At 33.3% G+C, this 72,089-nt stretch overlaps 1 protein-coding gene across 2 annotated transcripts; it reads right to left on the bottom strand.

The window, feature by feature from the left end:
• Positions 1-28,172: 28,172 nt before the first annotated feature.
• On the bottom strand, positions 28,173-58,963 carry LOC118182789 (heterogeneous nuclear ribonucleoprotein D0-like). 2 transcript variants are annotated; one of them, XM_035352184.2, is made up of 7 exons: positions 58,692-58,963; positions 52,619-52,659; positions 51,094-51,221; positions 47,111-47,263; positions 31,906-32,119; positions 31,584-31,790; positions 28,173-28,381 (listed from the first exon to the last, which is right to left on the bottom strand). In XM_035352184.2, exons 1-7 carry the CDS (start codon positions 58,868-58,870, stop codon positions 28,347-28,349), a joined length of 957 nt encoding a protein of 318 aa, XP_035208075.1. In that variant the 5' UTR covers positions 58,871-58,963; the 3' UTR covers positions 28,173-28,346. The 2 variants fall into 2 exon arrangements, with proteins under 2 accessions (XP_035208075.1, XP_035208068.1); XM_035352177.2 differs by lacking the exon at positions 28,173-28,381 and adding an exon at positions 30,734-31,075 and having other exon boundaries at positions 58,692-58,959.
• Between the last annotated feature and the right edge of the window lie 13,126 nt (positions 58,964-72,089).

The raw sequence follows: 72,089 nt of genomic DNA, 5'->3' as shown, positions 1-72,089 counted from the left end.
AACGCGATATGGAGTTAGCTTTGATTCGAAATTCATTAAAAATAATTTCCCCTGAAAAGCCATGAGATTCGAATTAAGCTAATCTACCATTTACCGCTTCTTAGTTTTTATATTTTTGTTTAATCATTTGTTCGGACTTTATTCTAATGTTTTAAATATGCCTTACTTTGATTAGCATATTGCTTACTATTAGTATTGATTCTTATTTGTAAATATTCAAATGTTTGGATTGTTTATTTTATCTTTGTAACACATTTCATTGCACCTTATTTTGCTTATGTTAATAAAAGTGTTGCATAAGACTTAAGCAAAAATACAAAAACAAAAAAGCGGTAAATTAGCCCAATTCGAATCTCATTACTCACTCTTCAGGGGAAATTTATAATGATTTTCGAATCCAGCTAATTCCATATCGCATTTCGTCGAAACAGACAATTGAAACTAGTCAAAAACAATAGTCTCAATTCTCCGTTTCATTTCCGGACGCGTCCGCTTGAAAATGCGAATGAAAAAACACATTAATGGTGTAAGAAAAAACTATACATATTGGTCTGGTTAAGCAAATGTATAAAATAAAATAAGTAGCGATTTGCTATTAGTCAAAAATACAAGATTTTTAGGGAGGACCTACTCGCTTTTGGAATTTAAACTTTGTGAACGAAGTTGAAAAACAAAAAAATTAAAATAAAAATAAAAAGCGAAGAAAATTAAAAGAATTTCGTGAGTCTTGCTATGACCAAAAATTAATACAAGGGAAGAAATATTTTTTTTTTTTTTTTTCAAAAAAACAGACCTGGACCGGTGACATCTTGTACGAGCCGTGTTTATATATTACGAAACCATAAGCTGATAGACAGAGGGCGCTGACTAACAGCACTTGAGCAATGTAGATGTTTTTGAAATAAAAATAAACAGTTGAGAACTGAGTAATGGAAAAAATGGTCCTATGCAAAACCAGATGAAGAACTGTAACAAATTTTTGGTGATCTATATGCTTTGTAAATAGACTGTAATAAAGTTTGTTCTAATAGCTTCACATTATTGAATTCACATCATCGGCAGTCAGACTGAACTAAGTACAAAGTAAATTAAAATTATTAATTTGATATTTTGTATTTTTACGTAAGGTAACAAAATGGCGTCCGCGACAGGATGCCGGGTAGCGCCAGAGTGTCGCTAAGGTAAACAAATATAATGAATCTTAAAGAATGCATTTTTTCTATTGTGGTTTATGCGCTATTGACGAAGTAGATTTACTTCAATTCAATAATTTAAAATGCAAGGGAAAATGCATATACAGTCAAAAGTCTTTAATCCGGAGGTCCATAATCCGGAATGATCTATAATCCGGACCTCAAAGCTAAAACCTTTCTGCGTATAATACGTTTACGCATGCGCGTTTAATGTATAACGCACGGTATAAGCTAAGCTAAAATTATCTATTTCAGTTAATGTTGCAGATTGCGCTGTTCCTTAATCTTCTAATTGGATCCGGCTTATTATTTTTTGCAGACTGTTAGAGCAATTTTATAAAAGTAAGCTTGAACTTTCGATTATGCCAAAAAGAACTTCCGATTCTGGAGCTGCCAAAGGATCTACAAAGCGAAAGCATGTTTCGATGTCCATCAAACAAAAAGGGGAATTGCTGCAAAAAAAATGGATAAATGCATATCCTTTGTTTCTCTAATCATTCCGAAATCTGTTTATGAATTTCACGCTGCTCTGCCTTGTGTGTGGGGGGTGGGGGGAAACATCGCGGCGCACAATGAACTCACTATCCTTATCTTCAGGGCAGATTTTTTATTTTATTCTTATAATTCCTTAAAATTTTGATACCCTTTAGATCATAATTGCTCTTTATTTCATAAATTACGGTTTCATATTTTAAATTTTATAATTTCTGCATGCCATCTTACCAGATTTAAACTGATAATCTATAATCCGGAATCGCCGAAGTCCCGACGAGTCCGGATTAAAGACTTTTGACTGTAATTTAATATTCTGTACATGGAAGTTATGTGGCGTACACATTAGATTTTTTATTAGGTGCTACTATAGCATATCACTTGGATAATGTGGAGGAGGAAACTAAAGAAATAGCCAGGCAATTGAAAGAATAATTTTTCGTCGATAATTGCGCGACCAGTTTCAACAGTTTATGAATTTGGCAAAACGGATAATGTCAGATGCTAAGTATGCGCTTCGGGACTGGCAGTACAATACACCTGAAAAAAAAATGATGATCCTGGATTATTCTCGGAAACTGCACCTTCTTTAAAGGCAAGCGAAAATACAATAAATTGTATTTCTGTATTGGGCCTTGTATGGGATGTAAAGGAAGATACTTTCAGCTGTGACACAAAAATATTTTCTGCTCAAGAAGTACCATTAGTAACGAAAAGGAAAATTTTATCTTTAGTAGTAGCGATTTTCAACCCGATTGGATTCTCTTGTCCTTTGACACTACTTCCAGAATTATTATTACAAGAATGTTGCTCTCGTAAAACTCTCGTGGGATCAAGAAAGGCCAGAGAATATTTCGAAGAAGTTTAATTTATGGCGTAGTCAAATTCTTGAATTGAAAGATTTTAAAATTCCTCGTTGGACTGCGAAACGCTCTCAAATTTATGAGCCTGATAAATGGAGTCTGCACGTATTCTGTGATGCCAGCAATATGGCCTATGCAACATGCATATTTATTAGAATATAAAATAATGAAGGCGTACAGTCAGTTAGTGCAAGCTAAGTCCAGAAAAGCTCCGAGTGACAACAATACCTCACTTAAAATTATTAGCTTGCTTAGCTGGTGCTGACTATCTGCAGTGGTACGGAGAGACTTACATCTAACGATATTAAGGTAACCAATTTTAACGTAAACCCCATACCATTACCAGAGGAGAGAGTAGCAGACTCTGCAGTTTTCCAGATTACGGGTGTCGATTTGGCTGGACTTTTTGAGCCCAGAAAAAGGCATGGATAGTGATATTTACATGCGCAGTTTATCGAGCAATACACATTAAAATTGTTACTATACACACAAAAGCATTTATGCAACACCTGAGAAAATTCATAGCTCGAAGAGGAAGACCAAGTATTATACGAGGCACGTCTAGAAAGTAAGTTCCGTTTCAATTTATCTTCGCTGCAGCTCTGCGATCGCAGTTCCGCACATACGCAGTAGACGCTCTGTATCAAGGAGAAGAAACGCGCGTCATTTGGAGATCGCTGTCAGTCACGTACGCTTTGTTGTGCTTGTTTACAATGTCGGTGTTGATTGAAAATCCCGCCGCTTGTGAAATCAGATCTGTGATTCGTTTTCTGAATGCGAGGAAAATGAAACCTAGTGAAATTTATCGGCAAATTTGCGATGTTTGTGGACCAAAAGAGGTGAGTGATTCAATGGTGAGAAGATGGGTTCGAAAGTTCAATGACGGACGTGGTGATGTGCAGGATGAAGAACGAAGTGGGCGTCCATCTTTGGTTACAGAAGAACTGGTTCATGCGATTGATGACAAGATCCATGAAAACCGAAGGTTTACAATTAGTGCTCTCGCTATGGAATTTCCCCAAATTTCACGATCACTGATGCATGAAATTGTTACAGAAAAATTGAAATTTTGTAAACTTTGCTCACGTTGGGTACCAAAGATTCTTACTGAGCAACACAAAACAAAACGGATGGGTAAGTGCACTTAAGTTTTTGACCCGTTATGCTGAAAGCGGCGAAGAATTTCTGACACAGATAAGTCACAGGAGATGAAACTTGGGTTTCTTACGACACCCCTGAAAGTAAGCGGCAATCAATGGAATGGAGGCACACTTCATCCCCAGCAAAGGTTAAGCCGAAGCAAATCTTGACACCTCGAAAAATGATGTGCACAGTGTTCTGGGACTGGAAAGGCATCTTACTCATTGATTTCTTACCGCGTGGTCAAACCATCAGAGCAGATGCTTATTGCGAGACACTTGAGAAATTGCGCCGCGCAATACAGAATAAGCGCCGAGGATTGCTGTCAAAAGGTGTTGTTTTTCTTCACGACAACGCACGACCACACACTGCAAATGTGACGAAAAACCTCCTACAGGGATTTGGCTGGGACGTGTTTGACCATCCTCCGTACAGTTCTGACCTCGCTCCTAGCGACTTTCATCTGTTCTTACATCTTAAGTCTTTCCTTGGCGGTCAACACTTCAACAATGACGACGAGCTGAAAGAAACTGTTTCCAACTGGTTGAAGACACAGGCGGCAAATTTCTATGAAGGTATACAAAAACTTGTGCCACGCTATGACAAATGCCTGCAATATTTCGGCAGTTATGTGGAAAAGTAATTTAAGAGTTGTTGAATTTTGCGCAATAAATAACTTTTCTGTAGCTGTACACAATTTACTTTTATTACCAAACGAAACTTACTTTCTGGACGTACATTGTATATTCAGGCAATTGTACTAACTTTATGGGAACTAATAACCTTTTTTTAGAAAATTAATTGTAAGGAAGTGGAGGGAAAAGCCACGATTATGATAATTAAATGGAAATTTAATTCTCCTATATCGGCATAGTGGGGAGGATGGTGGGAAAGACTGGTTAGAATTATAAGGACATGTTGAAGAGTATTTTAGGCAGGACAAGCCTAGATTACGAAGAATTATTCACTGCATTATATGAAGTTGAAAATGCCGTCAATTCCCATCCTTCGACATACATATCAGAAGACATTCAACATTTAATGCCCTTAAATCCAAATACGTTTAACGGACAATGTAGAAGCTCGAGGTTTTTCATTTCTGCCGCAATAATATTTCCAATTGCTGTGGCAGTTTCAGTTGCTTCGTGATAAATGGGTTGACAAAAAAGCTCACTGCTGGCTCTAGTCAACTGAAGTCTTGAAATCGCTTTTCAAATTGGTCCAGAAGCGTATCAATGGCAGGAAAATCGCAAGGACCGAAATTGTCGTCAATCGCCATTTTTGTCATGTTTGGAAAATGAACCAGGGACTTTGATCTCATTTCAGACATCCATTATGTCAATTTGGCTTTGAAAGTTTTTACAGATCCCATCATTTGTGCCAGCTCCTTATCTTTACCCTGAAGATCCAGACTTAAAATGTTGAGTTTCTCAGTGATATGTGCGAGGAAAGGCAGAACAAGTAGCCACAAAGAATCACTTAGTTTTTCAATGTGTTTACTAAATTTGTCAGGGTTAGATTGCATGAACTCTTTTATCAGCTCGATTAGAGATAAAAACCTTGATAGAACTTTACCTCTGCTGAGCCATCGGACTTCTGCATGCAAGATGAGGTCAACTGTTTTCTCTTCAGTCTTCCAGCAGTGCTTTAAAAAGCCGGTGTTGAAAAGAAGCCGCACGAATAGAATTGATAATCGACGTGATAAAATTCATGATGCGTTCAAATGGAAGTATCTTTGCGCACAACGCTTCTTGATGAATGATTCAGTGATAAGACATGACGTTTGGCAAACAACTCGCCTTTCTTGAACAAAGCAACAAAGTCGTTGGTTCTTCCGGTCATGGCGGCAGGTGCTCCGTCTGTGGTAACTGTAATAGCTTTTTAACCGGAAATCCAATTTCTGCCGCAAACCTCTTAAAAATGTTGTAAATATCCATTCCTCGCATTATCTTCAAAGACAGACTATTTAATAATAGTTCTTTAACAGAAAAGTCGTTAAATACCATTCTTATCATAACAGCTAACTGCGACGTGTCGGAAATATCCGTGGACTCATCAAATCAAGAGAAAAACCATTCACATGTTTCCAAGTCTCTCTTTAGCTGACTGCATGTCATCAGCAATTGCTTCTATTCTGCTTAAAACAGTGCTGCCTGATAAATAAAGGTCCTGAATCGCATTGATGATTTCACGCTTGTAAGAGAATCTATCAAAGAGGCTTTTGGCATCTGCAAGAAATGCTTTTTTCAGCAACCCACTGTCTTGAAATAGTTTTTTCTTCTTTGCCAGCAAATGAGCAATTTTAAACGAAGCCAAGCCGTTGTTGCATTTTTTTACTTTGAAACTGGCCTAACAAAGTGATTTCTGCGCTGAAAGCTTCAATTTCAGCTCATATACTTTCTTCTTCCTAATTTCCGAACCCTCTGGGCAGTTCGTTGCAAATGTTCCTTGATTCGTCTGAAAGTGGCATTCCACATTATGTTTCTTGGCCAATGCTACAGAAGCCCCACACAGCAAACACATGCACTTCCCATTCACATAAACAAATCAATAAGTTTCTTCCCAACTGGAATTGTAATTTTATATATTCTGCCTTTTACTGGGCCCATTCATAGTGCTTCAGGGGTAAAAAAAAATCAAATCGCTAAGCTCCGACGCAGAATGAGGATGCCGAACAAGACCGAGTGCACCACTAACACTATCATTGCCAAAAGCTTTCAAAGAAGACTGGTGAAGAACGTGGGTCAAAAGTTTGCCTTTGCACTTTGTTAAATACTTAATATAATTGTGTCATACAGTCAAGGGTTGACTCTGACCTGCAGTTCCCTAAACTTTTGTCAGCCCTTTTTGATGTGGTGAGCCTTGTAATACCGTGCCCCGAATCTTAAAACTTTATCGTCCTAATAACCAACGAGGATGCCGGGTCATTACAAAAACATAATACAGAAATTACTCCTTTCGGTGAAATTTTCGACCTTCTCAGTAGCTTCGTTCAAGGTCATGTACAGGCATTTCTCTCTCTTTTCTAAGATTGGCCAGGCCCAAGATTGGCGCACGTTCGTATTGTCATTTTAAACTGGACAGAGGCGACAAGAAGGATTCAAGTTAAGACTTGCCATCACCCTCGATGTTTCCGAAATCCAAGACAAAGCCAATCAAGTTTTTAACCCCTTCCCTGCCAAACCCCTCTACGTGCAATCCCAAGAAGGACTGCTGCAGCAAAAAAACGTTTTTTTACCGAAGCTTGGCGGGCGCTATGCCATTCCTCCAGACAAGTCGCGGTAGATTAAAAAAATTGGTGTATTCGTACCATCATCAAAGGTGGGGGAAAAGCAAGGCCGAAACCTCAGTACAAGCTGAATTTTCTAACGCGTGTGTTACCTCCACCTAAGGTGCCTTAGGGACTTCATTCATATGCTGCTGCGTTCACACTTCACCTTCAGGAAGCTGAAGAAGCATCTGGGCTAATCCGAAAGTAGTTATAAATTTTTCTGTAAATATTGTATTAAAAATACCAACTCTATTACAACACCCCCCTTGGTGACATTTGAATCCAAAATCTTTTAACTCCAGAAGCCAACGCCATTAGGCAACAAGAGCAATCTTAAATTGATCTATATAGATTTTTAAAAGAATTCAAAATCTGGGATTTCGAAATCCATCACTATTGTCTCACAACTATTGTTTTAGATTATTCTGAAAAAATTATCAACCATATTTCATTTATGGTTGATTATTAGGGTTTATTACTGCTAATAAACTTGAGTATTTTCCTTTAAATAATTTATAAAGCTATTTTATTAGCATATTTATTAGCTATTTATGTATACAGGCATATTATATGTGATTTTAAATGTGTATATGCATATTTTATGCGAAATTTTTATTACGATTAGCCCACGACTTTTTTCTCCCTCAAGCGGAAATCCTTTCAATTAACATTTGTTTTATGAATTACAATCATATTGAATTAAAAATTTAACATTTTTCTTTTATCTTCATTTCTTTTTAACTATAGACCTAACCCATTTTTTCAATAGGAAGTTAACTTCGCAGAATGTAATACTGCATACGCGCCAACTATTAATGACATAACCCTCATGCTTGACAAGGGTTTATTGAGGTGCATGCTAGTTTGGCTATGACGACACATGATGCACTTTTTTCTCAAAGCTTTACAAATAATTATGTCATTATATAACAGACACAATAATTCATTCTGCTTTCAATGCACAATTTTTGAGGTTCACACTTGAAAATGACATTGCATTGATGAGAAATAAATAAGAAAACTAAATATTGCACAGCTCCACTAAAGCAAAACTACTGCCACCACTTAATCTATGGTAAAGGCCAGTAAAACAAGAATACGTGAAGCATGTAGCACTTGTATAGTCATTATCCACAAGTTTCAAACTCGACAATTAGCTGCTGCGTTACAAACTGTAATTTGATTCATTTGAATGTTTTTCCTAAAAAAAAAATACTGAGCAGCTACAATTTTTTTTTAAAAAAATATTTCAATGTTAAAAAAGAAAAAAAAAAAAAAAAAAAAGAAAAAAAAAGAAAAAAGAAAAGAAAACTTTTATTCATCACATTTTTCTTTCATATCACAATCCTTACAGTTGTGATAGCTCCCTAGATTAGAAATAAAAAAAAATTTTTTTAAATTACATAAACTGTCTACACCAGTGGTGCCCAACTTTTGGCTTATCGCGAGCACATTTCCAAAACATCAACATTTTTGTTAAACATATTTCCAATCTTATGCGACATATCTGAAATATTAATTTCAGCAAATGGTTCGAGATTAATAATATTGGTTGAACTTTATAGAAATCAGAGAAGCGGAGTTCAAAATTATTTTTCAGTAACAGTTAATTATTTAGGTTTCCCAAATATTTTTCTCTTTCAATTGCCTTGTGGTTGGTTATTAATGTGGTTTGATAAATTCTGAATATGGGTGAAATTTTTTTCATTCATCTGATTTATCCACAAATTTAACTTTATCTGAAAAGCAGTTGCAGTCCCAGTGAATTGAAAAAGGGTTTTTTTTCCTTTTCCCTCAAGATCTTTGTTCAGTTTAGCTGTTATATCCTTCAGAAAATACAGATCGGATAACACATTATTATTGTCCAATTCTTTACAACTTTCGTTTCCGGATTCCAAAAACTGCTTTATTGGCAAAAGAAGTTCTACAAATCGTTAAATTACTTTTTCCCTGCTGAGCCATCTAACATTGGAATGAAGCAGTAAGATTCTATATTCACTACCAAGTTCACAAGTCAGCAATCAATTATTTTACATCTTGAAAGATACCTCTTATGACTATAAATGCTTACCATATTTTAACAATTAAGAAATATAAATGAATGGTTATTTTTATTTATTTATTTTTGTTCTTGTTCATAGTACCTGATCAGGCTGGTGAGCACATACAAAACAATCGGCGAGCACAAGGTTGGGCACCGCTGCTCTACACTGTCAGCACATATTTCCAGCATAAGGTAGGTTCAAAAAACAAATAACACTCTAATTATGAATTCTGTCGTGACTAGTTCCTACGCTTGGTTTGCTGAATACACTTAGGTTTTTAACTTGCAGAAGTTCCGTCATGAAAATTGCAGTACATTCAAAAGTCGTTAATCCGGACTCGTCGGGACTTCGGCGATTCCGGATTATCGATTTTTCCGGATTACAGATCATCAGTTTAAATCTCGTAAGATGGCATGCAGAAATTCTAAAATTAAAAATATGAAACCGTAATTTATGAAATAAAGAACAATTATGATCTAAAGGGTATCAAAATTTACAAAATAAAAAAAAACTTAATATTTATTTGTTTACTTTATTAAACATTTCTTTCAATGTAAGTTGTTTAAGTTGCTTCATTTTATGTGATAATACTTTCTCTTTAATTCTATAAACAGACATAATTTCTTGTTCAGTTACAAAGTTCCGCTGTTCAAGTCCCGTTAATTGCTGTGCCGAGAATACCGACTAACTTGTCAATCGAAATTTTTTCGTTTTCACTAACCTCTCTGTCACATTCTTCATGTCTTTATCCATTTTTTGCAGCAATTCCACTTTTTGTTTGTTGGACATCGAAACATACTTTCGTTTTGTAGATCCTTTGGAAGTTCCAGCATCGGAAATTCTATTTGACATAATCGAAAGTTCAAGTTTACTTTTATAAAATTGCTCTTACAGTCTGCAAAAAATAATAAGCGGGATCCAATTCGAAGATTAAGGAACAACGCAATCATTAACATTAACTGAAATAGTTAATTAGAGCTTACACCGTCCGTTATACATTAAACGCGCAGGCGAAAACGTATTCTGAACTTGCGCACACGCATATGCGCAGTAGTCAAGGTCTTACGCGCACGCGTAAAACGCCTGCGCGCATGTGCCAACGCGGCGCATGCGCAGAAAGTTTTTAGCTTTGAGGTCCGGATTATGGGTGTCCGAATTAACGACTTTTGACTGTATTAAGCCAATTATATTATTACTGCATAGAGTTTTGGTAAGATTTACTGTCTTCTGCTATAAAAACAAAAGTACTTGTTGATCACAACAAAATTATGACAAATATTAACTGCTTAGCAGCTTTGCCTATAGATCATACGGGCAAACCCCCCTTTTTTTTTCCCACAGCCTAATTTGCTTATATATGGTATTTTGGACTATCCCATATTATTTATTTCAGTTTACTTCTGTTTCTAGCTTTTGTTATTCAGTGAATTTAAGGATACTGTTTCAAAAGCATTTGCCACAATAAATTCAAAATTTCAGTCTATAATATAAACAATCTTATTATCGCTTCGCTAGAAACACATGCCAAAGTCAATACTGGATAATAGCACTTCTAAAGAATTACTAATGCCAACCAGCGAAAACAACTTTGAAGAAATAAAGAGATAGCTGGCAAAGCATAAACAGGGTTCGCACACTTTTCTGCATACAGAAATTAAGTACTTTTAAGGACCATTAATGGAAAAAATTAAGGACCTATGAGCAAATGGGAACTGAATAAATTCAATTAAAAATATTATCTATGCCTGAACTTCACTTTTTAATACCATCCTAAAAATAAGATAGATCCGTAAGTAGGATGCATTATTATTATTAAACATAACGTAATTAACATAATTATTGCTAAGTTTGAGAATTAAAGAAACTTTATGAAATTTATCAAGTAGCATTAAATATTTCACATTTGTAATAATTGGACATATTTGAAAGAATATATATGACATTTTATTTAGGTTTTACCAATAGTTAGCTTTATGTCACATACTTGATCAATCTGAAGGTTTGGTAAAAAGTAAGTAGATTTTTATGTCAGGTGTGATAGGTTAAAATGAGAAGTAAAATCATAATCAGAATGATTCAAAACAAAAGACTGGCTGTTGTCACCGCTCCTGCTTGCCTAGAGAGAGACCTGCTGATCAGAGCAAACCTGAAAAGCCTGATGTAAGCAGGGTTCACAAGTTTTGAAAGTCAGCTGGGCTCTGTTTGATCCAGTTAGCATCGTAGCTTTGTGTAGAGTTCCAGGGTTGCAACTCAGTTAACGCTTTGATGCACGGTGGTCGCGCCCTGAAACCACCAATTTTCAAATTTTTTTCTCCTCTTCTTTAAAAAATTTTTAAGTGAAAATCAATTGATTACTGATCTTTTACCTCTAAAAAAAAAAAAAAAAAAAAAAAAAAGACTGCAGAATTATACGGTTTAGGTCTTAGTAATTCAAATCGGATGCCTTTTAAAATTCGTTTTCAATGAGACAAAATAACTTCCTTTGATTAATATAAACAACTTTAAATTTCAAAACTTATTCATCGCACATCATGATTTCTATCATAAACAATAAAAAATAGCAATGATTAAACTGCATTTATAAAAAAACACCCTCTATATTTATGGCATTTGCTTTGTGGTTTCAGGGTGCGACTTCTGCGCCACTAGAGCATTAGTGGCGCATTCTAAGTTTCATTTAAATTAAAAAAATATTTTGGGACGAAATGCGAACAAAGTATGAACGGGAAACGAATGATCCGTACCAAAGCCAAAAAGGAACCCCCATTAGCATAAAATAATACAAATTTCATGTTCCAGATGAAAAGAAACTAAATAACATTGGACATACACCAGTGAAATTTAGATCCAGGCAGTGTACATTTTGTAGCACAAGGAAGAAAACTCATAGAAGATGCATGTGCCAAACGTGCAATGTGGGTCTATGCATGTACTAAAAAGACAAAACATGCTTTGAATAGTGTCACAAAAATATTTTTGAAATAAAAAAAAAACAGTCATTTTTTTTTATCTTTATTTTATTGAGTTTTATCCATTTAGCCAAACGTCCTTATTATGTAGGTACTTATATTTTCACAGCTATAGAAAAATTACGTAAATGTTTATTAATTTTTTCTGACAATTTACTTTGTAAATTAATGTAAAAAATTACATACAATGCAATTCTTATACATTTTTTTTTTTTTTTAAATTCGTAAATTTCGTCATTTATTGGAAACGAACATGAAGAAAGGTAATTCCCCTCCCCTACTACCTCAGTGAATTTAACATTTTGACTGCAAATCACGCGCCAGCGCGTGACGTTTTGTTATCAGCAAGGAGCCAATCACGCGCTAGCGCGTGATGTGATGTCTCAGCAGCCAGTCACGTGCTGGCGTGGGAAAATCCTATACTTGTTATTAATTTTCCAGTTAGTTCATTTGGCATCGCATGCAGGACATTTCTTCTGGTATTAGCATGGATTGAAAATTAGAAACTACGTATAAATAATCGCGATTTCGAAATTTTTTTATTTTTTATTGAAAGTATAATCTTTTAGCATGAGTTATAGACATGATCGCCTTCGCGCCCCCAAAAAAGAAAAGTTCAATATAAAAAGGCTCTTTCGGATGATGAAATAGCAGATTTGTTGGCCGAGTATCGGATGAGTACCCGAGCGATTTTAATTATGACAATGACGAAGAATTCATTCCTCCGACTGGTACCCACGATATTTCGGATTCTGATGATGATGAAGAACGAATCGTACAAGAGGCTGCATATCAGCAGGATGATTCAACTATGGCGGAAAACGATTCAACGTCAATGAAAAAATTTCCTTTCAAAAAATCAGTGTTTGCTCCAACCTGTTTCAGGTAACAATCCTATAGATTTTTTTCATCATTTTTTCACTGATGATATCTTGGAAGAAATAGTTGCTGAAACTAATGATTATACTCATAAAGTACTTTTTCGCAAGGAAAAAAAGAAACATTCTCACATCTATGCTTGGAAGAGCACCACAAAAGAGGAACTCTTGGTATTTGTGGGATTGATCATACATATGGGAACAATCCGAATCAACCGTATACAAGACTACTGGAAAACAGATTTACTGTTTGGTTTACGTGTATTTTCAGAAAATATGAGCAGATTTTTGTTGTTACTGAGGGCATTGCACTTCGCAAGTCCCAGATCAGAATACAGAGCTTTCAGAGGATCGACTGTATAAAGTAAGAGATATGGTGAATTTGTTCAATGCGCGAGTATCTGAAATATATTACCCAGGGTGTGAGATTAGTTTAGATGAATCGATGGTATCGTGGCGTGAACGGCTTATATTCATACAGTATATACCATCACAAATATGGTATCAAGTTGTACATGATCACAACCTCTGATGGTATATGGTTCCGAAATTCATGATATATACAGGCATGTTGGATGATTCTGGTGGAAAAGAATATGCAAAATAAGTCGTTATGAATTTACTCGAGGGAATGCTGGATGTAGGACATAGCATATTTATGGACAATTATTATAACAGCTATGAACTGTCAAAATGTCTTGCTGATAGGAAAACTCATTGCACTGGGACAATCAGAAAGAACAGAAAAACATTTCCGAAAGAGGTAAACGAAAAAAAAAACTGAAGAAAGGGCAAAATGTAGCGAAGTATGCTAATGGTGTGATGATTGCAAAGTGGCAGGATAAGATAGACGTCACATTTCCAATGAATATAAAAATGATATGGCGGAAATAATAAACAAAAGAGGTGAAATTAAATTGAAACCTCTACCTGTAATTCAATATAACAAATTTATGGCCGGTATTGATAAGCAAGATCAGATACTTGCTTATTATCCTTGTGAGAGAGAAACAATTAGGTGGCCCACGAAAATATTTGTGCATATTTTGCAAATAATGATGAACAATTCCCACTTTATCTATAATAAGTATTCCAATGAAAATACATCACTGTATGATTACCGTTTATCCACGATACGAAGTTTACTGAACCAGCCATCTGATCTTCGTGCTCCTGTGTGTGATAAGTCTGAATCTGAACATGCGTTGAGTACACGGGAAGAAAAAAAAAGGAAGGAAAATTTCTAAGAAAGCAATGCAAAAGTTGCTATTCCCAAGGGAAACGTAAAGATACAACATATGTTAGATTGTTCAAAGATAATACACAAATAACATTCTAGATGTATCTGTATAATGTCTTTGTAATTTTCTTGTTATAAATTCCTTTGTAATATGTTTGTCTGTAATACATATTGATATAAAAATAATGCACACTGTCACTTATTTTTCTTATTTAAATTTATTTTTTACATTCCACGCGTCAGGGCGTAATGTGGCATTTGGGGAAAATTTTGACATGTAGTGCCAATTACGCACTGGAGCGTAATTAAAGAATTCTTTAATAAAACTTAAGTATCGCATAATTATCTTTTATTAATATTTTTAAATCATATTTCTTATAATAAGTATGTTGGCATCTGGATACAATTTACTTCCATATGGGTGGCAATAACTATAAATCTAACTCTAGTGACCGGCAGTCAATGTGTTAAAAATCCTAGACGTGCGGTGGTTTCACAATGTGACCACTACCCACAGAACAGTAATAAGTAATTAAATTAGGTACAAGTAATAAAATTGGGTAATTCTTAATCATGGATTTACATAGGCACTAATATATTTTATTTATTTTTTAATGATATTTGTTAAAAAAAGCCTCATTAAAATCACAAACTACTAAAATTTCACAGTTTATAAACGATATTAGGATAATTACACATTAAAAGCTACATATGTTTTGTAGCAACAACACTCAACAAAATATTCATGTGCTTTTTTAATTTGAAGCCTTCCCAGACATTTTGGCTAATTTATATCCATTTCCCTCTCTTTAAGCATCTTTTCTAACAGTTTAAAATTTGACTCAATATGCAAGAAAATGTTCTCGTTAATTTCTGCGTGTCTTATCTCCTATCAACCTCTCCAAAATGTACCTCTGAGGGTTTACTTGATCTAGTAAAAGTTAACAGTCCCCCTCCCAGACAGATGTAAAGCAAATGTCTGAAAGTAACTACGAAGTCAGACAAAAATTTAAATAAGCTTCTTATTTAAAAAGAACTTAGAACATATAGGTATGTTCTTATGCTAACAAAATCAATTACAGCTTGTAGTGATGTAATTAAGCAAGAAGAATCAAATTCAAATTAAAAATATGGACTAGTGATCAAAGACTATATAATTTAATTTCATTTTAAGCTGGCTCAGTAACTCTAATAACAAATTCAAATGTCGGCAGGGGTAACGTAAAGACGAATAATTACAACTTATCAGAGCTGGCAGGAAATAATGCAAGGAGCAAGTGGAGGTCAGAAATACACTCTTGTCATGTACTCCAAAAAAACCTCCGTTTACAAACTAAGTGATTTGCATTCTGGTGAGAAAATATAAATGGAAAATTATAGTAAAAGCTGAAAGTGTAAATAACTAAATAATTCACGTAATATCCGAACACAATTTTGAAGAATAAGTTTCTTTCTTCCACATTTCCTTTTTATTTTAGAATTTTTGGATTTAATTAAAGATTTCTGTTATTCTAAAATCACTAAATGCATTTAGAATGTATAGAGAAAGCTAATTTTATTTCTTTAGGCATACGAGTACAATCGTACTTCTCCTCGCCTCATAAACTACTTATCTCTGACAGTCAGAATTATGAAATATATATGGTAAGGTCTGTTTACAGAGCTGGTGTGGCAAAATTTTTAGAATTTAGCCAGAAATATTTTGGGAAAAAAAAAAAAAATTCAGAGGGGGGGGGAAGTGTAAAATTAATTTTATAGAGAAAAGTGACACATATTTTGAGAATTCTGAATGTTCTGAGACAGTTACATGGGAAAACTCTTACCGTGAAAAAACTAAAAAGACATTTTTAATTAATTACACTGGTTATCATAAATTAAGGAAAAACCACAAAAATAGCGATAACTCCCTCAAAAATAAGCCAAACCGTGTAAAATTTGAATATGTTGCCAAGTAAGAGTAGCTGAGTAAAACTGCGATATACAAATTAGTGGCGCTGCTTTCGGAATACGTGATCTGCGAGAAGCATAAAAGCAAGCCCACATATTTCACTGTGACAGTGACATCAGAAATCTGAGATAGCCAATTCGTAACAATGACCTGCAAGCATCATTTGCCTGCAGAACTGCAATGGAGAGTTATTGAGAGAATAGAGGCAGGACAAAGTCAAACAGAAGTGACCAGATGGCTAAATGTGAGTCCTTCTGTGGTTCATAGACTTTAGAGGCAATTTCAAACCACAGATTCGGCATCTAGGAGGTTCAGACAAGGACGGCCAACTTCTACGACGAGCGCCAATGACCGATATTTGACATTATGTGCACGCAGGAATAGAACCGCTACTCCTACTTTTCTTAGATCCTCCATTACTGCAGCCATCGGAATGTTCGTGTCAACGTCAACTGTGCGTAGGCTTCACGAAGGTGGTCTGTATGCGAGGCGACCAGCCATTTCTGTGCCGCTCACGTCACGCCATAGGAGGGACCGTTTTCAGTGGGCATAACAAAATGTCCACTGGACGCCTGATCAATGGAGGGCAGTTCTCTTAATGGACGAGTCCAGGTTTAGTCTAGAAAGCGACACTAGGCGTTATTTGACATGGAGAGAACCTAGAACCCGTTATCATCCGTGAAAGAGATGCACACGGAAGAGGCAGTGTCTGTGTTTGGGGTGGCATCTCTTTGGGCGGACGCACAGACCTCTATGTCTTTCCAAAGGGAACCGTGAATGCTCACATCTATGGAGATGACATCCTTGATGTTTATGTGCGCCCATATGCCGGGGCAATAGGTGATGCTTTCCTGTTACAGGACGACAACGCAAGACCACACAGGGCTCGCATCGTAGATGATTATCTTCAACAGGAAACAATTATGCGCATGGAGTGGCCAGCTCGATCCCCGGACTTGAATCCTATCGAGCGCGTTTGGGATGCTATAGCCCCTTCGCGACGGGTAGCGCAAACGCGCGCTTATCGCGGAGGTCGGCAGTGTCTTCCGCGAGCGTCTCTCCAGGGCCGGGGGCTTTTTTGCTACTAAGCCTAAATCCATGAAATTTCCGAAGTATCAACGCGTTGTTTAATAATGCTCTATAGAGTATTTAAACGGCTTATGCTTTATAGATATTTTTATATATACTTTAACTACCTTATTTCTTGTTTAAATGCATATTTTACACATTTTATTTTCATTACTCACTATTTTGTGATTTTTAACATTATACATCTGAAAATTAAATATATTACTTAAAATTCTCTTTTCGTATGAAAAATTTGAAAACATGGATCTACACACAGTCCTACGTTACATTCCTTGCACTCTTAATAACTCATTTGCCGTTTTGGAGGATTTTTCCGGGAATGTGAACAAACGAAGCATTGTCGTCTTATTTTCTTATCAGTCTCTTCTAAACAAAGTTTTGGAAAATGTCTTTCAGAATCAATATCTGAAATATTTTGCATCATTTCTGCTATTTCATGCTCTGTGAAACATTTTCGACACTTCGACATTGCAACGGTAAAAACAGAAAGAATTCACGTCTAACAAGATCTAATTATTTTCTAAAAACTGAACTGCAAACCGTTAAATACCCAACGCTTTAGCAAAAATAAAACTTCTCTACTTACAATAAACAACTACCACGTGCGAATTTAAAGAGACGTCATAAATCACGCCATTCCGAAGCATTTATTTCCCATTTTGTTTATATAATCAAAAACACGTGTATGTGAGTCCTGCTTCTCTCATTTCGAGGTCTAATGTACATGTATGTGAAACCATATGGACATACAGTGCCATCTTGTGGCAGAAATTAGTTTTTAAAACGTTCCAGGACACTGGCACAAATACGTGACAGTCGGGGCTGAATGGGAAAATGCTCTGGCACGCCTGCGTGTCGGCCGGGAAGTGAGTGTGTTCGTTGCTGGCACGCAGACGTGACGGTCGGCGCGAAGGGGTTAGGGAAATGTCTAGCTACTTTCAATCCCATCCCCTCAAACCCTTGTCGCACTTGCAACTGCTTTGCAAGAGCAATGGCTCTCGCTCCCTATGGAACTGATAGACCGCATAATTGAAAGCATCACACATCACTGTATTGCTTTCTAGAGGCGATCATATTCCATATAGAAGGTACTTTTCCTATAGCAAACTGACACCTTCGATTTGTTCATTTTATACATGTGCTAATTTCTATACTACCATATTTGTCTGGTAATCTCCTTTTATGTTATTTGATACCTTACTATGTGTTGCATGCTGTGTGTAAGTTTTATTAAATTCTACACATAACTTTTTCAGTAATCGTGATTTTCGCGATCTTTCCTTAATTTATGATAACCAGTGTACATTTTGCATTCGCTAAAAACTGTTTCGTAAATTATGCTTTATAGCATTATACCTTCCTTATCTTTCAGAAACAAAATATTGTATAGTAAGTGGCCAAAATGGAACTTATTAATATGACACCGATAAATAAAAATGCTTTATTTTAATGTTATTTCTTAAATATAATAACAATATATTACCATTACTTTAACGAAATTTATCAATGTTCTAAAAAAATCGTCGAAAAATTCTCAGATCTCTGAATAAAAAAATTCTCTATAGAAACTGATCTTGTCCAATTTAGTTGATTGACTGACAGATATGCCATTTTTGTAGCAGTTTCTGTAACCCTGAAGATGAGAAGAGCAATCTCTTCTTTTTGTGGAAAGTTGTGAGAACTTCAGAATGTCTGCAAGGAGTATTCTGCTCCTTTTATGGGGTCTTCAGTTTAAGAGTTTAACTATGCCATAAACTAGTGGATAAAGTGTACTTAACCCTCTGAGCAGCACAGGATTTTAGATCCATCATGAAAACCGGTATTTAAAGAGCATTTATTAATTGAGTTTGTATAATTACTTAATTTAGTTGGTATTATCATAAACTTACATTCATTAAGACGATATTTACATTATTAAAGAACGTAAGAAAACAAAAACAAACCATCTTGAATTATAAGCTAATATATGCCAGGTAGCAAAACTTCTGATGACCTGATAAAGCCAGTCATAATATACCTTATAAGAAACTTATTACTAATAGCTGTTAATCCCCTTGTCTTTATATACAACACTGCGTATATATGTTTTCCACCGTTCAAAGCAATGCTGCTTGTCTTCATATGTCAGCCCGTTCAGCAAGTCATCGATTTTGTCTCGACTGGAAAAGTGTTTGGTTTGACCGTTTGAGTCCCAAGCAGCTTGATCTCGCAGTTGAGATTTTATGTCGAGAAAACACAGTACTTTAGAACATGGTGGGCAACTGATGGTGCACCTGATGTTGATAATGTGGGCGCTTGATTTATCAATGTAAAATAAATAAAGCGCTGTCGTGCTGCTTGGTATTTTTAAACATAAAATAAAACAAGCGCTGTTGTGTTCAGGGTCCATAGCCAAGTTTCGTTTCTCAAATAGAGGCATGCCTTTAAAATTTCTAAGACCAAAGGGTGGCTGATATTAGTCAGGGTTTGTAGCCACATTTTAGTTGTAAAAATAAGCACCTATATAAGCACTTTTCAAGCACCAGTGGCGGCTCGTAATTAGCACTGTGGAACTAGAGCACCCCCATTTCTACTTATTATTATTTTTAATATTTAATATAGTCTTTAATTCTATCTTTATACTTTTACAATACATATTCCTTAAGCTTAGTGTCGGTAGCCATCCCCCCATTGGTGAAAGTCTTTGTTCGGAACTACGCGTTTCACAGTTCCAGTGACGTGATGTTTAGCTGTTCTGCGCATGCACACACAGAAAGCAGCAAGCGAGCCAGGGGGAGAGAACAGCATTGTCGCTCTTGCAGTGCCGAAATTCTGGCGTGTTGTTGGAAACGTGATTTCTTTTTACTCCGCGCATGTTGTATTCCTCCACGGACCATAAACAAAGCTCATGAAAATTTGACACCTTTTAAAAAATTGCCTTACTGAAATTCAATCAACATCAAATGCAGATCAAACTATTGCAAAAGCAACAGGAATTTTAAAATACCTAAATGATGATAATTTCAAGTTTTGGTTAGAGCTTTTTTATCAGATTATGCCTCATGTACAAATAATATATCACTAAATGCAATCCAGAGAAATTAGTATGTTTAAAGTTAATGAACATATAATAAATTACAAAACAGCTATTTCACAATTAAGAAGCTCAAAGTACTGTGAGAATTTTTCAAGACACTGATGGCAGAAGCTAAGGAAATATGCAACGTTATACTATGTATTGATATAAAGCACAGATATTCTTCCACTAAACACTTAGCAGCTGCTAAATTGTTTAACAAGAAATGCTTCGCTAGTTTTAGGAATGAACATCCAATAGAAGAAATACTAGTACTGATCACTGAAACATATCCAATGATTGATCTATGAATATCCCTGATATCTATGAATACTGCAAATTAATTGAGCTACCGAAATTTATCTTCGAAAATAATCTAGATGTTCTTAGTGAAATTACGAAACTAATAAAAATTCTCTTGAGAGTTCCCATGACTACATCAGAGGCAGAACTCTGCTTTTCAACATTGAAAAGAATGAAAACTTTTCTAAGAAGCACTAGAAATTCTGAAACACTAAATGTGCTTGCATTACTTTCAATAAAGAAAAATTTCCTCAGTTGTCCTCCAGAAATCAAGGAAAAAATTATTGATCTTTTCGCATAAATTAAAACAAGAAGAATGGATTTCATTTTTAAATGAATGAACAACATTGAGCTGTAACAATTTTGGTTAAAGTAATTAAGAAATGTTTAATTTTTTTTCTTGTAAGATTTCATGAAGTTTCAAAATAAATTTTCTTTTTATACATGTTTGTTTCCTTTTACACAATTTTAAAACAAAGGTTAAATTTTTTTGGAACAGCACCCCCAGCTATGAGCCGCCACTGTCAAGCACATTTAAGAAGAAAAAAAAAAAAAATAAGCAACTGTCTAATTACATCATACACAACTGCATAACCTTAAAAATTAAGACTTGTAATTTAAAATATGAGAAATGCAGTACTTATTAAGAGAGAATAAGCATTACCTCAACCATGGAAAATAATTACTTTTTTTTTTAAATTTAAAATAATAGTTCAATTTACAGAACTAGTTTACAATGAGACGAAAAAAAAAAAACTATGAAGGACTAAACTATTATAAGATTTAATGATGAAATTTTAGTTCAAAATAAAGAAAATAAATAATAAGGCATATTTATTGTATTCGCTTGGAATCTAATAATAAATACAATTTATTTTTCCACTTATATTGATATTTAAATAATTTAAATCTAAATTCTGAACATTTTCTAAATGTTCATTGTATATCAGTTTTCCCTTAACAGATATTGACAGCAAAGTAATTTAAGTAAAAATGAGGAACATTTCCAGGGTTCATACACATTTCTGCACACGGAAATTAAGGACCATTAATGAAAAAAATTAAGGACCTATGAGCACATGGGAACTGATTAAATTCAATTAAAAATATTATTCTATGCCTGAATTTCACTTTTCTAATACCATCCTAAAAATAAAATAGATCCATAAGTAGTATGCATTATTACCAAACGTAAATTAATTAACATAATTATTAATAAGTTTGAGAATAAAATAAACTTCATGCAGTTTATCAAGTAGCATTTAAAATAGGTTGGACACATTTGAAAGAAAATAAGTGATGTTTACGTTTTACTCATAGTTAGCTTTATGTTGATTTTTTTTGTCTTATTTTGTCATACTTGGTCAGTCTAAAGCAGAGGTTCTCAACCGGTGGTACACAAAGAAGCAAAGTATTTTTAACTATTTATTTCAAAAATTAAAACCTCAACATCCTGATTGAGTTTTTTCTCCAACACTCGTAAATTGATGCGATCTGAGCTTTGTTCATGAGTGGTGGTGGTAGTAGTACTTTGGTGGTACTAAAGGTTTTCAATTTTTATTCAGATGGTACACATTAGTCAAAAGGTTGAGAACTTCTTATCTAGAAGGTTTAGTAAATAGCAGGTAGATTTTATGTCACACGGCATAGGTTAAAATGAGAAGCATCATAATCAGCAATATTCATAATAAAAGACTGAATGTTATCATCACTGCTGCTTGTCTAGAGAGAGACCTGCTCATTAGAACAAACCTGAAAGGCATGATGTAGGCACGGTTGGCAAGTGTTAAAAGTCAGTCAGACTCTGATGCAGTTAGTGTCATAGCTTCGTGTAGAGTTCCAGGGGTTGTAACCCAGTTAATATACTTTCAGGTTCCAATAAGCCTCTAAAGCACTAGAGGTGATAAGCTGTTTTGTATTAAGTCTCTCTAGATGCAAAGAATAAGCTTTACTTGAATTTCTACACTTTTGTGTTTTATCTCGTGACCACAGTATTAATGATAGGCAATAACTCGCTTTAATATGTAGAGATAATTTTTAAGGGTAAGCACTTAGTTATAAATAATTAAATTAGGTAAATAGGTAACCTTAGTCATGGATTTACATGGCCACTATTAAATTTTAATTTTTAACAATATTTGTTAAAAAAGCCCTATTAAAATAAAAATCTAATAAAATTTCACGTTTGAAAATACATGTTATTTATGACACTGATTCTTAAACGATATTAGAATAATTACACATTAAAAGCTGCAAATTGTAGCAAATTTGTAGCTTTACATTTACAAAGCTACAAAACATTACTCAACAAAATATTTATCAGTCATTTTCTTTAGCTTATCATTCTATCAGCCTTCTCAAACATTTTGGCTAGTTTATAGATTTCCTTCTCTTTAAGCATATTTTCTAACAATAATTAGAGATTTGTCTCAATATGCAAACCAATGCTCTCACTAGTTTCTGTGTGCTTTATCTCCTAATTTGTCAACTTCTCCACAATGTACCTATGAGGGTTTACTTGATCTGGTAAAAGTTAAATAGTCCAAACCCCCCCAACAGACGTGAAAACTACAATATTGGACAAAGGTTTAAATAAGCCTGTAAGGATTATGTTAATTCAGGGTTCATAGCCACATTTTAGTTAAAAAAATAAGCACCTATAAGCACTTTTCAAGCACATTTTAAGAAAAAAATAAGCACCTGTCTAATTACATCATACACAACTGCATAACCTTAAAAATTAGACTTGTAATTTAAAATATGAGAAATGAAGTACTTATTAAGAGAGAATAAGCATTACCTCAACCATGGAAAGAAATTCTTTTTTTGTTTTGTTTTTAATTTTAAATAATAGTTTAATTTACAGAACTAGTTTACAATGAGAGGGGGAAAAAAACTATGAAGAACTAAACTATATTACAAGATTTAATGATGAAATTTCAATTCAAAATAGAAAAAATAAATAATAAGGCATATTTATTGTATTCACTTGGAACCTAATAATAAATACAATTTATTTTTCCACTCATATTGATATTTAAATAATTTAAATCTAAATTCTAAGCATTTTCTAAATTTTCATTGTATATCAGTTTTCTCTTAACAGATATTGCAAGCAAAATAATTTAAGTAAAAAAAGAGGAACATTTCTGAAATCAGATGACAGAAAATTTGCTTCATGCAGTCATCTTTAAGCTTAACTAACCCGCATACTTGGAAATTACTGAACATTCGGACAGTCGAGCCTAACTTGAAAGAGCGGATGTGGGAGGGGGGGGATAGACTATGTAGCCGCTCTTTAGATTTTTCCGCTAAATAAATGCTTTTGACATTTCAATATGTGCATCATATAAAATAAACCAACGGAACTAAAAAATATTCTGCTTAGCAAGCACAGTAAAACTCTTAAGTGTTCATAAACAAATCTCGGACTGAACATCAAAATTAATTATCTCTGCAAAATATCACAAACGTTATTGCGCAATACGTGCGCCGTAATTCTTCCCTACGTGATATTACGCAATCGGAATTAACAACTACCGATATTAGGAGAAAAGAACTAAATAACTGGGGTGTTTTTTATTCTAATTTTCAACAGACTGCGTTAAATTTCCAGAATAGAATCATTATTCGCTTGAGTTGGTAGACCGCAGAACTTTTAGTCCTACTCAATCCAGATTGGAAAGTGACCAAAAAAATAATAAATAAATAAAATAAAAAAGGTCCGTTGCTTGTTTTGCAGTGAACTGTAACAGTTTCAATATTCAAGATTTTGCGGAAAAAGGGGAGACCTCCCAACCTTCGTACTGTATAATGTATTGGCCAAAAAAATTAAATTATTTTGACTATTCGATTACTTTAAGACATTCCGAATATTATTCCTTAGAAAGCTAATCTGTGTTAAAACACAACCATTTTTAGAAGTTTACTATACTTCAGTTACTGCAACTACGTTATTATAAACATTCATACATATGCTCATAATATAAGCATAAAGATCATAATAAATCCGAATATGAACTGACCAAGCAGAACGAGAATGCAAATTTTTAAGATCTTGATAGAAATTCAAGCATGTGTAGTATTTGGGTGGGAGGAAAAGAATGACGAAAGCAGCGGAATTTTGTAGTGCAATTCTTTGACCAATAGAACGACGGGCACCTGTCTGTACTCTTCATGCACACCAAAGGTCATGTTAATGCAGAGAAAGGGGAAAAAGCTATTTCCGGGAGTATCATTTAACTTTAACAAATCACATTGGACTATCAGGCAAAGAAGGTATATCTTTAATGAGAATTTTTCTTTGTAAAATTGGCTTTTGTTTATGTTAGCAGAGAAAAAAATCCATGACTTATACATGCAATCCTCAAAAGAATTTTGAGAACAGTTTTAAATGTTCATGAAGAATTAATTATACGTCAATTTCTTTTCATAGGTAGAAATTTCGTCTTAAACCATCGTTATATCCAAAAGTTGAAGTCTATTTCATTTTCCACAATATTTTATTTGCACATAATATATTTTCTAATTTTTTTTAGAAAGAGTAATCTTTCACGTTTTCTAAAGAATAAGGAAATATTGGGTGTTGACACAATGTAGTAAATCTGTTTTTCATATTTCTTCCAGTAATGAAAACGATTACCCTGCAATATTTTCAAAGCAAAATTAAGAAAACCGTTTACGCCAAATTTTGCATAAAGTATCTTCTCGTGTATTTTTTTTATTTAAAGTGTGGAATTTTCTCTTTGAAAATATCAAAAATCATGAAGAGCAAAATTAATTCATGAGAAATAACTTTGAAATGCAATAATTCCATCGCAATATGAAATAGTGGAGAAAAGTGCAATACAGTTTATTCACAAATAATCCCCCTCATATGCATAATTTATGTACTGTAAATTGAGAAATATAGGTTAGTAAATTAAACCGGTTATTTCAATACTTTTCCTTTATCAATATTTTTATGGGCTCTTCAGTAGAGCGGTAAAGGTGGCTGAACACTTGTAGCTCGCTTGGGTTTGAATCCGGGATAAATAGTTGGATTCACAGTTTCTGTGCAACGTAAATGCAAGCCAGCTTCTCTTAGACAGTCCTCCGCGAAGGCATAACTCCCCTTATACAGGTAATTGTTGTATGCTTTGATGTAATTCAGTAAGCAAACAAAATTAATCCAATCAATACCGAAGAACGGATTCATTACATGTGGTTTCCCACCAGGAACGTAAATGTGAGCAATTTTCTCTTAAAAAGGTTTACACGAAAGCATCCATTCCCTTAAGCAGATAGCGTTCACGTGCTTTTCCGTAATCCAATCCTAATTTTCATACATTTAATAGTAAGTTGACATACACCTTATTACAGACAAAATAACAACCTTTTTTAAAGATATTTTTTATCAACTTGTCTGAATTCCCTCTATCTCTTGAAGAGTATAAGAATTTCAGCAAATAAAACTGGCCGAAATTTTATAAAATCTAACTGATGTTTTGATTCAATTTAGAAGTAACGTGAGCTTAACTGATATTTAAATACTTTTTGGCAGATCTCATCCTAAAAGAGGGTCTAAAGATAAATTGATTTTTTTAAAATTTACAATCAATGAAAATCATTGAAAGCAATCACTGAATGAATGAAAATCACAAAAACTATTATGCATACAATTGTCTCTTATTTATCTCCTGATAAATCAGACAAAATTGCCTGCATAATAGCACTTTGAAAGAGTTAACAGTTCTTAAGGGTTTTATGCACTCCACAAAAAAATGTCAAAATAAAATCTTATTATTCATAAGTATGAAAAGGAAGAAACGATAAAAGCTGTTTTACCTATTTTCTAGAAGGGCATTAAATCTAAAATATTAATCTATTCTTATTTGTTATGATTAAAAAACATTAAATATGGTAAGCTTAAAGAGCGTGCAAAATCGCTGACATTTTAATCATAGCAAAAGTCAGTACTAAAAAATTAGCATTAAAATTATTAGACAGATTGAGAAATAGGTGGCCTCTATTTAATTTTCAAGTATATTGGCACGAGACGAAACCTGCGGTTTTTGCCAAAATGTAGCCAAACTGATAAGAAGAGGGAAATAATGCGTAGCCAGCAGCCACTCTGAGCAGCGACAATGGACCACCCAAAGATCTACAGATAGGCGATTCTCTAAAATGGGGAGGGCTTGGATGGTACGACAGTTGTACCAGTGCCGGCGTCTGAGAAAGTCATTCTCCTGGTACAACTGCTGTACCAGCCGGCTTCGAGAGGTTAATACGGCAGATCTTTGAGCACCATAATCTCTCGTCTGCTTAGTAGTATTTCACAGAGTCTGCTGTGCACAACACACTGTCCTGATGCACCATCCATGAGTAATTCCATAGATTGTCTTTTCTTCCTCATTCTTTCTCTCAGCTTGATCAGGACATCAATACAGCAATTCTGGTTTCCCATTTGGCCCTGAAGTACCTACTGAGTCATGATGACACCTTCAGCAGCAGGTGGGGGAAGAAAGGTTCAGAATCTTTCACTTTTGACTTGCTTATTCAAGCTTTTTGCTCTTAGAAGGCTGTGTGCATTGATGCTTCTGTGATTTTGAAATTATAACAAAAAAAAATGACATTTTAGGAAACTTATATGACCAAACCATTAAAATAAGAGGTTCAAAAGAAACGTTGAACTAACATATAAACATTATAATAACATTATTGATTACAGGAAAACTTATTCAATATGACTACAATTTAACATAAAAAACATGCATGGCAAATGTAGCATAACACTGGACATTGCAGCTGCCAAATGTGTTCAAAATCTTGCCAAAACTATTAAACTTTTATATTTATTAATTTTTTTTTCCAATTACTAACAAGAATTCAACAGCTAATGGCATTGCCTTTCCTGAATGCATGAAACCAACTTTTTTCCCAAATCAATTTAATATTACTTTCTTCATTCATATTCTAACTTGAATAAAATTTCAAATGATTTTCTATTATGCTTGTTAATTAATGATAAAAGCACACACTTCATGAAAGATTTACTATAAGAAACTGTTCCTTCTAGTTAAAAATCCAATTCTACCTTTCACTACTCAAACCAGCATTCTGATACTTCTTCCAAAGAAATCTCGCATATAGTCTTAAAATTGTTACCAAAATGGCATAACGTCCCTTTAACAAGATGTCAAATTGTAAAAATATATATAAAATTCCCAAATATATAAAATTAACACAACTGTGAAGAAGGAAAAAATAATCCTCAAGCTTCTTTTAAATTAAATATTTCACAACACTTTGGTTTCCAAATACACTAGATACTTTTTTTATAATACCCAAAATTTTTTATCATATGTCATGCATATTTTTATTTGGAATAAAGAGAAACAGCTGTTTCACATTTTGACATATCATACATTTATGAAATTCAAGATCATTTCTTTAAGAAATCAAAAAGTAAAATGTTTGATTGCACTCTTAATGCTTTCATGCAATATTTGTTTTTGAAAGAAAACATGCCAATCATATTTCATATAAGTATCAGTTAATATTGGCTTTTTTGAAAATATGTCAATCATATTTCATGTATCACTTAATACTGGCCTTTTTCTAAGTAAAAATATATGATTAAAAATGAATTTATTGATTTTAATTGTGCTTCAAAATTTATGTATCTAATAATTCAGGATTCAGGTATACAATAATTTCTGTTTTGCTTTATATATATGTACACATGCATATTGCTATACAGAATTATATTTTAGGGCTTCAGTTGTTCAAAATCTTAGCTCAAATATTACTCGATTTTTTTTTTTTTTTGCTCCCTTCAGTTTCAGTTTGTTGAAGTCAACTATGTCTTGCCACCACAGGTCAGACCTTCCAGTAATTAGTAAGTCCTTTCCTGTCTGAAAAGCATTTGAAATAAAAATACTTAGAAACTGATTTTAAAAAAAATTCTTACAACTTCATTATAAACAGTAAAACTACCAAATTTCTGCCAGCACTCAGTAATATTTTGGTTTACATTTTCCCTAAACAGTTTTGAGTAATACATCAAATCATTTAGAACTGCAAATACAGATGATACCCTTTCAAAAAAATTAGAAAAATTAACATGCTACAAGATCATTTTACAAAACAAACACTGATATCGCATTTCTTAAAAAAAATTAGATGTTAAGACAATAAAGAAAATAATAAAATTTACATCGCCTTGAGGCCAATTAATGTCTTCTCTCCATAAGTGTAAAAAATACATAAAAATTATCCGAGCACTTACAAAATTGTATTTACTTAAAAAAATACCTCTTGTTAGTCTGTAGAAAAACTTCCATTTATATTAGGAGCAAATTTAAATAGAACATTCATTGAACATGTTTACATTTTCATAATGGAAATCTATATTCATGTCATAGCTATCAACCTTGAAAAAAAAAGTTATCAAGCAAAACTAGAAGCTTCAGGTACATTTTTGCACTGTACCAACTCAAATTCATTTTATAATGCATTGCTTAGGTTACTGAACTATTTTATACTGATGTAAAAATGTATTTAATTAGATATCTGAAGTTTTTATGTTCTTTGTCTAATATGTTGTAATTTTCTTGCATTTTGATACTGAGAAAATACTAATTACAGAAGAAATGCTTTTAAATCCCTTCAAAATAAGAGGAAAATAAAAATGTACGTACAATTGCATAGGGTGTACCAATTATTGATATAAAACACAAATTTTTTAGCTATTAAACACTGCTTGTGTTCTCATTAAATGCTTTAGGAAAATTCTAATCAATATGTAAATGAAAAATTATGCTGAAAACAGCTAGGGATGACAGAAAGAAGTTTCATTAGCGCAATAAATTAACTATTTCCCCCATTGATAAAGGCTAAAAATTAAGAGATTGGGAAATGTGAGTAAAATCCTTGGCAGCTGTCATATCACAATGCAGCTTAAAACTACAGAATATATTAATTCATACAAATGGGCTTCATATTTTTTTGTGATGCTTCTTTGTTATATGCTTTAATCAGACGGCGAGAAATAATTTTTAAATAATTCCAAGAAAATTTATATTTTTCATGCTAAGGTATCACCCACACCAGAAATTACTGAACTTTCCTACCATTTTAAGCTACATAAAATAACATCCAATTTAGATTTGGTGACAAATCATATAGGTATCAATTTTTCAAAAAACTTCAACATATTTAACCTTCATGTTTCAGAAAGTAAACACAGCATTTACGTTAGTCTTGATATTGATATTAATGGAACAGAAAACATTGCTCACCTTTTTTTTTAAACTTGACTGAAGGAATAGAAATTCATATGTTGTAAGATGTAAATATTTTTATTTTTCTATAAAAAGACACAGGACATACACAAATTGAATCCAAGTTACTGCGGAAAGTTAAAGATGTAACAGACATTTTGAAGAACAGTCCTTGTTATCCAATAAAATTTTAAAGTGTACAATTAAGTAGCAATCCTTCAATATGAAAATTGTTTAAAGAATAAGAGCCAAACCAATTTGCATTGTTCATGATATACTATTAATTTGTATAAATAATCATGTCAGAGGTCCCTACATACAACCTGCAGCATAAATAGCCCGCCTTAATGTTTTCTATAAAATTAACAAAATTCTACACAAACTGTTTGTAACAACAGATGGCATTTTACATTCAAGTCTTAAGGTATACTGGCATAAAATACACCCTTGAAAATGAATTTTCTTGCAATCAGCAGGTTCAATGCTCGACAACACCTGAGCCATAACACAGGAGCAGTGAAAATGATCCTATGTATTTGCATTATACAGTGTGAGGTGAGAAATGAAGACTCAGAATGTTATTTACACAACTTAAGTTACTGTAAAATATATACATATGTTTTAACATCCAATGACAAGGAACTTTTGTTGTTTAATATGCAGAAAGAAAATTTTAGGAAAAATGTGTTACTAGCAGATCCTTTCAAATATAAAACATTCATAATAATTCGAGTTTAAAAAGGTAAGACTTTAAGCTAAATTTTGCTGTGCCATTTAAATTTGAAAGATGGCAATCTTAAGACTATATGATATAAAAAATGGATTCTCAACTTGTAATTAAAACCCACCCAATAACAAGTGAACTGCTGAACTATTTGTAATAATGTACTGGAATCAAAATGTGAAGGAAGACCTCCCAATGATGTAACTATAAAATTTTCAATTTTGAAGAACACTTTCTTTGTAACAAAAAAGTAAATAAAATACTTAAAAAAACACATTTATATTTGTTCTGATAATGCATCACATATGTGTGCAACTACTAACAAGAATTCCTTTTTTATTGGAATGTGCCGTGACACAGACAAATGTTTTTACAACACTGGACCAAGCATGGACACGCTACATGAAAAAAAGAGTTCTGCACGAATTATAGCATAAGATGAAGTGGATAAAACACACAGGCTATGTACACCTTCCGGAGAGGCTGAATCATGGGACACGACTGCAAGATGGCTCGACTTAAAAATTATCAATATGGCTGATAGCCTTGTCCAGTAGTGGTGCCACGACGTGCCTTCCCAGGGGCAGGCGGCTGCTGAGCACCTATTGGTTGAATAGAAAAAGAGATTTTAACATTAATTTATCAACTACAAGAAAAGTAAAGATATTTTATAGTATGACGAATAGGAAGATTCTTTAAAGAAATTGAGGAAGTTAGTAAGAAAAAATTAGTATTATAATTTTAACACAGCATCACTATGCTAACACGGCAGAACCTTTTTAACTTGTAGCTTGTTTTAAATTGTGCTAAGTGTATTCTATATGCTAGCATACCTCTTGAAACTCTAAATTCAAAATCACAATTATCAAATAATTTTAAATGAAAAGGGGGAAATTTATTTTTAGGAAAAGTAATAAGCCTATATTCTTTTGAAAATAATTTTTATTGAATACAAAACAGTATCGAGAATACGATGCGAGCTCATAAGCAGTAAAACTGTCATCGCATAAAACATTCAACCTGAGATATATAAGTAATTATTGACAAACACATTATACAAAGCAGTTCTACTGATTAATAATTTCTAGGGTTCTGCTGGAAATTACTTACCATAACCACCAGAGTAGCCATTCTGACCATAGCCACCCCAGCCATTATAATTGTAACCACCATAACCAGGACCGTAGCCTGATCCATAACCACCATAACCTCCATAGTCTCCATATCCACCATAACCTCCATAGCCGCCTTGGCCACCATAACCTCCATATCCTTGCATACCATAATCTCCTTGGCCCCATCCACCAGCAGGACCACCTGTTAGAACAGAAATAAAACTATTAAGTACATATGCATAATTTATCAAGATTTAAGTCTAAAAAACAACAATCAAAAAATGGTACATAAAATGCTAAGATTTATGTCATTTTACCTCTGCCTCGACCTCGGCCAGCTATGCCACCACCGCGTGCCATCCTTGGGTCAGGTTTGGTGGTAGCTTTCTTAACATCACACTCCTTATTGCCAATCTTCTGTTTGGGTTGTTTACAAACCTGGTCTACAGTCATTTCATCTTCAAAGGTTACAAAACAAAACTGTCTCCTCTGATTTTTCACCTTATCGAAGGGAAGCTCTACTGTTTCAACCTATTTAAGAAAAAAATTATAAATAAAAAAAAATCTGAAGTTACATTATTTTATGAAATATAAAAAATTCTGAAATAGCACATTAATTCAACACTTTGAAAGGAAATAAAATTGTATCATAATTTCAGCAAAATATACCATAGGGACTGGAAAGTAATGTCGCTTTCTTACATTAAATTCAAATTAATAAACTTTCATTATTAATAATATAATCACACTCGTTATCAACAGTCTTTTGTTATCTAGTGTGCATATTTTCAATGCCAGGCCGATAAAAATCAATAGGTTTTTACAGTAAAATAGCTCGATGGCATTTTGGACATCATCCAAATTTTCAAATATTTTGCCACTAAGAAAATGTATTAGGAATTGGAATTAATGGAAATTCGAGGGTGCGATATCAGGTGAGTATGGTGGGTGAGGCAGTGCCTCCTACCCCAATTTATTAGTTTTTCCGGCGTTTGTCTTGCACAGTGCAATCTTGCATTGTCGTGCTGCAGAATGGCACCTTTTCTGTTGACAATTGCAGGATTTTTTTAAAGATTGGTTCACTCGATCCAATTTTTCACAATAAAGGTATGCATTAACAGTCTGTCCAGGTTTCAAGCAAATCAAAATGAACAATTCCGCAAAAACACCACCAAACACATAGAAGCGCCTTTTTGGGATGTAAACCCTTTGTAACCCCTATTAAAACTGCCTTTTGCATTTTAGACCCATAATTTTTATTTGGAAAATCATGGTGCATTCGTAATACCCTGCTCCGGGAGTTGCGTATTGAAGTCACAGTACAATTTACTATGGACAGTATTTACGGATGATGTAAATACTTTCCAAATTGCAAAACTCAACAAAAAACTGAGTTTCTTTCTGACTTCCAACTTACTTTTGAGCTGGTACACAACTACTTAAGTTTTCAAAAGTAGATCTAAAACATGTGCCAAAGGCCATTTGAAAAATAAAAAGGAAGACGTTAAAATTCAATAAACACCACACCAGTAGGCAAAAAATAAAGTGAAAGTCATGCAGTTCGAATTTAGTGATGAAAAAACTAAATTAAAAAGGTCCTTGCAAGCGCAGAAAGTTCAAAATTAAGGCGGGGGGATTGAACCCATGATCTCGATATAGGGAGAAAACCTCCTCTATTCTTTACCACTGGGCTACGATCGCTTATGTAGGTGTCAGAAAAGCTATGTACTTGGTCACCTGATTAACTCCCATTTTCGGCAAAGTCAACAAGTCTCTGCACTGCTTTATTCTCGACTAGAGATTTTGCTTTTTGAATTTTTCAATAAGTGCGACCACAGTTTCTGAATATTTTCATCTAGTACCAATGACATGGCATCATTAATAGTTTTTGGAACTTTCCTTGGGGAATGTTAAAATAATTTTCACAATGAATAGAAACTATTTTAATGTATAAAGTAATGGGGAAAACATATCTTACCAAAATAAGAGAATCCCTTAATTTTTTATTTTTAAAATTTACATTACTTGTGTCCCACAACACATTTTCATTATAGAAATCTATTAGTTGAAAAATTTGAGTTTCGCTCCAACGAAATGCAGCCATGTTTACTATACCACATGAGGAGAAAAGCATGTGATCACTCAAAGCAATCTTATTGGCTAGAATCTCAGATTTTATTGTACATTAGTGAGCAGTGAACACCAGTTCTGTAATCGCGACACAAAACATGACCAATTTTTGGCGCATGCGCAAATCCTTAAAATTGTTGCTCTACGAGAAAGTCGGCCGAGAAAGATCGCTTTGTGTAGACGGGCCTTAACAATCAATAAAGTGTTGACCCCTTCCAGTTGCTGAATATCGCACACATAGCGATTTTCTGTCCATATGATTACACAGGGTTCTAGCCACATTTCAGTTAAAAAAATAGGCACCTATAAGCACTTTTCAAGCACATTTTAAGAAAAAATAAGTACCTACCTAATTACATTATACCATACCTGCCAACCTCTAAAGATAAAAATTCAGAAGATTTCTCCCCCAAATTCAGAAGAACATGAAGAATTAATATTATACTTTGATATTAAAAAGAAAACAATTTATACAAATAGAAAAAAAATTGTACTTACTTTGTAAATCTCAATTAATAATTTATTAGGAAACATAAAACAAGAACTTAAATGTTACACAAAAAAATTATTGCAATAAATTTAGAGTGCATTTTTTGGCTTTAGCCAAAAATTCTTTGGAAAATTTCCTGTCATAACATTTAGTTTCCTCAAAACATTTAGCAATTAAACTGTTTTCTCGAGTTCTTGGTGAAATTGAAGAACGAAACATAGTTTTGTTTTTCTTCACAACACTGAAGATTCTCTCGCACTCAGCATTACTGTGTGGAATTACGAGAATAGCACATAAAACTCTTTTGCTAGTCTATCATATTTTGGTGTTCCATCAGCTCTTTTTATTCTTTTTAAGGTACCAACGAGGACATCAAGTCTATCGTCTCCAGAACTGGCAATGTCTTCAAACTGTGCTGCACAAAATTGGTTCTGTAGTTCATCTAAAGCATCATTATGGCATTCATTTTCTTTAATTGTTAACAAAAATGGAAATTTATCAATAACAAAACGAATCTTTTCAAAAGATGAATTTTCAATTTGTTTCAAATTTGCCACTTCAGCATTTAAAAGAAATTCTCCTTACAATGTAATCACAGGCTGAGGAAAAGTACTTTCTAACACATTGAAAAAATTCTTTTTTCTCGTGATCTTTCAAAAAATTTACAAGTTCCCTGGTTTGATTTCCAATTATAAGATCATTGTCATCCTTTTGATTTGTCAAACTATTATAGGCAACACGAATCAACACACTGTTTTTCACAACGGACGGTTTTACAAACTTAGTATAAAGTTCTTTCAAAAGATCATTAAGAATTTGGATAAGCAGGGGAGATTTTGGCGAAGCTGATTGTAGAAGGGTATTTACACTTTCAAAAATCTTAATGATACCTTAACACAAAACTACAATATACTTTGTTAAAATCCGAAGAAAGAAGATAGAAAATCCTTTCCTCCCGGCTAATAGAAGACTGTTTCTTCTTCCCTTCAACTTCTTTAACAAAGTTGACCTTTGAGGAGTCTTCTAAGCATTTTTTTTAAAGGGTTTGATTCTGTGTGTTGGCTTTTCTCTTTTAAAGCATTTTGATTAGAAGCAACGTTGGTTTTTGGAATCTTATATACTTACAAATTTGATGGGATTTGTGGTTTTGTTTTGGTCTCTTTGTGGAAATATTTTAGCAATGCCACTGTTCAATAAACCTTCCTAGCGCTCTGCCTAAGGATAACCATTTCGTGCATACATGTTTCAGAATTTTTCTCGTTTCATCAGAGCACAGTTCTTGGAAATTCTTTAGGTTTTATTTCCTTTTCACACTTTTTCCCAGACAGAAAAACACACCTATCAGAAGCTGGTCAATATTTAATGGTAAAGCAGCTGCAGCTTTTTCTGCTGCCAAATTAATTAAGTGGCATGGGCATCCAATAACAATTAATTCATTTTGTTCTTTTTTGAGGAAAGAGGCTACACCCTTTTTGTCACCCACCATGACATGAGCATTATCTGCACCAAATGAAATGCAGTTTGATATTGGGATGTTAAGTTGTTTCAACTCATTAATTACCAAGGGGCAATATTTTCCCCCGTAGCATCTCCATTTAATAATGGAAGACACAAAAGATGAGTTTCATTTCATTAGAAACATCACAGAAATATGTGACAACGATGGATGGGGTAAAGCTTCCAATCGCTGTTGTTGCTGCCATCGATTGACACCCAAAATGCTGAATTCTGGAGTGCAGCTATTGTTTTACTTTGTGCATCACAAGCAATTTCGTTCACAATAGAAGATGTTTTTGTGCGAGCACAAGCATATTTCTGAGCAATCTTGAGAGTCGGGAAACATCCGTCTGAAAAGTTGACCGGCGTGATCGGCAGCGCTTAGTGGCACGTTGTGTTCGATGAGGAATGCAGAAAACAAACACTCTGCCAAAATGACATCGGCATCCGAATTCGTAAAAAAAATCATCCACTTTCTTTGACGTTGTCGAAGCCGAAGCAAGCATTAACTTCTTGCTTTTTTAGACTTAACATGCTTCACAATGTCGCTTCTTCCACCGTGATTTATTATGAAGTCACACATGCACACGTTGCAAAATGCATAGTTATTTCCTTTGAAGGATTCTTTAATTGTTGGAAATTCGGCTTTGTAGGCAGGCCGAAAATATTGAGAATACGGTTTTTTTGAACTCACTTCGTAAAAACGACGTATTAAGAAAATTCGTAGCATGTGCAAACAAACAAACAAAAAACAAAAAAAAAAAAAAAAACAGAATGCTACAATCCACGCTCGCTGAGTAATTAATTCCCTTGCTGCTGAAGCGAACGCGAAAAAAAAAATAATCTGGCACCCACAAAGAAAAGAGTGGGAGAAACAAGTTCAGCGCATTGGATTGGCTGGTTAAGCGGCGAGTTGGGAGAAACCGCAGGTTACTGGATTCAAAGTAGTCAGTAGTTGGCAGCAAAACAATGCAATTGGCAAAAATTCTAAAATTTTGACAAAAATCACTAAAAACAGTTAAATCGTAAGGGAAATAAATCGTAAAAAAATGGATTACGATCCTAAATTCGTAAAGACAAACACATTTTCGTAAAAATTACGAAAAATTCATAAAAGTTGGCAGGTATGTTATACACAACTGCATAACCCTAAAAGAAAAATTAGACTTGTAATTTAAAATATGAGAAATTCAGTATTTATTAAGAGAGAATGAGCATTACTCAACCATGGAAAACAAATACATTCTTTTTTTTTTTTTTTTAATTTTAAAGTTCAATATACAGAACTAGTTTACAATGAGGAAAAAAAATTATGCAGAACTAAATCATATTACAAAATTCAATGAAATTTCAGTTCAAAACAGAGAAAACAAATAGGCCATATTTATTATATTTGTTCTGCAACTAAAAATAAATACAATTTATTTTCCCACTCATATAAATATTTAAATAATACAATTTATTTTTCCCACTCATATAAATATTTAAATAATTTAACTTAACTGAACATTTTCTAAATTTTCATTGTATAAGTTTTCCCTTAACAGATATTGCAAGCAAAGTAACTTAAGTAAAAGTAAGTAAAAAAAGGAACTTTTCTGAAATCAGAAGACGGGAAATTGCTTCATGCAGTCATTCTTTAGCAGAAAAAGCTTAACTAACCGGCATACTCGGAAATTGCTGAATATCTGAAAATTCCGAATAGTCGAGCATAACTGGTAAAAGAGGAAGTTAGATTGTAGCCATTGTTTAGATTTTAAGTTAAATAATGCTTCAGACATTCCGATATGTGCATCATATAAAAAATAGCCCAATGAAACTGAAAAATAATCTGCTTAGCAAGCACAATAAAACTCTTTATCTCTGCGAAATATCACAAGCGTTATTGCGCAATACATGCACCTTAATTCTCTATCATGTGATATTATGAAATCGGAATCGACAGCTGCCGGTGTTCGAAGAATAAATAACAGATAGAGGAAAACACAGCAGGACACGTTGCGCCCCATGCGTAATCCCTGCCATACTCATATTGATTAATAGAGAGATTTACTAATCTGGGGTTTTTTCCATTCTAATTTTGAACAGACTGCATTATATTTCCAGAACAGAATCATTCTTTGCTTGGGTTGGTAGACTGCTAAACTATCTGTTGCTTGCTTTGCTGTGAACTGTAATGGTTTCAACATAGAGATTTTGCGGAAAAAGAGAACTCGGAACTTCTGTACTGTATAACTAACTCATTGGAAAGCTTTGAGGGAAATTATATATATTTTGACTATTCGATTGCTTATTCCCATTCTGAATATTATTCCTTAGAAAACTGTCTTAAAACACACTCATTTTTGAAGTTTATATATACTTCAGTAGTTACTGCAAATATAAATATTCATACATATGCTCGTAATATAAGCATACCGATCATAACAAATGCGAATATGAACTGACAACGCGAAACATGAATGTAAATTATTAAAATCTTACATAGAAATTCAAATGTGTGTAGTATTGGGTGGGAGCAAAAGAAACTGAATGTACCAGAATTTTCTACCGCTTTCGCAATTCTTTGACCAATAGAACGTTCACCTGTCTGTACTCGTGCGCACAAAATGTTATATTAATGCAGAGAAGGGAACGAAAAGCTATTTCTAGGAGCATGATTCACCATCTGACGTTTTATATAAGGAAGAATTGTGTGTGTGATTAAAGCAAAGCTTTGAGGGCTTGCCTTCGTGGAGGACTTTCTAAGGGAAACTGGCTCGTATACACGTTTCATATGGGGAAAAACACCCATGCAGCCAGCCCGTTCGCGGATTCGAACCTCGGACCGAACTACCAGTGTTCAGAGACTTTTACCGCTCGGCCGCTGGTGGGCCCATATCAGAAAGAAAAGTTGTTTAGAGGCTGTGGTTCGGGGAAAAATCGTGCATTCGTTAAAAAAAAAAAGCACTGAAAACAAAAAAATACATGCTTTAGAGAAAAAGTACGCGAGTATTTTATTTTAGAATATAATACTCACTTTGGTTCGCAGCGGTCCTAACTAGTCCCACTTTCTTCACAAATTTTTGCAATGAATTTCCCCGCCTTTAAACTGAAACCATTTCGCACTTTCCATAATTTCACTTTCTTTAGTGTTATACATGTCAGAATAGCTTTTATGATGGATTCAGAGAGCAAGTCTGAAGACAGTGAATTTAATTTGTGTCAATTGGAAAATCCAAGGTCTTATTTATCAAGAGATATTTATTCAGTCCAGTTAATCAGAAGACTATGATATGAGCTAAGCAAGGATGTGGATTTAAAAAAAAGTGCATCCTGCTCTCATTTCAGTTTTGCAGAAATCCTGGAATATAGATAAATTTCAGTAATAATTTGATTGAGTATTTTGAATATTTTTTCGACGATTCTATGCTGCAGTAAACTAATATATATAATGAACAATGTCTTCAGAAATTAAAATCTTTCAAAGCAGCAGGAATAGTATTCAATTTACAAAGAGGTCAGAATCTTAGTCAGTATTTAGATTTTGCATGGCATAATTAAAATAAAAAATCTGATGTGTACACCATGACTTCCTTGTATGGAATATTAAATTATACACATTTTTTCTTGCACTTCATTTAAACTTATTGGATTGAATTAAAATTTATTTCGTCATTAGCGCATAAACAACAATAGAATAAATGCACTCTAAAAATTCACTATATTTATTTACTATAGCGACACACTGGCCCTAGGTTCGCTTAACAGGATTAAATTTGATTAATTTTTTAACTTGGAGTGCACAAAATTTATATCATCTTAAGAATTATCTAATCATTGCCACATATTCTATTCAAATACTATAATAAATCTAAAACGATATAAAAACAGTATAAAAGAAATTATGCAAACAAAAGCAAAAAATTTTTGCAGATGATTCAGTATTTCTCATTCAGTTTTTACTTCGTAAGGCAAAACAAAAACACATAAAAACTCAAAATATTTGTATTGAAAATTATGAGGTAAATTTTAAACACTTATTTCCTCGAATAAATTCTAGAATGGATTAAGCATGATTTAATTCACAATAATAATAAAAGGCGATATCTTTGCTTTTGCGAAGCTTACTTTTTCTAGATTGGCAACAAATCTACTATTCTGCTGTTTCAAACATAAGCAAACATTGCCGCCATTGCAAAAAGCTTAGCGGCAATGTTTAACAACTTTTAAATTGTTAATAATTTAAAAAATATCTCATGCAGATTTACTAAAGTAATAAAAACCTTAACTGGAAGATAAGAACATAATTCAATCATTTTTAGAGCAAAAAGTGCCCAATTTACAAAAATACAAGAATAATAAAGCTGAGATCACTAAGCCGAGTAACAGAGTGGATATATATACATATATTTATATACTTTTGGTGCAGCTGATTGCAACCAAAATATGAGGTGCACATCTACATTCAAAATTCAAGGAAAATCAAAAATTTATTTTGGAGTATTTTTTTCAGTTTGCACCAAGAATTGGCAAACCGGCATGTCATTTCAGGAAAAGTCAGATTTTGTGCCAAAATACCTATATTAGAAGCAATGTTATATATAAATCTAATGCAGTCAAAAGTCTTTGATGCACGCAATATTATTTTTATAATTTTTTTAACTAAAAACTCTAGAAATTTAATATTATGATCCGAGAGACAAATAATATATGAAATGCAGGAATTAAATATTTCTTTTCTTTACCATATGTATGTACATATATATAAAGAGTAACAACCTTATCTTTTTTTTAACTTCTATAAAACAACAGATGAATTTAAAATTTATAAATTAAAAATGCTTTATGGATTACACACAAAATATAACTATGCATAGTGCATTTTAAAATCAACGACATTTCTAATAAATTATCCAGCTATGACACTGAAAAAATTGATGCAAAAATTTTATATATTATCTGTTTTCTCAAATTTTAAAAATATATACTCTCTCACATAGCAGTCAGAAGTATACAAGCATAGCAAATTTTGTGTAAATATTGTGAACCTTGTTTACAGTTGCTCTGTATTTTTGAAGTATCAGCTATTTTTAAATATGTTTAACTTTTTTATTTATTTTACACTAACAGCACATTTTAGTTTTAATTATATATTATTTCAACATAATGTAAAGCTTCTAGAAATGCAAGAAAAAAAAAATAATAATTAAAAAAATTACTTCCGCTTCTATGCAATTTGAGATGTTTATTATATACATTATAACCTTGCTCATCTAAAAATTGCTAATGCGTTTTACTTTGTGCCTGAAAAACATCAGAAAATTGTATAAAAACATTTGCGAAATGCATAAAATTTTGTGTCTGCAACAAGATCAAATATTTGTTCATTAAAAACAAACTGTAATCTTGCAGAAATTATTCATTTTACATACCATGACTCACTGAAACCATATGAATGCCAAAAAAAGATCATGCTTATTAGGCAACAGATTAAACTGGCAATGAGAATCAGCTTAAGTAGTATGTAAGCTATTTTCATATATAACATATTTTACATATTTTTTAACTAAGCAGAAATTTTTTGAAAACAAAAGACAATTATAAAGATATGCTGCACATACAGAATGTTTAATACAAATTTTAAACCTTTTACAACACAATTTCAAGCTATCTAAGTCAACAAAAAATTCATTTTAGGCTATACTCAGCAAAGCATTATTTGAAAACCACAGCAATCTGTAGGTACCATATTTTAAAATCTGTTAATCTCTTTTCCACTGCTAATCTAATCATAGTTATTCAACAAATAGTTATGGCAGAAACACAGTTTGTGTTCTTTACATAAATTTTTCTGAAATCAATGATTTAATAGGTATATTATTCAACATCTATGCAAAACAAGCAGTGGTATCCTCAGTATGTCAAATTTTTTTTAAAAAAAAATATTTTCATTAACATGATTTGCTAACTGTTTATCATTTAAAAAAAAGCTATAATTCTTCACTTTTTCTTCCTTGTACGAAGTAAAAAGGAAGTACTGTAATCGCAAAAAGTTTCAGGCAGCATATTTCTACCAAAATATCCATTTTGACCGCTATCAAATGCAATTTAGCGGTATTTTTGCATAACTGTACATAACGACATAATAAAAGTCCCAAACAATTATATTTATTTGGCCAAAACAATTATAAAACTGCTTTAAAATGAATTCTGAAGGGAATTTTTCCTGGCGTCTGTACAAACATATGTACGTATCTCACATAACTCAAAAACAAGTAGCCTCAGAACCTTGAAATTTTGTATATAGGACTGCTATAACATGGAGATGTGCACCTTATATTTTGGTTGCAATCAGCCGCAACAAATGTATATAAATATATATATCCACTCTATTACCCGGCTCAGTGATCTCAGTTTGTTTACCCTTATATGTTTGTAAATTGCACATTTTTTGCTTTAAAAATGATTGTATTACGTATTTTTTATCTTCCGGTTAAGGTTTTTATGCCGTTAGTAAATCTATATGCAATAATTTTAGAATTATCAACAATTTTAAAGTTGTCTAAGTGCCCCTAAGCCTTTTTTTTTATGGCAGCCATTGATGTTTACATTTGAAACAGGAGACTAGTGGAGTTGTTGCCAATCTAGAGAAACTTAGCTTCACAACAACAAAGATAATGCCTTCTTATTATTTGCGAATTAATCCTTTCTGGAATTTTTTCGAGGAAATAAGTGTTTAAGATTTACTTCATAATTTTTAATAGATATTTTGAGTTTTTATGTATTCTTGCCTTGTCGCGAAGTGAGAACTGAATTAATTGAATGAGAAATACTCAATCATCTGTGAAAAAATGTTTTTCGTTTTGTTGGCTTAATTTCTTTTATACATCATTCTAGCTTTATTACAGTATTTGAATAAAACATGTGGCAAAGATTAAATTATTCTTTAAGTGATATAAATTTTGTGCATTCTGTGTTATAATATAAACGAAATATAATACTGTTAAGTGAATCTAGTGCCAGAGTGTCGCTATGGTACACAAATAGAGTGAGTTTTAAAGAATGCATATATTATACTGTGGTTTATGCGCTGTTGATGAAGTAGATTTAATTCAATCCAATAAGTTTAAATAAAATGCAAGAAAAAATGTATATAATTTAATATTCTGTACAAGGAAGTCATGTGCTGTACACATCAGATTTTTTTCTTTTAGATAACACATTCTGTTCACATCAATTCATGATGATGCACTTTCTAAAACAAGTAACACCAAGTGGCATGAAATCTGGTCTTGAGATTTGCTATTTAGCATATATTAGCAATTTAAAATATTTTGCTTTCTTTCATAATGATGTAAATATCTTATTGAACAGAAGTTCCTAAAACAGACTAAAATACATAATTATATTTTCTAATAAATACCGCTTTAATATAGGCATTTATGAAGATGCAAAAAGACGTACCGCTTGGGGGTTAAATATTTCCTAACAGGGTTTGTACACATTTCTGCAATGAAAATTAAGTACTTTTAAGGACCATTAATGAAAAAATTAAGGACCTTTGAGCAAATGAGAACTGAATAAATTCAATTAATATTAGTCTATGCCCAAATTTTACTTTTGTAATACCATCTTAAAAATAAAATAGATCCCTAAGTAATATACATTATTACTAAACATGAATTAACATGATTAATAAGCTTGAAAATAAAATAAACTTCATGCAATTTATCAAGTAGCATTAAATATTTTATACTTATAATAGTTGGACATATTTGAAAGAAATAAGTGAAATTTACATTAATTGGCTTTATGTTGATTTTTTGTCTCAATTTGTCACATACTTGGTCAGTCTAAAGGTTTAGTAAATAGCAGGTAGATTTTATGTCAAATGGCATAGGTTAAAACGAGAAGTATGATCATAATTAGCATGACTGAATGCTGTCACCGCTGCTACTTGTCTAAAGAGAGACCTGATGATTAAAATAAACCTGAAAGGCCTGATGTAGGTATGGTTGGCAAGTGTTGAAAGGTTACTCAGGATCTATTTAATGCAGTTAGTATCATAGCTTTGTGCAGAGTTCCAGGGGTTGTAACCCAGTTAATATACTTTAAGGTTCCAATAAGAAATTAAAGCACCAGAGGCGATAAGTTGTTTTGTATCATTTTAAGTCTCATTAGATGCAAACAAGAAGTTTTACTTGAATTTTTACATTTTTGTGTTTTATCTTGTGACTATTAATGAAAGGCAATAACTCACTAATGTAGAGATAATTTTTAAGGGTAAGCAGTTAGCTATAAATAATTAAATTAGGTAACCTTAGTCATTATGGATTTACGTGGCCACTATAAAATTTTATTTAACAATATTTGTTAAAATGCCCTATTAATATCAAAATCTAATAAAATTTTACAGTTTAAAATATGTGTAATTTATGGTATTGAGTCTGAAACGATATTAGGATAATTACACATTAAAAGATACAAAACATTTTAACAACACTCAACAAAATATTTATCCATCATTTTAATTTGAAGCCTTCCCAAACATTTTGGATAGTTTATACAGATTTCCTTTTCTTTAAGCACCTTTTCTAACAATTAGAGATTTGTCTTAATATGCAAACCATTGCTCTCGCTAGTTTCTGCGTGCTTTATCTCTTAACTTGTCAACCTCTCCATAATGTATCTACGAGGGTTTACTTGATCTGGTAAAAGTTAAGTCTAAAACCCCCGACAGACACGAAGCAAATTATCGCAATGTCTGAAAGTAACTACAATATCAGATAAAGGTTTAAATAAGCCTCTTATTTAAAAAGAACTTAGAACATTAAGGCATGTTCTGATGCTAAAAAATCAATTACAGCTCACGGTGACATAATTAAACAAGAATAGTCAAATTCAAACTAAAAATGTGGAATAGTGGTAAAAGATAATAAAATTTAAATTCAGGAGAAATATGAAATGTATGTGATAAAGGTTAATTCCAGAGCTAGTGTGGCAGAATTTTTAGCATTTAGTGACATACCAAACAACAAAATCTTTCGAATTTTAGAACTTTTAGAATTTAGAACAGGCATTGAAAACAGAATTTACAAAGGCACTAGGCAGCAGAATTTAAAATCCATAGAGACTGCATAAAGTGGGAAAATGCCTAGTGCCAGCTCTGTATATGATGCATTAAGACATATTAGATGAATATTAAATTGTAAGTTTTCAATTTCTTTATTAATAAAAAAAATTACTCTCTATAATGCCTGCCCAAGTGATAAGATTAGAAGCATTTTTGATATTTTCCATGCTTGTGTCTAGTGAAAAGTAGAGAAAATAAAGAGAAGATATGTTAAGAAAATGACTCTAGTATCAGGAGTAAAACATTCAAATTTTATGTTTTTATTGTTCTTCCAGGCATTCTCCAAAAAGTAAGAAATTCATCGCAAACTTTCTGTAAAATACATCCATTACTGTTGATACCATGGAGACATTTTTCATTTTGTCACGTATTTCTTGAAATTTCTAGAATGACAGTGAAAAATAAAACGTTTTATTTTAATGTTTCTTTTAATATAATTTCAATATATTACCATTAGTTTAATGAAATTTATCAATGTCATGATGTTTTAAAAACAATCGTTGAAAAATTTTCAGATCTCGGAATTAAAATTTTTTATAGAAATTAATCTAAAATTCCCCAAAATGTTGACAAGTCGCGAAATTTAGAACCGTTTAATAAAAGAATTCACATCCCCAAAAGTCAAAAGTTGTTTAAGAGCTCTTTATTAGAAAAAATGAATTTCGAAATGCTTATGTTTCACTTCTTGCTTAGAAACTCGAGAATACCGTTATTTATATTAGAAATAGAAACAAATTATAACCCATTCAAAAGATAACCATATGTCAGTAAATCACCCAAAAATATTCCTCCAAAATGCTAATTCATACTCAAAATGGCAGTCGTAAAAACAGACAGAAATTTTAGATGATTAAAATTAAGGACACTCTGCTGATTTGGGCCAAAGTTAAGGACTTTTAAGGACCAAAAATCGATTTCAAAACATTTAAGGACTAAAGACTCTTAAGGGGCATACGAACCTTGTCCTAAGCAGCCCATGACACAGGCTAATTAGTCATATTTAAATGAGAACTGCCGAAAATATAAATTTTCTCATTTCTCATAAACTTCAAATTTTACTAACAGAAAACATTCTCAGCTCATGGAAATCATCTTACTGGCTTCAAACTAGTAGAATGAAAAAAAATGGCAGCATATATGAAAATTACGTTCAGTGTTACCATTTCGAAAGTCTTTGCACAACTTTACCATTAGAAGAAATATTTGAAAGCCTTACTCTGCCTGATTTCTTTATGCAAATTCTTACAATAGTTGCCAAAGAAGAATGGGAACTTTACCTGAAAAGTGTACTGTTTAACAATTGCATCAAATTTAATAATAAACTTTACAAACAAGTACGAGGAGTACCAATGGGCTCGAATACACTATAATCAAATTCAATATTACTACTGGCATGCTAAGGAAGCCAAGAATATTTTAGAAAATGTTTTTATATTTCATATCACATCTTTATTGCTCCTCACTACTGCTGTAATAAAATTTAGTTTCAAGAAATAGTAATACACTTCATGGGAAATACCGAATGCAATAAATAATATGCACATAAAAATTGGCAGAAAATATTTCTGAAAGCACAAACACTTTTGATATTCAATCACTTACAGCTTTACCTACACTTAATTGCAACTTATGCTTCATGTTTTAGATTAACAGCACCTAGACTAAGCCATTTCACAAAATAAATATTTCCTTTCATTGTAGTACTTAACAGGTTCTCATTTCAAGGAAAATTGCAGTTTCAAAACTGTTTTCGTGCTGCTCAGCAACAGCATTTCTATTAAGAAGTTGAAATTTTTATATAATTTTCTAATATAATTAAATAATTAGATATTATAGAAACAATTAGAAAATATGATTTAAACATTTTAAATTTACTATTTTTTGCCAAATTTCATTTTCCTTATACTGAGAAAATTTTTAATATGGCGAGTGAGGCATGAGAGAATGGAATTTGAAATTTAAATTTCCTTTATTCTGGAAAATGACTTCCTTAGTTCAGGCTAAACATCAGAAATTGCAATTTCGAGTAATCTACGAAATTTTAAGAAAATATATAAATCTCAATTTTTATTTATTATCAATTATGCATTTACATCATGATCACTTCTCACATATAAAGTGAAAATAAAATGCATTAATCTCGACTGATTATGCATTTACAACATGATCAGTTGTATCATATAAACTGAAAATATAATACATCAATCTCAACTAATCATGCATTTACATCATTTCTAATACATAAAGTGAAAAGGTACAAAAATTTACCTAAAAGTCTAAAACAACTTACTTTTCCAAAATGTTCAAAGTAGTTACGGATGTCTGCTTCAGTCATATCAGACTCAATTCCGCCAACAAATATTTTTTTGATACCTGGTCTAACTTTGGCCCTCTTGGCCTCAATTTGTTTACCTTTAATAGAATGAGGTCCATTGTGCAATACCTTAAAAAATCAAGAAAAGTGATGTTTTATACACAACAAATCCATAAAACTTCACATTTTGTAAACTTCCAAAACAAATCTCTGAAATTTATTACATAACGTTTTAGCTGTCTTACATATACAACAAATCCATAAAACTTTACATTTTATAAACTTCCAAAACAAGTCTTTACAAAATTTATTACAAAACGTTTCAGTTGTCTTGCATACAAATTCATAAAACTTCACATTTTGTAACCTCCTAATAAAGTTTTTTTTAAAAATTTATTATGCAACCCTTTTGGTGCTTGCCCTTTATGTTGGCCTTAGCAAGAAAGTGGATTTTGCATGTTTCTGTACAGGCAAAGTGACAATGTCATCACAAAAAGTTATGTGCACTGTCTTCTGGGATAGGAAAGGCATTTTTGCTTACTGAATTTCTTCCCAGAGGTGAAACCATTAATGCGGCACGATATTGTGAGACTTTAACGAAACTAAGGCATGCCATTCAAAACAAACGAAGAGGAATGCTCAGTAAAGGAATTGTGTTGCTCCATGACAATGCTTGGCCCCATACTGCTGGTGTAACTCAATCGTTAATTCGGCAGTTTCATTGGGAGCAGTTCGATCACCTGCCGTACAGCCTGGACTTGGCGCCATCCGACTATCACTTGTTCCTGCACAGGAAGCGCGAGCTTGGTGGCAAGTGCTTTAGATCTGACGATGACACGAAAAATGCTGTGGAGTCGTGGTTATCGAAACTGGCAGGAAGTTTCTATGATGATGAAACTGGTCACCCGCTATGACAAGTGTTTGATCACTGGCGGAAACTATGTTGAAAAATAGTTTAAGACATGTATTTTCATGTAAAAATAAAATTGGATTCGAAAAAATTGTACTATTTTTTTTTTTTTTTCTTTCTTTTTTCAAAACGGTACTTAGTTTCCGAATATGCCTCGTAGTTGTACGAAAATTTTGCCACTAAATTTAATTCAAATTATCTATCTCCCTAAACTAAAAATAAAATTTGTTTTATTAAGATCTGTTATTTTGTCAATTACTGCAAAATATTTAGTGATCATCAGTCTGAATCAGACAAAGAGTGCGACTCTACAGAAGACATTCCTTGCGATCAAACTGACTATTTTGTAGAAAAAGATAAAACAACAAAATGGAAGAAAGAACACTTTCGAATTCAAAGATTCCCATAATATCATAAAAAAATTGCCTGCCAATACACATATATCTAAAGATGTGGCTTCACCCATCAATGCATGTAAGCTAATATTGATGACACAATGATTCAAATGATTGCGAGATGCTCTAATATTTATGTAAAAAATATTTTGGGAAATTTTAAGAGACGCAAAACCTATGGAGAAAGAAGAGTTTCTTGACTAGGGACTTGTACATAGGTGGATTGCACAAATCCTCCAGTGTAAATGCTAGAGAATTATGGGTGACTGATGGAACAAGATTGGATATTTTTCATAAAACAAATGAACTGTATATTTTCTTTTCATTCTTCGTGCCTTACGATTCGATAATGTCGGAACACTGGATGACAGAAGAAAGAGTGATAAATTAGCTCCAATAAGAGATTTGTTTGAAAATTTTGTCGAGAATTGTCAGAAATTATATCATTTAGAGGAATACATGACTGGATGAAAAGCTAGAACCTTTTGGCAGTATATGCTCAAGAAACCTGTAAAATATGGTATAAAAATACTTACTGTGGTTGATTTTAGAACCTTCTATACTTTGAACATGGGAAAAATATGCAAGGATAAGATTATCCCACCTGAATTTGTGTCAAATAAGAATAGAGAACAGCATTCAACTCTCTTGGTGTTTCAAAAGGACATAATGCTTCTTTCTTATATGGCTGAAAAGAACAAATCTGTTAACCTTTTGTCAACTATGCAGAATGATGACCATATTGATGAAAGCATGGAAGATTTGAAGAAATCTGAAGTAATTACGTTTTATAACATGACAAAAGCAGTTGATATAGTCACGAAATGGGTGGCACTTATTCTGTGGCCAAACTAATAGGCATATTATTTTTGCTATTAAATATTGCCGGCATAAATTTAAGGATCTTGCTTTTATCTACTAAAACTCCACCAGAATAGGAGGCACTTCTGATTTGGCCTTTGCACTTTTAGAAACTTCATGTATAAACTACAAAATATCTAATTCTTCTTGAACCTAATTGATTTGAAAATTAATTATGTAACTCATTATGCATGCAATAATTCTGCATAATTTAGATTATAATTGCATTAAAAAACAAATTTGTCTTAGAAATCAATGATTCCTAGTCATCTGAAGAAAATGTAAGTACTTTTATGTTATTAATTTTCAAATTAACATTATTTTTAAGTTATTTTATATAATAAATGTTGCAATTAATACAGAATGCATTATTTAACTGAATTGTAATATGTTTCATTTGTATGTCATTTAACTGCGACGCGCGTTCTCGTGTTAAATAATACTACATTGTTAACTATACACTGCTAAATGTCATTATCAACCTATTTATTTACTTCTATATGCTAAATATCTTATAACTTGACTTGTACACCACTAAAATCATGGATTCCATATGATAAATATCTTGCAACTTAACTTTAACAAAGAATGTCTAACAATGCATATTCTTTGATTATACACCGTTAAAATCATGGCCGATTAGTCGTTGGTGAGCTTGGCGAATAAATACACATCGACGCCAACGGATCCTTTGCGGAAGAAAACCCATTTTCACCTCTAAAAGGTAAAGAAATTCCATTTAGATCCGAAACGAATTTTCTTAAAAATGCATATTAGAATGGGAAGCACTTCCGCAGAGAACCCGGTAAATGTAAACATCGCCAACTTTGGCGATAATAGTTCAAACCTGGTGACCTATCGGATTCATCCTATTCACTTATTTGAAGGTTGCAACGATTCCTCTTAAGTTCATTTTGTTGAATTATCGCTGTCGTTCACATTTGGAGATTTATATTCTTTTTCTCTTATTTATTATTATTTTTTCTGATTTTCCACGTTATTTTTTCTGAATTTTTTAACAACGAATAGATAAATATTTTCGTATAATTAAAGAAGTTTTCGTTGATAGATGCAGGTTCTCGGCTCCAATTTTTATGGCGTAAAATTTTAACAAGATACTATATTGTTAATACTTTTTCTAACAATAACCTTTCCGTGGATGGCAGGTGTGACATAAATAATTAAATGGAAATAAAAAATATTATTGATTATCTAAGACGACAGAGTAGTTTGATGCATCCCCATGGTCATCAAAACTAGCAAACCACTGTTGATGTAAGGAATACAGTTCAAATAACTCTTGAAAAATAATAAAATGTATAAAGTTCTAGTTTTATTAACAATGCTACTAAAGAAAATTTGATTATTGTTGAAGGTTATTTGTATTGTCAAATATATTTTTAAAAAGACATGTTTATTTTCGTATATCACGTTTAACCGGTTAGTTTTACATCTGCATGCTTATTATCTGTGAATTTTTACTACCATATGCTTAATATATTGTTTTGTCTGCTAACTTGAATTTACATGCACTAAAAATCACGTTTACGGCTCATCCTGGATGAACCGCGAGCTTGGCGAGTAAAAATGCAACGGCGCCAACGGTTCTTTCCCGAAGCACCAACGGGTTCTCTGCGGATGAAAACCCTTAGAATGCATTAAAGTAATGCAGGAATACATGAACTGAAAGGTTTTTAAATAAAACTTTACAGGAAGGGTCAATTAAATATTCTGGAATTATAACCTTGCTTTTATATAACATGCTGATGCATACAATTATTAATATTACTTACAGAATCAACAGAATCCCGGCTAGCAAATGCAACAAAAGCGAAACCCCGAGATCGTCCACTAGAAGGATCTGTTTTGATGTTTACTTCGGTTACTTCCCCAAACTTGGAAAAGTATTCCTTTAAATCCTCTGAAATACATTTGTATAAGTACTAACTAGATCTAACTTTTCATCTTCCATAATCATATACAGTGGATGGACAAAAATATGGAAACACCTTGTGAAATGCATGTTTGAAAAGAAAGATTGATTTTAATGAAATATGTAGGTGGCGCTGGCATTTTTGACTACTGACGCCACCTATACAACTTCGTACATGTGCTAAACAGTTCAGTTGTTGTCGGAGTACTGTTACGTGAGGTCGTCATTGCATTATGTCAGAGTTAACAGACTTGTGCGGACAAAAGTGTGTCCTGAGTGATCGTGACAGACGATCATTAAGGGCAATTGTGACGAAAAATAAGAAGACCACAGCTGCAAAAGTTACTGCTGAAATGAATGTTGTGTTACCGAACCCTGTGAGTACCAAAACAATTAGAAGGGAGCTTCATAAACAGGGAATTGCTGGCCGTGGTGCAATTGAGAACCCACTCATCAGTGATGCTAATGCCCGTAACAGGAAAAGGTGGTGTTTTAAGTCATAAAGCCTGGACTATAGAGCAGTGCAAGCGAGTAATATGGTCTGACGAGTCTTCTTTCACATTGTTTCCCACTTCTGGCCGAGTTTACATCTGGAGAACGCCATCTCAAGCCTATAATACAGACTGCTTGTTGCCAAGAGTGAAACATAGCGAGGGTTCTGTTATGGTTTGGGCAGCTATATCGTCGTTCTCTGCTAGCCTCATGATAACTGTGTCAGGACACATGACTGCCAAGACTTATGTGAACATTTTGGCCGATCAAGTTCATCCCATGGTACAAACTTTTTGTTCCCTGATGGTGATGGTGTCTTCCAAGACGACAAAGCCCCTGTTCGCACAGCTCACATTGTCCAGGACTGGTTTTCTGAGCACGAGGATGAGTTGTCCCATCTTCCCTGGCCACCACAGTCACCAGACCTGAATATTATCGAACCTTTGTGGTCTACATTGAAACGGAAAGTGCGTTCTCGTTATCCACCGCCAACATCGTTATCTGAACTTGCCACCGTTTAACAGGAAGAATGGTATAATATTCCCTTGGCAAACATACAGGAACTGTATTTATCCATTCCGAGAAGACTGCAAGCTGTTTTTTGAATGCCAACGGGTTTCTTACATCATATTAAGCAAAGAAACATGTTTTTTTAAAGGTGTTTCCATATTTTTGTCCAACCCCTGTACATATATATACAACATCGCATTTATAAGCAAACTAAATTCTTAAATACACATTTAAATACACATTGCTGAAAAATGTTAACATATAAAATGTAAATACATTTCTAACATATTTCTTAAAAAAAATATTCAATAAGGTTAAAAAGATAAATACATACTCTAAAAATGACATACTTTCACATAAGATTACAAGAAACTAACACTTACTTTGGTTAGTATCTCTACTAATTCCACCAATAAAAAGTTTTCTGAAATGAAACAAAACATTCAAATTTTAAAATGGCACATTAGTTAAGTTTAACTTCTAACCCGAAAAACAATATTTATACAATAAAGTTGACTTCTCATTTTTTAAAATTGGAACAGCTTTAGTATTGGTCCTTTTGGCGATTTTTTTATTTGGCGACAAACTTCGGTCGCCAAGGTAGACCGGGTTTTGAAGATCGGAAAAAAATGGCGGATTGTCAACAAAACCCAATCTAGACTAAATAACAATCCAAAAAAATAAGCTCTTGATCAGAATAAACAGTCTTTCTCTAATTTTCAATATTTCTAGTACTGCTATGATAAATTCTTGAAACACTACTGTAAATGAATTTATGACAATTATTATGTTATGAGTAATGAAATTTACAAAATGTTAATATTTTTAATTACAAAATATAATGTATTAAACATTAATATTTTAAGTAGTTAGTTCATATTTATATTTTATTATATTAGTACTTAGCTAATGTTTTAAATTTACAAAAGGTTAATTTTTATGTTTATGAATAATGAAATTTACAAAAGGTTAATAAATGCAATTCAAACTAGTATATGTTTAGTTTCTTAGATTCTGTTACTATTAAAATAAAATAAAATATTTCAAAGTGAAGGAAATCAAATTCAATTATAATGGGCAAGTTTTGTACCAGTGTTAGAAATATTTTTTATTAAATATTGTAAATGGTGTGTACTTTTTAATCTCTCAATTTATTACAAGTAATTTATGATTATAATTTAAAAGCTAAAATTAAATTATCATAATGAGTAAATTTTGTAGCAATGGTAATAATACAACAATCATTGTAAATGATGATTTCTGTGAAAAATTCGTACAGTCATTGGAATCCACTAGTGGTAGAGTGATAGCCACCGAACAGTGGTAGTTCAGGCTGGCTATATGGGAGGTTTTAGTAGTTTTCCGTAGATGTAATGTGAATCTGAGCCAGTTTCTCTTAAAAAGTACTTTATAAAGGCATCCTTCTTCTGCTAGCCAGCACATGTATTTATTTTCTATTCATAATTCTCTCTTATTTCCTTATTTCTTAATTCTAAATTTTGCTTCTGAAGAGAAGAAGTGTTGCATCTATAGGTCGAAAAATATGGTCAATATGTTTGCAAAATCCTGTCAGTTTTGGAAAGCATTTAAATAAACTAAATAATTTGTATGTGATGCAAACAAAAATGCATTACACTATTTCATGTACTGAATAATTAATCAGGGAACAAAGTATATTGTAACGTTCCTTTATGCTTGGGATCTTTACTGTCAATTTCCTCCATCCGTTTTCTCACCAGAATCCAAATGAAGTTTTTATTTTGTAAAACAAACTGTGTTTTGCCTTTTGAGGCCACATTAATAGGTTGCTAGATAAGAAAAGATTTGTAGTCTTCAGCCTTGCATTATAATTGCTGATAGTTGAATTCCATGCCAGTTACGTTTTTAACCAACTTTGCATTAAATTGATTTGTGCAGCCTTTGGGCAACAAATTTATTTGAATTTAAATTTTACATTTGAACTTAATTGTTATCATAAGTTATCTTGCCACAAGTGGTTGACTGAGTCGTAAGCACAAAGTGTGCCTTCTGTTCTGTACATCTAAACTTTATAATAGAATAAAAGTATATCTTAACTTAATAAGAATATATCTAAACTTTATGATAATAACATTTAAAGACATTGAAATCAGTATCTAAGTGCTTGCCATGTAGTCAAATTTTTATATATAAATTGTACTCTTACTTTTATTATAGAGTTTTTATTACAAAAAATTCAGATTTCTGTTAGATAAAATGTTTAAGTAATGTAGAAGATTTGAATAAAATTTAAAATAAAATTTCGACTGTTATGTCAACATATACTATTATAAAAGTAATAATACTCAGTGAAGGTTATTCACATACAGCTGTTAGGTTGTAAGATTTACAAAATTTGAGAACTCTTAAATTATAAGCAACATATACCATAATCTAAGCAACATATTTTTTAGTCAGACAAATTATGAAAATGTTATAAAAGCAATAATGAAACCTGATTTTGGTCCTGATTTGAACCTATGAATTCATGCAATTACACATCCCTATAGTTCTAATATGAGGTAAATAAGTATTTTTATAGACCATGGTAATTTTGATCTCCTTAGCAAAGGAAACACCAAGAGTTTACCTCATGCTACTGAAAATGTGTTTTTTTTTTTTTCCCCTTGGGAGGGGTGGAGTTTATAATAATATGCAGAGTTGACATATGAAAAAATGTCAAGACTCATGTGATGTAATATTAAAAGCACCAGTTTTAACTATAAAAAATTTGGCTTCTTAAAAAATATTTTAAATGTTGTGCTTTCATAACACAAAAGTAAGAAAAACACACAATTTATCCCTCCTGCCATCAAAGCTCTGATACCTATCAAATTCGTTAAAGTTACGTGGACAGAAATGGTGGCATGTTTGAAGCTCAATATTTAGGGTTACCAAGGTTATAATTTTTCATTTATTGCTCCAAAATGTCGCCAAACAAATTTCTCGCCAAAAAGGACTAATACTAAAGCTGTGCTTTTAAATTTCCAAAATATGATAAATTGGAAACTGCCAATTTTATAATTTTAGTTATACTTTCTGACCCAAAAGAAATAATAACAGTATGAAGTCACGACTCTATAATCTCTACTCTGTTGGATTTCTTTGGGTCTATTTCATCAAACTAAGAGAATAAAGCAATCCCATTCTTGCACACTAACTTTGAAAGAACATGAACTGAAATAAGTAACATAAATAGCAAAAAGATAATTTTTCAGATATCTAATGCATTTTTAACAAAAGTGGTTAGTATTTATACTGCTTTTACCACTAATCCCCAGCAAAATACTTTAATGGTATATCTCTCATGCATCTTTCGGATCATCACAAAATATTTTTATATTAATCCTGTTTAAATACTGTACACATGGAATACTATGTAACACAAGTTTCTGAGACTCATCACTATAATTTATTTTCAGTATAAATAATTTATTTTGCAGAAGATTGTAGAACATTGTGTATGAAGACAAAATACACAAAAAAATCAAAGTTTGAATAGTTATTGAAATTCTGTTATTTCAGAGCATGTTTAACAGAAAAATTATTTTGTACTAATAAAGACAACTGAAAATTTGGTTACAATTTTTGAGGCATGCTTGCCTCAAAAATTGTAATTGCATAGTGGAAGGAATATTCGATTACCTAGGGTGATAGTATGATTGTTATATTTGTTTGTAATGACTGCAATAGATGTAACCTGTTTTTAAATGGAATATTTGCTAATCTATGGTGGTGGTACATATACGCTAATAGCCATAATGAAATAAATACACTTTTACCCCTTACAAAATACTGAAGGAAAAAATTTTAATGTTGTGAACTTTTTTGTAATTAAAACATACTTTCTGTTAGACAGCACAACTTTAAATGATTTTAGTTTTCTGATGTACTCAGAAATATTAATATATACAATACCATCTATAATCAGTCTGATTATCAGTTCAAGCCCTGAACCCGATTTCAACTCGCGCATCATTTGAGGTCAAAAACTGTTTCACTCAAAACAATTGAAACACCTCTACATCTGTATTTTAGTTGGAATGGATTCCCTTTCCCCATTGCAACTAGAATGCTACAGCAATAGCAATAACCTACTTAAGAACTTGCACTTTCACTGTGTGCAGTATTCCCCTTGGGACAGGATAGCAACTTCGGGCATCAATAGCTAAATACTAAAGCTACACAAAGGAGAAGGAAGGTGTGCTCATATAATGGAACTACTTTTAGTCACTTCCAGAGAATGACTGGCATGTCATTTAACAACTCCTGAAAGCAATGAGACATGCACTAACACGTGATGGAAAGCACCAGGTAGAAAATTATTCAGGCGTTCGGGCAACCTGCTGATGTCTGAATGATCAGGTGTTTTGGGCAACTTCGATGTGAAGGAGTTAAGGGATGTTCCAGACTGATTTTAAAGTCTTAGCTGTGGTTTATAATACACTAGGTGTACCCGCCCGGCGTTGCCAGTCCATTTAGAAAATGCAGATAAGTGAATAGCGCAGGAATAGTAGTGTAGGACATGTAGACTGTCTCTCTCTCTCCCCCCCCACAAGCTACAAAAAAGAAATGAATTGTAATTAATCGATTTAATGTATCGTCAAAACAGCAAACTAACGCTAGAATAAAGAAATCAATTGTTACAATCGAACGTTATTTGAAAACAAATAATAATATCAGTGAGTCAAAAAAAACATGATTAATTAATTATAAATAATTTTTTTTAAATTTTTCTAATTCAAAAATCGAAAATCGGGCTTCGAGGTCTGGTGGCCAGCCCCTTTGTGCTTCCGTATAAAAAATTCCAGGTCCCTGCGTGCAATAGATTTGGCTGGAGAGCTCGGTCAGACAGACACATTACACTTGCTTTTATTATTATAAGATAGATACGTACCAGGTATATTTTATTTCTTATTAAGTTCTTTCTTGGAAGGAGGTATATTCAGAAATTGATATATGGATCAATGGTAATGTGTTTTTTCCCAAGCTCTGTCATTTAACCATATCTCACGAATACCAGAGGTTCGTTTAGGAACAAAAGCACCATGAGCAAGATTCGAACTCATTACTTCAGATGTTTCATAAAAGATTAGATTTTATTAAGGTTCAACTTAGATTAGTGATTGTAATTCATGATACACTTTGATGTGGTCTTGGCCGTTATTGTTTTACTTTTACACTCACGTGTTAATGACCAAGATATGACTATACTTTTAGCATTAATGACGAAAAAGTTATGTTGGCAATGAATCATAACTATCAAGATTAGTTACACAAGATTTTTAACAACTTGAAGTTTATAAATTTCTTTTGCTTTATGGAGAAGTCTTTAATTTAGAAGACAAACTGTGTATAACTTATATGTAGAAGTTTTAGTTCTTGCTTACTTTATAATGTTCTTTACCTTTTTTATTTGGAAAACAATGATTTGCTGGAAAATATAAAACTGTACTGAAAATGTTGCAAAGAAAAATTAGAGCTAAAAAAGTACAGTGGCATAGAAATGTCATTAATTCATATTCTATCAATATGTTCTTTTTAGGGATAGCATGATTCCATAATTCCTTGTCACAATATGACAAGTCGTCTACTACCTCTCAGATTACACAAAACTTAAATAACATATTTCAAAAAAGTAAAGGAACAGTTTTCAAAAATTTTAACAAAATTTGTTCAAATAATAGACAAGAGAAGTTTTAGAGATCAGAAATTTTGCTTTATTTCTGACAATGGCCTTCTACACAAACTTCTACGTAAGCTTACCTTAAGCAACTTTGGCACAAATTTTATCATTAAAAAATACAAATGCATCTTTTTACCTGAGGATTCACAACATACTATAAACATAACAATTACATGCCCGTTGTCTATAAAGAATACTTTTATAAAGGAAAGGGTTCTTCATAATGACAGCAAACAATGCATCCAAAAAATTAATGTCACAATGAAGGCTATCCTATACACAAGTTAACGAATTTACTTGTAGAAAAGCTTATGATGACTGCTAACATTTCAATATGAAATTATATCAAGAACGTAGACTTGTTTTTATCTTTTTGCTTTTTTTTTAATAAAATATTTCGTGCAAAAAAAATGTCATCAATAACGCGGGAAGATGCACAACGGCAGTAAAAATTTCACAAATAAAAAAAATTAAGCCAATGTGAAAGAATAATTAACTTAAAGTATTATCTGAGAATGAGAATAAAATCTTATTTTACACTAAACATGCGATCACTTTAGATAGAAATCTAGCGACCTCACTTTTTTTTCACGCCGCCATTTGCGAACCAGATACCGGTCGACAATGCCTGAAAAGGACGCCCGATAAAATTTCCATCATTGTAATGCATTTAAACCTTTAATATTTCGTTACTTAAAATTACACGATTTTCTGAATGATACTTTAAAATAAATTTCTATAGTTCAACTTACTTATCTTCTTCAGAAGAGGATTTACTAGACGATGCGGTATCTCCACCTGCACCGCCTTGGTCTTCCACGTCGCCATTAGACTGCGTTTGTTGTTGTCCTTCATTAAAATCAGTCCCATATTCAGCATAATTTTGATCTTCAGACGTAAAATTGTCTTCGTATTGCTGTTGGTCTTCCATTGTGATAACTAAAAATGAGGTCTCTTTTGACACTAAACACTAGTAAGATATTGCTAGACACAAGACCAAAAAAGCAGTAACCTCAGTAATTGCCATTCGAGACATAACAAGTTTACATGCGGGCTCTAGAAAAATTTGAATTAAAATAATTTTACAAACACCTAGTTAAAAACAGAAGAGAAATATTGAAAGCAGTTTCATTAATTATTATATAACCAAAAAAAATAACTCGCGATGCTTATAAAAGTCTGAAACTATAATTTTAGTTAAAATAATTTTTTTAGAAATAAGAAAACTATTTCAGTACCCATCCCTTTTTCTAGGACTTCGCGGCTCTATATTTTTCAAACAGACACGCATTAAAAAAAATCAAAACTAAACTAATCACTCTTACAACAACAAAAAAAAAAAAAAAAAAAAAAAAAAAAAAAAAAAAAAAAAAAATCAAAAAAAAATCAAAACTAAACTAATCATTCTTACAACAAGAAAGGCAGTTTGGGGAAAATGTCAAAATTTAAGACTTACGCATGGACATGACGCTGTAAAACTTGATTTTAGTTGGCAACAGGTGTGAAGACCAGTTTACATTAAATGCGTGGTCAAGAAATTCAGCAAATACTTTTTTATGTAGCTCCGTGTTGGGCCACCGCGCCAAAATATTATCGTCGCAAGATCATCGTTATAGATAATAAAATCCTTAGAAGCCTAACAAATTCACCGTGGTTGGTCAGAAAACAACAAATACATCAGGATTTAAAAATTCCTCATGCCCACAATTATTTACTGATGACCGCGCGTAATTTCTTCAGAAGTGTACAAAATTCAGAACATCATCATATAGCAAAACTCACAAACTATGATCCAACAATTGTGCATCCACTCAAGCTTCCTCGTACTATTCATCATAACCCTGCATATTAAACTTCGCCAACGCAGAACAAAAGTGCAATAACCTCGTTTTTCTCACTGCTCATAGTTAACAAATCTCATCAAAGCAACATATATTAGACTGAAGACTACGATTTAACTGGCAAAGTATTAAGACTCTTATTTTGAATTCTCCAAAGCGGGAATAGGACTTTGTTGTGCCATACTTCAACCCATAATAATACTCATTACTACCAACGCATTCTCATTATTCTAGTATTAGCGAATTTAATAATTTTCATGTCCTCATCGCAATAATACAATTGCTTGATATATAATTCACTTCATATATGTTTATTAAGTTTCTGTCGCGAACGACGCATGCTCCGCTCTTGGGGAACGGATCGAGCCACCAGACCGACGAGAATCGAAAAAGAAAGTTTGTTTTTTTAGAACTGGCAACGAACAGTGTACGCTTTTTAGAACAGTGACTCTGTAGAATAATGACGCTGTAAAACAATGACGCTGTGTAGAAGAATAACGCTAAACAGTTAGAAGTGTTTTAATGTTGTAATGATTTAGATATTGTTCCTATTTTGTGTGAAATGTCAAAAATAAAGTAATTCGTGCAAAATAGTGTCAATTTTAGATGCGTTTTGCAAGCAAATCGGATAGTCTACCAAAGCGGTGGACCAGAATCGAGGAACGCGGATCATGAAGTTAAGCAACCTTTCTTCATTTGCTTATCCAGAATTTTGAATGATCTGTTTTTACTGAAATGATATATTAATGACGCCCGAACAGGGACAGCCGAAGTAAACTATATTGAAGGGAAAGATTTAGGAATGTTTTAAAAATGTCTCCTCTTAATTTGAGAAGTTTATTTATGATTTGAGAATACTGATTTGTAATTTGAAATATTTAAACATGTTTACTAAAATAGAAGAATTAAAGAGAAGGCGAACTGTAGTTAGGAGTATGACAACAAAGGTACTAAATAATTGTAAAAAATACCTCCAAGAAACAGAACACGATTTGTGTATTCTTAATGAAAATATTGATTTATTAGATTCAATATATAACAGCCTAAAAGAATTAGGTAAACAAATACAAGAATTAATTGTGGCTACTGAATATGAATCGGAATTTCAAACTTGTGAAGTTTATTCCAAGAAAATAATTTCCGTGAAATCAAAATTAACGTTTATGATAAAAGAGAAAAGGAAACCTGAAATTCCTGTTTCGAATACAATTGGTGATATTATGAATGATATTTCAAATAGTTCTGTTTCTCATTCAAAAATTAAAGTGCCCAAATTATCGATTAATAAATTTAAAGGCGATCCTGTTAATTGGTTATCATTTTGGAACGAGTTTGACAATGCGATAGATCAGAATAGTGATTTAACAGCTACAGACAAATTTAATTATTAAATTTAATTTTTTATCAGGTGTTGCTTGTAATGCTGTTAGTGGTTTTGAATTATCAAGTGAAAATTATTTTCCCGCAATCGAATTACTTAAAACACGTTTTAGTCGAACAGATTTAATTATAAATGCACATATGGGAAAACTGTTAAATTTAGAACCTGTTAGGAATGCTAAAAATATATTTGCATTACGTAAGTTGTATGATGATATCGAAATACAGATAAGAAGTTTGAAATCACTTAATGTAACTTCTGGCACATATGGCATGTTATTGACACCAGTTTTATTAAAATTAACTCTGAATGAATTGAATCTCGATTTCCAAAGAAAAGGGAAATCTGAAAATAATTTCGATGCAAACGAATTATTAGAGTTCTTAAAAACGGAAATTGAATGCCGCGAATCTATGCTACAAATTCAAGTGTGTGTGTGTGTGATTATGGCAAAGCCTCGAGGGCTATCTGCCTAAGGAGAGGGATGCCTTCGTGGAGGTCTTTCTAAGGGAAACTGGCTCGTATACACGTTACACATGGCAAAAACCACGAAAACGCCCATGCAGCCAGCCCGTTCGCGGGATTCGAACCTCGGACCGAACTACCAGTGTTCAGCGACTTTACCGCTCGGCCGCTTGTGGGCCTACAAATTCAAGATAAAGTAAACAATCAGAATTCGAGCCTAAAGAAAAAAGAATAAATAAAATTTCTATTCAAACAACTGCTGTGTTAAAGGTTTCAATTAACAGCTGCCTATTTTGCGAGGATTCAGAAAAGGAAAACATACTTCCAATGCTTGCTCGAAGTCTGTAGCAGACAGAAAGGCGTCACTTCGAAAACTCGTAATATGTTATGCCTTAAAAGGGGTAACCATTTGGCGAAAAATTGCTTTTCGAAGATAAAGTGTGATTCATGTGGTTTGGAAACACAATAGTTTAATCTGTGACAGAAATGGTTTAGATGAGAAAAAAATCAAATAAGAAGGATCTCAATTTAACGAACAAAACATGTTTAGAGAAAGTTTTATTACAAACTTTACTAGTAAATGTTCGTGGAAATGGTCTAGAAAAATACTGCCGGTGCTTAATTGATTCTGGAAGTCAACGAAGCTATGTATCTAAATTTTTAGCTAATGCTATGCAGTACGAATGTATTAACGAAAGCAGTGTGATTCATAGTCTGTTCGGAAGAACCGAAGTGGTTGAAACTCATAAACAGTTCATTGTATGTTTAAGTAATATTAAGAACGATTATCAGTGTAACTTTAAAGCTTTTGATCAAGGGAAAATTTGTTCTGATATTCCACAATTAAACATCAAGCCTTATTTAAATGAGTTAAGGACCCATAATATATTTTTAAATGATGTTGAAGGTGTGTATAAAAAATTGCTGTTCAAGCATTCTCCTTCTGAAATTCATATCCTCATAGGCGCGGACATAGCGGGAAAATTGCTTTCAGGGAAAATATGGAGTAATTAAAGAAGTTAAAATGTGAATTAGTTTGCATTGAAACTTATTTAGGCTGGAGTATCATGGAGAAAATTCCAATAGAAATGGAAAATAAATATGATTGTTCTTATGCATTTTCTATGTTAGTATGAGATAGTAAAATTTCTGATTTATGGAAACTTGATACTCTTGGGATATTAGATCCTTCAGAAAGTCAAACAAAAAAGGAATTAGGAAAACAAACAATGACACATTTTCTTTCTAATGTGAAAAGAGATGAAGAGGGAAGGTTTCAAGTTTGTTTACCTTGGATTGAAAAATCATTCCCCATTTCCAAACTATCGGAAAATACCAGAAAAAAAGGTGCACTGTGAAGAATTTAAAGGATGGGGGGATTTTTAAAAGGTTATGACGCAATTTTTAAATCTTGGGAAAATGCAAAAATAATAGAGATTGTTTCTGAGGAAGAAGTTAATAACCCCTCTCATTATTTACCACACCGAGCTGTTATTCGAATGAATTCCACCACGACAAAAATAAGACCGGTTTTCGATGGATCCGTAAGAACTAAAGGATCACCTTCCATAAATGACTGTTTGAAAAGGGTCCAAATTTGATTGACACTGTTCCAGCTATAATAAATAGATTTCGACTGAGAAAAATTGGCGTAAGCGCTGATATTAAGAAGGCTTTTCTGCAGATAGGACTTCGTCCTAAAGACAGAGATTATTTAACATTTTTATGGTGGGAACAGGGAAATTCTGAGAGTTCGAAAATGTGCAGGCATAGAAGAGTGGTCTTTGGAATAACCAGCAGTCCATTTCTCTTAAATGCAACACTAACAAAATTAATGAATGAAGTACCAGAAAATTATCGTGCGAGTGCTAGTAAATTTGTAGAATCCTAGTACGTTGATAATTTAGTTACAAGTGTGAATAATGAATCAGAATTAAAGAAGTTAAAAAATGATGCAACTGAAATTTTGGAAAGTGCTAAATTTGAATTACAAGAGTGGGCACATAACTATTCTCGAAATGAAAGAGATGTCTTTGTTGTTGAACCCATTTTAGAACAGTCGGAGTTTAAATTAAATGAGAATGAGTTTTTAGATGACCCTTGCGAAGCTAAAACGCATTTCGGGATTTGCATGATGACACATTAAGTTGTGATATTAAGGGATTAATTGAATCTAAAAATAAATCTGTTACTTAAAGAACAATTTTGTCTGAAATTCATAAAATTTATGACCCTGTTAGGTCATAAATTTTATTATCTGCTCTATAATTTTAATTCCTAAAATTCTGTTACAAAACTGCTGGGAATTAAAAGAAACTTGGGATGAAGCTCTTCCTGAAGAAATTCATAGGAAATACATAAAATGGAAAAATGATGCAAATCGTTTAACAGAAATAAAAATTCCTCGACAGAGGATGCTTAATATTGATTCTAAATTGAAATTATCCTTTCATTTATTTTGTAATGCATCCCGAATGGCATATGCAACCTGCGTTCATTTAAGAAATGAAACTGAAGTTTCTTGTAATTTAGTTCAAGCACGATCTAAAGTTGCTCCTCTAAAACCCACATCAATTTGCAGACTAGAATTATTAGCTTGTGTTATTGGTGCAAGATTAAAGAAATCTATAAAACAAGATTTGTAGGAGGAAAATATACCGACGTTTTATTGGACAGATTCGAGGAACACATTGTACTGGATTAAGAATGAAGAAAATTGAGGTGTATTTGTTATGAATAGAGTAAAAGAAATTCGAGCTCTTACTAATCCTGATACATGGAATTAAGTTCCTGGAAACTTGAATCCTGCAGATATTCCGTCAAAAGGAGGTTCTGTTGAAACTATTAAAGGCTAAAGAATAAAGGCATGAAGGTACAGCATGGTTGAAATTGAAATCAGACTGTTGCCTACTTCTGATATTTCTCCTGACAAAGATATGATTGATCGAGAAAGTAGGAAAACAGTTGTATCCTCGTTAACAAATGTAGATGAAGAATTTTTGCATTTTTCACGAATTTCTTCTTTTGAGAAAATAACTAGAGTTACAGCCTGGGTAAAAAGCTATATTGACAACTGTAGAGATAAAAATATAACAACGTGAAAGAACTTAGAAATCAAATAATTGAATGCAGCTGAAGTCCTTGTTTGGAAAATTGTGCAAAGGGTGTCCTTTAAAACAGAAAAGGATAAACGCTTACGACATTTAAAACTATTTGTTGATCCTTTTAAGTCAAGAATATTAATGAGAATATTAATGAGAAAATTTTAAAACACCTATAATCCTACCTCCTGAACATGCAGTTGTCTCTAAACTGATTATGAGTTTTCCCTTAGAAATTCCTCCACGAAGGCATCCCTCCCCTTAGGCAGATAACCCTCGAGGTTTTGCTGTAATTAAATAACCTAACCTAATCTAACCTAAACTGATTATGGAAAAATATAAACAACAAATGCATTGCGGAACTCAGACTTTAATCACAATGCTACGTGAAAATTTTTGGATTTTGAAAAGTCGTAAAACTATTCGTAAAGTGTTGAAAAACTGCATTAAATGTAGATTTCCTTCGAGGCCCACCACGGCACAATCCTCACCTTTGCCAAAAGACCGTGTTGAAGATTCTTCTGTTTTTGAAGTGACAGGTATCGACTTAGCCTGGCCCTTTGTTTTTAAAAAATGGGTCGAAAACGTGGATCGTTTTATTTACATGTGCCGTATACAGGGTAATTCATCTCAAACTTTTAACGTCTTTGTCAACAGATAACTTTTTATTGGCTTTCCGGCGTTTTATTGCTTGCCGAGGAAGACCTGAAATTGTATACACTGATAACGGTAGTAATTTTGTTGGTACAAATTCGCTCTTAAAAATGATTGACTGGGATAAAATTATTAAGAATCATGTTGTCAACCGAATTAAATGGAAATTTATCCCACCAGCTTCTCCCTGGTGGGGTGGATTTTGGGAAAGAATGATTGGCTTGATGATAAACATACTCAGAAAAGTTTTAGATAATACCTCACTGAAATATGAAGAACTCTCTACGATTCTCTGTGATTGCGAAAATATTTGAAATTGCAGACCATTAACTTATATTTCCGAGAACTTGGAACTGGAACACTTGACATCTGCAATGTTTTTTCGTGATCTAAAAGAAAGTGGCGTTCCAGATCTAGACACTATTGATGCCAAATACTTACGAAAGAGGTGTGCATGCCAGATGAAGGTCAGAGAAGTTCCAAGAAAACGGTTCAGAACTGAATATTTAGGACAACTGAAAACCATATTGTTACGGATTTGGTATTTAAATAGCTAATGTTAGTTGAATTATAAATTAAATTGTTATATTTCTCGTGCAGCGCAGCGCGTGGCGAATATTAAAGGAAAGCTAAGACGTAAAAATTAAAAATACAAGAGCACGTGCATTTAACATTTAATTAATAAATACCTCTTTTTGATTTCTAGAAAGTTCCAGAAAATTCTCGCGCGAGATTTAAAATCTTATAAAAGGAGGAAAATCTCTCAATTCATTTAAGGCCCGTCTACATGTAGCGATTTTCTCGGCCGACTTATCTGGAGACAACATCTGGCATAGCTCGCCTGTCCACACAGAACGCTTTTCTCGTTAGTAGAGGAATTCACTTAAGGCCAGTTTACATCTGTCAAAGCTGCTCGTAGCGAGCCGCTCGTCCGGGCGTTTCGAACCGAGTGAACGGACCTGTACTCTGATAGATTGTTTACACCAATCAGAGTGGACTGACAACTCGCCTCCGTTTGTTTACGAAATGATACCGACGTCGCAGCTGCAGGAAAGAATATGCATTGAACATACATAGATGTTCTTAGGCTGCAGTGCTTGAAGTCTGCGAAGCGGTTTCAAACGAATTAATTTCTGCTCTTGGGAGGAAAAAAAAAAGGAAGAAAAAAAAAATGGGTACGTCATTGGGTAGCTTGCCGCGATGAATTAGGAGTATCAAATGAACTATTAAATGAATTTCGGACGAAAATGTCCAAAGTTACAAAAACGTTATTGCATATCAGATACAAGAATTTAAAAGAAACTCAGTTTGAGAGAAGTTATTTAGTCAACTGTGGTTACTGAAAGTCAAATTAACAAAGTTTTTCTACTATATACAACTGTTTATTTACACCTAATTAATCATTTACAAAATAATGTAAAAGTAATAATGCGTTTTATTATTTATTAATAGAAAGAATATATTTATTCATCCAGAATCCACAGAATCAGTAGCTCTCTGTGCATGAATTAATTATGCAGAGTTCTGACTGGAACTGTGTTATTTCTAGAGAAGAATGCAAAATTAACACATGGAATATTTATTCAAAGCTACCATTAACACGACAGAAGTAAACTGTATGATATCTACTTAATTATTCAGAAAATCTTAAATAAATAAGAAGTAGCAAAAAACTTGGGAGCATTACATATATTACCACAGGTAAAAGAATATATATATTATGACATAGTTCCAAGAGGAAGATATTTATCGCAAATTGTTACTTTTGGATCCTACTGAAATTGTGTTTCTGGACAACACACAAAGTGATATCAACAAGATTAATAATGCGTAAATATAGTGATTATACTTTTAGAATGCTAAAACGGATAGTTTAAGGAGATTAGAATTCATCTAGCATAATTTGTATAAACCTTAATACACCGTCAGTACTTGCACTCACACATCCAAGCTGAACATGTTTCACATCCAAGCTGAATTGTAACGCATTATAGCCCAGAATGTTTTTATACAAAGCAAGAAATTTAAATATCCCCAATAAAACAGATCTACATATCTTTTTCATAATTTTTTATTTATTTTTTATTTTTATAGTTTATCATATATTTATTGCATCATCATGTAGGGATGCTTGTAGAAAAATGAATATAAGCTCACATAATTGTAGAAGTAAAACACTTCATAAGATGCGTATGCATTAAAAAAATGACATGGTTTGGCTATCGTTTAATCTCGGATTATAGAACTCACTGTCACGACGTCCCTGCGAACGCTGCTCGGAGTAACTGCCCGGAGAGATTTTTCAACAGGTTCAAAGTAGAAACGGAAGCGCTGACTCATCTCCCCTACGTTTGTATTCTGTCGAAGTGAGCGTTTACATTGTCAAAGTAATGGTAAGGAGCGACTCGCTCCAAGCCGCTCTAACAGGTGTAAACTGACCTTTAGCCAATCACTATGAAATGAAGTGTTCCCGCCCTCTAGAGCGTCACACTGTCTACGATTTGTAAACAAAGCTTACGATTTTGTCAAATAGTCAAAATAATGGATGACTATTTTAAATTGCTATTATAGATACAGCTACAATTTTGAACTTAGCTACTGCTATAGAACGGGAAAAATGCGTTTGGACCAGAAATTGGGTCAAACGACGAGAAATTCATAGTGCCTTCGTAATTCCGAGCTCAGGGAGTTGCGTATTGAAGACACAGTACAATTCGGAAAAGTATTTACGGATGATGCCGCGAGATTTTGATTTTTTGCTAAATTTAATTTGCAGAAAAAATAAATTAAAAAAAAAAAAAAAAAAAAAAAAAAAAGCTTTTCTTTTGTGTACTGAGTACACAGATTACTCCTTTTTTAGTTTATTTATTTATTTTTAAATTTCACTTTCTGGCACTCCTATTTGTGCATTTAAATCTTGAAAAAATAAAATAACCATATTTCAGAAAAAATAAGTAATTACTGTGCTTTAAGAAAGGTGAAGTGGTTGCAGCATGTACTCCAGTAACCAGCGTTGAAATAAAGAGTAACATCCCAGAATCCGTGTCCTCAGAGAGCATAATATCACAGTTATTGCAGAATGCGCAATTGAACAATAAAGAGAGGAATGCTGCCGATCGCGTCATTAAAGATCTTCAAGTTGTTTTATCCCGCTCGTCTTCTGACGGGTGTCGAACCAGTTTGACACAATATAGAATTGACACCGGCGATCATCCTCCGATCAAGCAACATCCAAGATGTCTACCGTTTGCTAAAGAGAAAGAGGTGTGAACACTGTTAAAAGATATGAAAGAAGGCGGTGACATCGAGCCTTCAGCAAGTCCATGGACATCTCCCATCGTCCTCGTCAGAAAGAAAGACGGCTCAACAAAATTTTGCGTTAACTATCGTCGTTCAATGAGGCTACGAAGAAAGACAGTTACCCTCTTCGTAGAATTGACGACATTCTAGACAGTCTTTCTGGAAGCAAGTTGTTCTCAACACTTGATTTAAAGAGTGGGTATTGGCATGTAGAAATACATCCTGATGACCGAGAAAAGACGGCATTTACTGCTTGACAAGGGCTTTGGCAATTGAAGGTGATGCCGTTTGGACTGTCTAATGCGCCGGCAACATTCGAACGTCTTATGGAGACTGTTTTGAAAGGCCTTTCCTACGAAGCCTGCCTGATATACCTGGACGACATCATCATCGTCGGAAAGAGTTTTGAAGAACATTTAGAAAATCTTAGGAAGGTGCTTCAGAAACTGAAAGAAGCCAATCTGAAGTTGAGGCCCGCTAAATGCCAATTTTTCCGAAAGGAAGTGACTTGCTTGGAATATATCATCTCTGCAGAAGGTGTGTGCACTGATCCTGAAAAGTTGCCAACCGTTAAATCCTCGATACGTCCCGAAAATGTCCATCAGCTGAGAAGCTTCCTAGGGCTTTGCACCTACTATAGGAGATTCGTGAAGGACTTTTCTTCCATCGCAATACCGCTCCACAAGCTGACAGAGAGCAAACAAGTTCTTGTGGACAAAAGAATGCGAGGATGCATTTAACAATTTAAAGGAAGCTTTAACATCTGCTCCAATCCTGACGTATCCTCAGTTCAACAGACCATTTATTATAGACACGAACGCAAACAGTGAAAGTGTCGGTGCTGTTTTGTCCCAGGAAATAGACGGCCAAAAGCGTGTAGTGGCTTACTGGAGCAAGTGCCTGTCTAAACCGGAGAGGAATTACTGTGTCACCATGAAAGTGTTCCTCGCCATAGTCAAAGCCTTAGAGCATTTCCATTATTATCTATACGGTAGAAATTCCTGCTCCGCACTGATCATGCATCATTGACCTGGCTTTAAATTTGAAGAATCCTGAGGGTCAAATAGCCAGAGACTCCAGGAATATGACATCACTATCCGTCATCGGAAGGGATCATCCCATGGAAACGCCGATGCTCTTTGTAGAAGACCTTGCCCAGAAAGCTGTCGATATTGTTCCAGGGTCGGAGCGAAATACGAGCTGCTGAGTCCGGTCGCACGACAAATTATGATATCAACATCGGCTGATCCAGACCCGTGGAGTGATGATGAAGTCAGGAAAGACCAGACCAGCAGGAAGACCGTGACATTAAACCCATAATTGATTTAATGGAGTCATCAAACAGAAAATCTACATGGCAGGACATTTCTATGTATAGTCCTACACCAAAACAATACTGGGCACTTTGGGATTCACTTCACATTCGAAACGGCGTCTTATACCGAAAATTCGAATCGTATGAGGGAAGACATTCCGATGGCAACTGATACTTCCAAGATCCCGGATTCTTGATGTCCCTAAAGAACTACATAACAACGCTACAGGAGGTCACTTTGGAATAATGAGGACTTTGCAGAGTGTTCGTAAGCGCTTTTACTCGAATAATGCAAAGGATAACATGCAAAAGTGGTGCCGATAAGCAATGCCTCTGCAGGTCGGAAAGGACCGAGGAAACGCAGCCGAGGCAAGCTGCAACGTTACAACGTAGGTGCGCCTTATGAATGTATGGCCTTTAATATCTGGGGACCTCTGCCACGAACTGCTGCTGGCAACAAATACATCCTCGTCGTCATTTATAACTTCACCAAGTGGCCTGAAGCGTACCTTATTCCTGATCAACAGGCTGTCACAGTAGCTGAGGTGATGATACAGCACTGGATTTCCAGGTTCAGAGTGCCCTTTTAGTTACATTCCGATCAGGAAAGGAATTTTACCTCAGCAGTAATCAAAGAACTCTGTAAACTACTTGGAAGTGACAAAACCCAAACGACGCCGTTACATCCCCAGTCGGAAGGCATGGTAGAGAGGTTCAATCAAACCATTCTTAACAACCTCTCATTAGTGGTTTCCAGAACCACTAATGAGAGGTTGTTAAGAATGGTATTCCAGAAACCAGCAGGACTGGAACAAGAAATTATTACTGTTTTTACTGGCTTACCGCAGTGCTGTTCACGAGACTACCGGCTATCCGACTCGATGGAAAGGAAGCTGTCCGAAATTACAGTCACCTTGGGATGGTCCGTACACAGTCCTAAACAGGCTGAATGACGTCGTGGTTCGGATCCGTAAGTCTTCGAACTCTAAACCTAAAGTCGTTCATTACGACAGGTTAGCTCGTTACTATGGCCATAGTACGTAGTGTATGTAATTGTAAATAGTATAAGACCATGGTCCTTTTTGTTCCTAAATATGTATTTGATTTGACTTGTATTTGATTTTTATTTAGTATTTTATAGCATTTGATTTGTTTAAGTTAGTTATTGCATTTATTGTTCATGCTCTTTGTTATTTTAATGTAATGTTTAATATTGCATTTATGCCTTAGTTGTAAGTTTGGCTTCCTGTCCAGGGATGGTATTGCCAGAGACGCAGTGCTTAAATTGCGCCGGAGCCCACCGGGCCCGGCTCCGGTACTTCTGAATTTTTAAGATAAATTACAAATCTAGCCGGAGCGCACCGGAGCCTTAAATAAGATGAGTTCCGGTACTTCTTTTTATAAAACTGAGCCACAATTCCAAGGGGAAAAAATATATAATTCCTAACGTTTTAGTTTAACAATAAGCAGACCTTGCAATACTATTTTTCTCTAGTAATACGAGCTCATGAGAACATGAGACGTTCAAGTAAAGTCCCATCGCTCACATGCGGAAACCTTTCCCATTAAGAAGGGCAATAAATCTGGGGGAGTTTGTTTAGGAATGCGTAAATTTCTCGTCATGCCATCGTATCTAGTGTATTGTTATCGATGCTTACAGTTAGTTATCCTGCCAGGAAGGAAATTTTGTGTTCTTAAATGTGCGTTAAGTGACAGCGAGTATAGTAACAGTGAAATACTGAGATAAGCTGCTCAAGCACGTCCTATATATCGTCTTCCTAGAGTATCCACTAATGTAACCAAATACGGGTTGCGAAAAGCGTAACCAGTAACTTTGCATTTATGCTTAGGAGTCAGATTCAGAACTCATTTTACCCCTGACATACATCCGGTTGATGGCTATAATTATATTAGCAAAGAGCCGCGGTCAAAGATAACGTTCTCTCTCACCAAGATTCCCCTCATTTTTTGTTTCCATCCACTCATACCCTCACGCCTTCATTCACTTTCGCCCTCTTTTTAACATTATCTGAATTTTCATCAGCTATATTTTAAGTATATTTAATTTTTGTGATGATAAAAGAACTTTTTTC

Source organism: Stegodyphus dumicola, chromosome 1 (genome assembly GCF_044657685.1).
Source record: "Stegodyphus dumicola isolate Sdum_Otavi_A_Nest chromosome 1, ASM4465768v1".
In the NCBI taxonomy this organism is placed as follows: domain Eukaryota; kingdom Metazoa; phylum Arthropoda; class Arachnida; order Araneae; family Eresidae; genus Stegodyphus; species Stegodyphus dumicola.
Note: the sequence above shows the minus strand (reverse complement) of the source record. Positions and strands in the feature narration are given on the sequence as shown.

What these genes read in the sequence shown, in the direction of transcription:
- LOC118182789 (XM_035352177.2), bottom strand. Translation starts at nt 58,870, where the DNA reads ATGGAAGACCAACAGCAATACGAAGACAATTTTACGTCTGAAGATCAA. An exon ending in TCCTCTTCTGAAGAAGATAA is followed by an intron (nt 52,660 to 58,691) that starts GTAAGTTGAACT and finishes GTTTCATTTCAG; the next exon opens with AAAACTTTTTATTGGTGGAA. An exon ending in TAGTAGAGATACTAACCAAA is followed by an intron (nt 51,222 to 52,618) that starts GTAAGTGTTAGT and finishes AATGTATTTCAG; the next exon opens with AGGATTTAAAGGAATACTTT.